We start from the raw sequence: 72,089 nt of genomic DNA on the forward strand, positions 1-72,089 counted from the left end.
CAGAGAGATAAGAGGTGAACTAGGAGAAGAGAGTGTCAGTGAAGCTGAAGTCTCCAGAAGAAGTGGGTGGCTGACAGTGTCGAAGGCAGCTGCAAGGTCAAGACAGCTTAGGATGCAGTAGAGGCTGTTGGATTAGGCAAGAAGGAGATCAAATACCATCAAATATCACCTTTATTTTTATTACTTTAAAGTCTTATCCATACATAGAAGTATGGCTGAAAAGACTAATGCAGGAATGACAGCCCTTCATTTTTTATGGCATTTTTTAAACATTTACTATGTGCCAGGCACTGTACTAAGCACTGGGGTAGACACACACAAATCAGGTTGGACACAGTCCATGTCCCACATGGGGTGCCAAGTCTTAACCCCCATTTTACAGATGAGGTAACTGAGGCACAGAAAAGTAAAGTGATTTGTCCAAGGTCACAGAACAGACAAGTGGGAGAGCCGGAATTAGAATCCAGGGCCTTCTGACTCCCAGGCATGTGCTCTATCCATTAAGCCATGCTGCTTCCTGTGTTGTTTGCACATCAATCAGTGTATTTATAGAGCTTACTGTGTTTACAGCATGATACTAAGCACTTGGAAGATGAGAATAGATTCTTCCCGAGCTAATGAATTTGTCCCTCACCTGGCTTGTGTCTGTTCATGAGCCTGTCTTCTAGTATTCTGATCTCCATAAAGACTTAGCTTAAGTAGGGCAGTGTTACTCTCCAGATGTTTGCCTGTCAGTCTGCCTCTTTGCTCTAGTTCATTCATTCATTCAATCGTATTTATTGAGCACTTACTGTGTGCAGAGCACTGTACTAAGCCCTTGGGAAGTACAAGTTGGCAATATATAGAGACGGTCCCTACCCAACAGCGGGCTCACAGTCTAGAAGGGAGAGACAGACAACAGAACAAAACATATTAACAAAATAAAATAAGTGGAATAAATATGTACAAGTAAAATAAATAGAGTAATAAATATGTACAAACATATATACATATATACAGGTGCTGTGGGAGGGGAAGGAGGTAAGGCAGGGGGGATGGGGAGGGGGAGGAGGGAGAGAGAAAGGAGGGGGCTCTAGTTGTCACCAAACCTTCTATGTAGTGGTGAGACCTAGGGCTACAACTCCTCAATTTTGCCTTCAAATCACACTCGACATTGAATAGCTAATAGCTAATGAGAAGCAGCATGGCTTAGTGGAAAGAGCACGGGCTTGGGCATCTGAGGTCATGGGTTCTAATTCCAGCTCCGCCACTCATCAGCTGTGTGACTTTGGGCAAGTCACTTAACTTCTCTGTGCCTCAATTACCTCATCTGTAAAATGGAGATTAAAACTGTGAGCCCCATGTGGGACAACCTGATAACCTTGTATCTAATCCAGTGCTTGGCACATAGTAAGCGCTTAGCAAATGCTATCATTATTATTCTAATTATTATTATTATTATTAATAGCTAGATGGAGGAGGTGACAAGTAACAAGGTCTCAGGACACAGTCAGCTCACAGCAATGTTCATAACAACCTGATCCATTGTGTAAGACAGCTGACAAGGATAACCAAGCAACTGCTTTATGGGCACTTGACAGCGGGCACATGCAAACTCAGAGGGCAGAAAAAACAATTTAAAGACACAGTGAAGTACAGTCTCAAACAACATGACCTAACAGTGGTTGAAATTAAAGACTGATGCTTTTAATGGTCATCCCGTCCAATCTATCTCTCTTTGGAAACATTAAGGATAATTCAGTTTACCCTGCTCTGTGATTAATTTCCCCAGTTCTGTTTACCTTGACTATTCAGATTAATATTTAACCATCCTTCAGAAAGAAATAGCTTGAATTTTAAGTGGATTGAAACCTTTCACCTCTCTCCTCTGAGTTGGAGCATTGTTGTGTATAAGTGAGTGGAGTTGAAACTTAAATTCCAAGTAAAGGATGGAAAGTTTTGTCCTATGGGACAGTTTCTCTAGTCCCTGGAAAATGATAAAACTCTGTGTAACCGAATGTATATATTGAATACAGAGTACTATCAAGTCCCTGAAATTTTGAAAAACTTGCATTCAGCAGTTTTTTACTTATTTTTTTTTTACATGCAAAGACCTGCAGAATCCTAAAATACATCTTGCAGGCACAGCTTCAGATAAAGCCGAGGTGTTAACTCAAAATGTTTACCCCCTGTCCTCATTGAGATTCAATAACTGCACCTCCACTGCAGCATTGTATTGCACTTTTTTTTAGTTCGATCAGTAGAAAAGATAAACCGACCAGATGAAAGATAATATTATATTTTTAAAATGTGTTCCTTTTTATTCTGAAGAGTTGCAATTTTGTCTTTTGAGAACAGCTCCGTCAATCTACAGAGTACCTGTTCAAACAAATTCACCACATGACTAACTTTAAAGAAGCAAATACAATGTGACCAAGATATTAGGCGAAGTCTGAGCTCATGAATATTTTATAAATAGGTGCAGTGTTTTGACAACTTTACCTTGTACCCTACCACTGTAAATATTTGACCAAGTTAAAAAGGCACTACTTCTTATTTGCCTGAAAATAATAGAAACAAAATGAAAATGTGCTAAACATACACTTTATAGGAAGCCATGTAAACTTTCCCTGCAGGTTCATTTTTTTTTTCAAGTGAAAAAAACAGATATCTACAATTGAAATCAGAAATGGAAAGAAAACCAAGATCATTAAATTAAATGCACGCCTCCTTAATATAATATACAAAAATCCCCTCCAGATTGCCATCTGTACCTGAAAAAGCAGAGATACAGGAAATCCTTATCTGTTTTCAGATAAAATTTAATGGTTCCAAGAACTGAAAGTAAATTGCTTGCAATAGTAGGATACCCGACGGACATGCAGTTTCAAACTGAAAATGTAACTTTCTACCCGTAAACTGAGCAAAGAATATAATACTGTGTTGGATTGTGACCAGCCTGCTACCACAGTAAAGAATCTCAAGTCTTCCTAATTAGTTACTTTCCGTAGTCCTTATTGTTTTTATCACTGTCCCCTTAATTTCTTCTTTTATAATTTCCATCTTTCCATCTTTGCCTATCATTCCTCCTTTTCCTCTGCTGAATTCTTAGACCGTGATGTTCCTATAGGCCAGGAATCAGGTTTGAATTTCTATCCTTGTGTCTATCCCTAGTGTTTAGCACAGTAGAATGGCCTTTACATAGTAAAGGCATGGCTTTCTTAGTAAATGAGAAGCAGCATGGCTTAGTGGAAAGAGCCTGGGCTAGGGAGTCAGAGGATGTGGGTTCTAATCCCGGCTCTGCCACTTGTCTGTTGTGTGTCCTTGGGCAAGCCACTTAACTTCGCTGTGCCTTAGTTCCTGCATTTGTAAAATGGGGATTTAGACTATGAGCCCCACATGGTTCAACCTGATTACCTTGTATCTACTCCAGCACTTTCATTCATTCATTCACTCAATTGTATTTATTGAGTGCTTACTGTGTGCAAAGCACTGTACTAGGAGCTTGGGAAGTACAAGTTGGCAACATATAGAGATGGTCCCTACCCAACAACGGGCTCAGTGTAGAAGGGGGAGGCAGACGACGAAACAAAACATGTGGACAGGTGTCAAGTCATCACAATAAATAGAATTAAAGCTAGATGCACATCATTAACAAAATAAATGGAATAGTAAATATGTACAAGTAAAATGCATAGAGTAATAAATCCGTACAAACATATATACAGGTGCTGTGGGGAGGGGAACGAGGTAGGGTGGGAGGGATGGGGAGGAGGAGAGGAAAAAAGGGGCTCAGGAGGTGAGCTCTCAGTAGGGCTTTGAAGGGAGGAAGACAGCTAGCTTGGCAGATGTGCGGAGGGAGGGCATTCCAGGCCAGGGGGAGGACATGGGCCAGGGGTCAATGGCAGGACAGGTGAGAACGAGGCACAGTGAGGAGGTTAGCAGCAGAGGAGCAGAGGGTGCGGGCTGGGCTGTAGAAGGAGAGAAGGGAGGTGAGGTAGGAGGGGGAGAGTTGATGGAGAGCCAAAAAGCCGAGAGTGAGGAGTTTTTGCTCCATGTGTAGGTTGACTGGTAGCCACTGGAGATTTTTGAGGAGGGGAGTAACATACCCAGAGTGTTTCTGCACAAAGATGATCTGGGCAGCAGCGTGAAGTATAGACTGAAGTGGGGAGAGACAGGAGGATGGGAGATCAGAGAGGTGGCTGATGTAGTAATCCAGTCGTGATAGGATGAGAGATTGAACCAGCAAGGTAGCAGTTTGGATGGAGAGGAAAGGGTGGATCTTGGCAATGTTGTGGAAGTGAGACTGGCAGGTTTTGGTGATAGATTGGATGTGAGGGTTGAACGAGAGAGCGGAGTCGAGGATGACACCAAGGTTGCGGGCTTGTAAGACGGGAAGGATGGTAGCGCCATCTACAGTGATGGGAAAGTCAGAGAGAGGGCAGGGTTTGGGAGGGAAGATAAGGAGTTCAGTTAGAATAGTGCTTGGCCTAGTAAGTGCTTAACACATACCATTATTATTATTATTATTATTATTATTATTATTATTAAATGCCTTGTATTAGTGAATGATAGAGTGTTCAAGTTGCTTCAACCTGAGCAATACCAAGAATTTACAATGGACTCCAGGATCTGATCAACATTTGAATTCACTATGTAGTCCAAAATGGAGCTCCTTGTCTTCCCATCCAAATCTGTCCTCCCCGAACTTTTCCATGTCTGTAGACAACACCATTATCTCTTCCTTATAAGCCTGTAACCTAAACATTATACTTGATTAATCACTCATTCAACCTGCATATTCACTCTGTAGGTTCTTCCTTCATAATATCTCTAGAATCCACCCCTTCCTCTCCATCCCTTTAGACTGTAAGCTTGGTGTGGGCAGGGAAGTTGTCTACCAACTCTGTTCTATTGTACTCTCCCAAGTGCTTAGTATAGTGCTCTGCACACAGTAAGCACTCAATAAATATGATTGATAGAATGAATGATCCAAACTACTGCCATGTTGGTCCAAACACTTACATCTTGCCTCAACAATTCCAACAGCCTCCACACTGCTCTCTTCACTCCAGTCTCTCCCCACTCCAGTCCACAGTTTACCCTGCTGCCCAGATAATTTTTCTAAAAAAAAAAAAGGAACATTCTGTGATAAGATAGCATAAGACAGCATAAAGCCTTCATTGGTTGCCCATCCACCTCTGTATCAAAGAGAAACTCCTTACCATCAGCTTCAAAGCAACCAGTTTTCTTCCTCCTACTAATCTTCTACTATATCCCAGTCCAACCACTTCATTCTTCTAACACCAACCTATTCACTGTACCTTGATCTCATCTGTCTTTCTGTTCATCCCTTGCTCACATCCTACCTCTTTGCTGGATCTTCCTCCCCTTTACACATCCACCAGACCACCTCTCCCCTTATCTTCAAAGTCCTACTCAAATTTTCTGTTCTCCAAGAGGCTTCCCCTACAAACCCCTCATTTCTCCACTCCATTTGGCCTCCTTTCTGTGTTACCTATGCACTTAGGTCTGACTCCTTAAAAACTGATACTCACCCCAGTCCCACAGCACTTAAGTACATGTCATTACATTCTGCCATTTCCTCTATCTGTAATTTATTTTTATGTCTGGCTTCCCCACTAGATTGTGAGTTCTTTGAGGACAGGGATCATGTGTACCAACTCTATTATACTGTGCTCTCTCTAACACTTAGTATAGTACTCTGCCCATGGTAAGCACTTGATAAATACCATTAACCTCCCCAGCATTAGAGTTTCCAGTACTCTACCAGTCTCGACTACGGGAGGGCGAGTAAAGCAGAGGCATACCCATTCCATTCCTATCTTAGCCAGTGGCTAGCAAGTGACAGACCATGTGCTTCAAAAGTGAAAACTCACCCGGGCCGGGCAACAGTGGCACAGGAGAGAGTCAAGGGTGAAGACTCAAGTTTACTTCGCAGAAGGCAATAATAAACCACTTCCAGATTTTTACCAAGAAAACTCTATGGGTACATTACTAGCATGATTGCAGATGGAGAATGAGGCATTCTAGGAGAGATGTGCCCATGGAGTCGCTCTGGGTTGGAGACGACTCGACAGCATAAGACATTAATAGGAAAGGGAATGCTTAATATCACAGCAATTACAGTCCTTTGGTTGACTGTCCATTTATTTCCCTCTCTGTGTAAATGCTCAAAGAATTAGTTTCAAAAGGAATAGAAACCAAAAACAGTTTTCTCCATCATTTAAGCTATTAATCAATTGTATCTCAGCTGGACCATCTTATGCATTTTACAAGGGTGTTTACCACACAGATACAATAACTCAAAAGACCCCATATTGTCCATAGTCCTCTTTGGTCTTAAAACTTTTAAATGCTTAGTGAGATTGCCTACCCAGACAAGATAAGGCTATTATGACCACTAGAGTCACTAAAAAATTTAACAGTCTTTCAATCTTGTAACTTTGTAAAGAGAGGCAATAGGTAATAAAACGTATTGCATAAATAGAAAACTATCTTTGTGGGTAAAGTTAGAAATATTCTGAGTCATTGGAAGAATCTCTAAATGTTACACTTCGCTACAACCCAAATGTTCTCATCTAATGTCCTGTGATTTTTTATGGTATTTATTAAGTACTTTGTCAAGCACTGTTATAAGCACTGGGGTAGGTAAAAGTTAATTCAGTAGGACACAGCCCCGGTCCCACATGGGGCTCACAATCTAAGTAGGAGGGACAACAGGTATTTAACTCCTATTTTACAGCTGAGGAAGCTGAGACATAGAGAAGTTAAGTGACTTGCCCAAGGTCTTGCTGATCATTAGTAAATTTTTGTTTTAATGATCATCAGGAAATTGCCAGTATCACGTGTCTTGAGACCAAAGCATGAGATTCCCCTAATATGTAGAAAGTAAATAATTTTAAACTCCTCATGGGCAGGGAATGTGTCTACCAACCCTGTTGTATTGTACTCTCCCAAGCATTTAGTACAGGGATCTGCACAGAGCAAGCACTCAATACATAGCATTGATTAATACTTCTGTCTTTTCTCCTTTCCAAGATTGCTCATTTCGTAGTCAAAGAAAAAGCCAAAGTTGTACCGAACATTAAGAAATGTTACTATTGGGTCAGACCACAGGTTCATTGACCCCAGCATTCATCTCTGACAATGGCAATATGCCAACAGACTAATGATGTTGCTTTCACTGACACCAATCCTGGTGCTTAGCATCCTTAATTTTGTTCCCCATCTACATCCCTGATTTTCCTTCCTGTAATCCACTCTGACCCCTCTCAGGGTCGCACATGGAGAGTTTCAAGTACTCTACCAGTAACAACTACAAGAAGGAGAATCAACTAGAGGCCTACCCATTCCATTCCTCACTTGGGCAGTGGCTAGTGAGTGGAAGGCAACCTGCTATAAGTCAAAACTCAACTGTGCTGGGCAGCAGCGGCATGGGAGAGAGTCGAGGGCAGAGACTTGTTTACTATGTGGAAGGAGGCAATGGTAAACCATTTCCACATTTGTACAAAGAAAACTCTCTTGTTACACTACCAGAATGACTGCAGATGGAAGTCGGGGGTTCTGGGAGAGATGTTTCTATGGCATCACTATGGGTCGGAGACAACTTGACAGTATAAGATAACAATCTACTCTTAACAGCTCACCCGTGAATTTATCCAAACCCTTTGGAACCTACTGATGTTCCAGCTTTCACAACTTTCTTAAGTAATGAACTCCAACAGCCAACCAACCAATGGTATTGAATGTGCATTTACTGCATGCAGAGCAGGGTACTAAGTGTTTAGGAAAGCACCATCCTACCGAATAAGTAGACATAATCCTTGCCCACAAGGAGTTTACAGACTTCATGTGGACATCTGAGTTTCCACAGCACACCGTGACCAAAGATGTAGCTATTCCTGATTTGAAATATGGCATTTGCTTTTTATCTCCCAGTGCTCTGAAGGTAAATTTAGGATAATTCAGTTTCTGAAAAGTGGGTACCAGTCCTGGTTAATCAATCAATCAATCAATCATATTTATTGAGCGCTTACTGTGTGCAGAGCACTGTACTAAGCGCTTGGGAAGTACAAGTTCATATAGAGACAGTCCCTACCCAACAGTGGGCTCACAGTCTAAAAGGGGGAGACAGAGAACAAAACCACACATACTAACAAAATAAAATAAATAGAATAGATATGTACAGGTAAAATAAATAAATAAATAAATAGAGTAATAAATATGTACAAACATATATACATATATACAGGTGCTGTGGGGAAGGGAAGGAGAGGTAAGATGGGGGGATGGAGAGGGGGACGAGGGGGAGAGCAAGGAAAGGGCTCAGTCTGGGAAGGCCTCCTGGAGGAGGTGAGCTCTCAGTAGGGCCTTGAAGGGAGGAAGAGAGCTAGCTTGGCGGATGGGCAGAGGTTTGCTAGGAACAGAAGCACCTTCTGTTACTGAGTGTGAAGGAGAGATACTTCCTTTAAGGCTTTATGGTCCCCAAATTATTCTCAACAAAATGTAAATAAACCTTGGAAGAGCAAAGTCGCTTAAAAGATCTACTATCTGTTTTATGTTTTCATTGTTTTATTTCATTGTTCAACAGCTTCTATTAAGGAGGAAACCCTATTTCAATCAATGGTATATACTGAGCACTTACTGTGTGAAAGCACTGTATTAACCACATGGAAAAGTACAATATAATAGAGTTGGCTGTTGTGTTCCCTGACCACAAGGAGCCTACAGTCTATATGGGGAGGCAGATGTTAAAGTAGATTAGGGTAGAGGATATAGTAGTGTATAAGTACAGTTACAAAAGTATTGTAGGGCTGAGATAAACACCAAAGTTAGCAGTTGACATAGAGGGGTGGGTGAATAGGAGAAATAAAGGGCTTAGTCTGGTAAGGCCTCTTGGAAAGATGTAATTTTAGGGGATGCTTTGAAGGAGCCGAGAGTGGTGTTCTGTTAGATACGAGAGAAGCAGTGTGGTTTAGCAGAGAAGCAGCATAGCTTAGCAGCAAGAGCCAGGGCTTGGGAGTCAGAGGTTGTGGGTTCTAAACCCAGCTCCGCCACTTATCAGCTGTGTGACTTTGGGCAAGTCACTTAACTTCTCTGTGCCTCAATGACCTCATCTGTAAAATGAGGATTAAGACCGTGAGCCCCACGTGGGACCACCTGATTACCTTTTCATTCATTCATTCATTCAATCATATTTATTGAGCACTTACTGTGTGTAGAGCACTGTACTAAGCGCTTGGGAAGTACAAGTTGGCAACATATAGAGACGGTCCCTACCCAACAGCTGGCTCACAGTCTAGAAGGGGGAGACAGACAACGAAACAAAACATTAACAAAATTAAATAAATAGAATAGTAAATATGTACAAGTAAAATAGAGTAATAAATATGTACAAACATATATACAGGTGCTGTGGGGAGGGGAAGGAGGTAAGGCAAGGGAGATGGGGAGGGGGAAGGGGGAGAGGAAGAAGGGGGCTCAGTCTGGGAAGGCCTGCTGGAGGAGGTGAACTCTCAGTAGGGCTTTGAAGAGAGGAAGAGCGCTAGCTTGGCGGATGTGTGGAGGGAGGACATTCAAGGCCAGGGGGCGGACGTGGGCCGGGGCTTGTATCTACCCCAGTGCTTAGAACAGTGCTTGGCACATAGTAAGTACCTAACCAATGCCATCATTATTATTATATGAAGGGGAAGGGAGATCCAGGCCCCAGGAAGAACGTGGGCAAATAGTTGGGGGGTGAGATAGATGAAATCGAGGTACAGTGAGTAGGTTGGAATTAGAGGAGCAGAGTGTGGGTTGGGTTGTAGTAGGTGATCAGTGAGATCAAGGTGGAGGAAGATAGCTAATTAGAGTTAATGGTAAGGAGATTCTGTTTGATGTGACGGTGTATGGACAACCATTGGAGGTTTGGGAGGAATGGGGAGATAGGACAGAACGGTTTTTCAGAAAACTGATCTGGACAGGACAGTGAAGTACGGACTGCAGAGGGAAGAGATAGAATGCAAGAGTCCAGCAAGGAGGCTGATGCAGTAGACAAGGTGGGAAATGATGTGGGTTTAGAGGTAGCAGTTTGTATGGAGAGGAAAGGATGGATTCTAGAAATGTGGTGAAGGTAGAACCAACAGGATTTGGTTCCTGAGAAACAGTATGACCTGGGCCTGGGAGTCAGAGGACCTGGGTTCTAATCCCAACTCCATCACTTGTCTGCTGTGTAACCTTGGGGAAGTCAGTTAACTTCTCTATGCTTCAGCTTCCTCAATTGAAAAAAAATGGGGACTCGGGACCTATTCGCCCTCCTATTTAGACTGTGAGCCCCATGGGGGACCTGATTATCTTGCACAATAATTATGGTATTTGTTAGACTCTTACTAAGTGCTAAGCACTGTTCTCAGCCCTGGGGTAGATACAAGGTAATCAGGTTGTGCCACGAGGGGCTCATACTTTTAATCCCCATTTTGAGGTAATTGAGGCACAGAGAAGTTAAGTGACTTCTCCAAGTTCACACAGCAGACAAGTGGTGGAGGCAGAATTAGAACCCACATGCTCTGACTCCCAAGCCTGTTCTCTTTCCACTAAGCCACACTGCTTCTCCTATCTACCCCAACACTTAGTATAATACTTAGTACAGTTCTCGGCACATAGATAAGCACTTCATGATAATAATGGGATTTATTAAGTGCTTACTATGTGCAAAGCACTGTTCTAAGCCCTGGATAAATTGCTTCATAAATTGCACCACTATTATTATTATTATTAGGATTTTATGGCAGATTGAATGTGTGGGTTGAGTGAAAGAGATGAGTTGAGGATAATGTCAAGTCTTGTGAGAGGGAGGATGGTGGTGCTGTCTACAGTGAAAGGAAAGTCAGGGGAAGGACAGGGTTAAAAGCTCTGTTTGTTCTTTGCTTCCCTGAAATGAAATTGGCTTTTTTTCCCTTTATAGTGCTTATCTGATTATAGACTCAAATACTTTACAAACATGTAGACACAAAAATTTAACTTAGTGGTAACTTTAATAACACTTGTTGCAACTTGCTGTCATACTTGAACTGAGATGAACATTTATTATTACCATCTGACTTCTATTACCGATTGCTATAGCTTGTCATTTGTAAATTGCTTAACACCCAATCTGTGCATAAATGAGAAGGTTCAAATTGAATTCAATGTCAGGACGTCCATACTCTACAGACCTCGGCCTTGACCCCCGCAAATCCTATATCTAATCACCTAATCTGCTCCTGCCAAGGAAGAGGGAACCAAGCAGGAACCAGCTTGGGTATAAATGCTTTTCTTGCACGCACCCACAGGAGGAGGCCTCTACAAAACCTCAGAGAAGACTTGTGACTGTTGTGTTACCTTGAACTCTGAGCTCTAAGGATCCTGCAGTTCTGCTCCTCTAGCCCCAGCACCTACTGTTTTGTTTCCTTTTGTGTGTGTGTATCAGTATATGTCGTGTTTTAATGTTTTATCGTTTCTGATCAGTCTGTTTTTGATCTATCTCCGGCCCCTTCTCTCGACTTGAATTTTAGATTGTGAGCCCCCAGAGGGGCAGGAATCATGTCTAATTCCCACCTGAGAATTCTCTTTTGGCATTTAGTACAGTGCTCTGCAAAAAGTAAGCACTGAATAAATATAATTACTATTATCACTAGCAGCAAGTCAATTCCAAGTCAATTCTAAGTCAATATGGGAAGCAGCATGGCATAGTGGATAAAGCATGGGCCTGGATGTCAGAAGGTCAAGGGTTCTAATCCCAGCTTTGCCACTTGTCTGCTGTGTGACCTTGGGCAAGTCATCTCACTTCTCTGAGCCTCAGTTACCTCATCTGTAAAATGGGGATTGAGACTGTGAGCTCCATGTGGGACAAGGTCTGCATCCAACCCATATGCTTTTATCCACCCCAGTACTTAGTAAAGTACCTGGCACATATTAATAGTAATGATGGCATTTGTTAAGTGCTTACTATGTGCAAAGCACTGTTCTAAGCACTGGGGAGGATACAAGGTGATCAGGTTGTCCCACCAGGGTCTCACAGTCTTAATCCCCATTTTACAGATGAGTTAACTGAGGCACAGAGAAGTTAAGTGACTTGCCCAAAGTTACACAGCTGACAAGTGGGGGTGCCGGAATTAAAACCCACGACCTCAGATGCTCAAGCCCGTGCTCTTTCCACTAAGCCATGCTGCTTCTCTTTAGCTATTAGCTAGCTATTCAATGTCGAGTGTGATTTGTAGGCAACATTGAGGAGTGTAGATAGAGAACAGAAGGGGACCAAGAACTGACCCTTGAGGAACCCCTACAGTAAGGGGATGGGAGGGGGAGGAGGAGCCCACAAAAGAGACTGAGAATGAACAGCCGAAGATATGAGAGGAGAACCAAGAGAGGACGGAGTCTGTGAAGCCAAGGTTGGATTGCGTGTTGAGGAGAAGGGTGGTCCACAGTGTCGAAGGCAGCTGATAGGTCGAGGAGGATTAGGATAGAGTAGGAGCCATTGGATTTGGCAAGAAGGAGATCATTGGTGACCTGTGTGGCCTTGGACAAGTCACTTAACTTCCCTGTTCTTCAGTTTCATCCTCTGTAAAATGGGGGTTCAATACCTGTTATTCTGCATACTTAGATTGTGAGCCTGATGAGGGTCAGGGACTAAGACCACCCTAATTATCTTAAGTGCTTAGTAATAGTAAGTGGTTAACTAATGCCATTATCATTTATTATTATTCACAACAAAATTCCATATGATAAGTCCCTGGTATTTGAAGAGATTTCCTTTCAGCCACTACTTCAGAATAATTCAAATTCCTATAATAATAATAATGATACTTGTCAAGCACTTACTATGTGCCAAGAACGGTACTAAGCACTGGGGTAGATACAAGTTAATCAAGTTAGACACAGTCCCTGTCCCACATGGGGCTCCTACCCTTAATCCCCATTTTACAGATTAGGTAACTGCACCCCAGAGAAGTGAAGTGAATTGTCCAAGGTCACACAGCAGGGAAATGGTAGACCTGGGATTAGAACTCTGGTGTAGCGGTTCCTCAAGGGTCAGTTCTTGGTCCCCTTCTGTTCTCTATCTACACTCACTCCCTTGGTGAACTCATTCGCTCCCATGGCTTCAGCTATCATCTCTACGCTGATGACACCCAGATATACATCTCCACCCCTGCTCTCTATCTTTCCCTCCAGGCTCGTATCTCCTTTATAATAATAAATAATGACATTTATTAAGCACTTACTATATGCAAAGCACTGTTCTAAGTGGGACAACCTGATCATCTTGTAACCACCCCAGCGCTTAGAATAGTGCCCTGCACATAGTAAGTGCTTAATAAATACCATTATTGTTATTACAAGGTGATCAGGTAGTCCCACGTGGGGTTCACAGTCTTAATCCCCATTTTACAGATGAGGTAACTGAGGCACAGAAAAGTCAAGTGACCTGCCCAAAGTCACACAGCTAAGTTGTGGAGCCAGGATTTGAACCCATGACCTCTGACTCCAAAGCCTATGCTCTTTCCATTGAGCCACGCTGCTTCTCCTTCTGCCTTCAGGACATCTCCATCTGGATGTCTGCCCACCATCTAAAACTCAATATGTCCAAGACTGAACTCCTTATCTTTTCTCCCAAACCTTGCCCTCTCCCTGACTTTCCTGTCATTGTAGACGGCACTACTATCGTTCCCGTCCCACAAGCCTGCAACCTTGGTGTCATACTCGACTCTGCTCTCTCGTTCACCCCTCAAATCCAGTCTGTCACCAAAACCTGCCAGTCTAACCTCCATAACATCGCCAAGATCCACACTTTTCTTTCCATCCAAACAACTACCTTGCTAGTTAATCTCTCATCCTATCCCAACTGGATTACTGCATCAGCCTTCTCTCTCATCTCCCATCCTTCTGTCTCTCCCCACTTCACTCAGCTGCCCGGATTCTCTTTGCATAGAAATGCTCTGGGCATGTTACTCCCCTCCTCAAAAATCTCCAGTGGCTGTCTGTCAACCTACGAATCAAGCAAATATTCCTCACTCTCGGCTTCAAGGCTCTCCATCACCGTGCCCCCTTCTACCTCACCTCCCTTCTCTCCTCTACAGCCCAGCCCACACCCTCCACTCCTCTGCTGCTAACCTCCTCACTGTACCTCGTTCTCGCCTGTCCTTCCATCGACACCCGGCCCAAGTCCTTCCCCTGGCCTGGAATGCCCTCCCTCCACACATCCGCCAAGCTAGCTCTCTTCCTCCCTTCAAAGCCCTACTGACAGCTCACATCCTCCAGGAGGCCCTCCCAGACTGAGCCCCTTTGTTCCTCTCCTCCTCCTCACCCCCTCCGCCTTACCTCCTTCCCCTCCCCACGGCACTTGTATATATTTGTACAGATTTATTACTCTATTTATTTTACTTGTACATATTTACTATTCTATTCATTTTGTTAACAATGTGCATATAGCCATAATTCTATTTGTCCTGATGATTTTGACACCTGTCTACATGTTTCATTTTGTTGTCTGCCTCCCCCTTCTAGCCTGTGAGCCCGTTGTTGAGTAGGGACCAGCTCTATATGTTGCTGACTTGTACTTCCCAAGCGCTTAGTACAGTACTCTGCATGCAGTAAGCGCTCAGTAAATATGATTGTACGAATGCATGACTGAATGGTCCCTCTGACTCCCAGGCCTGTGCTCTATCCAGTAAGTTAAAAAGTTTAACTTTTTATCATAGTTCGTTCATAGTTTTGTCTTTTATTTCAATCTCTTTCCTACATTTCTTCTGTTTGTGTACAGTTAATGCCTTTTTTATTTATGCTAGTCTGTTTTCAGAGTCTTTCAGGCATGGCACAGCACCAACACTGTGCTGCAGTCACTTTGGTAGTAAATGGGTCCTGTGAATAAAAAAAGTGAAATACCTTTGTGATACTTCAGAATGTACTGCACTCCTGTCTGTCGCTCCTCTAGGCTGTAAGCTCATTGTGGGCAGGGAATGTGTCTGTTTATTGTTTAGTGCACTGCTCTGCGCACAGTAAGTGCTCAGTAAATACAATTGACTGACTTTCTGAATGACTTGCTGTCCATGGTGCCCAAAAGGAAACACAGCTAACAAGGAAGAAAGCATAAGGGGCACTGCACAAGACACCAAAGTTAATTCCTTCACACAGGTTCTCAGGACTGATGATCAAACATCATCCCAGATGGGAGGTTGTCATGACTGTAACCCAATAACTTCATTCGATCTAGCCGGAAGAGATGGGAGCTGTGGGAGCTAGATGGGTATAGTTGTTTGAGTCTCGGGAATAAGAGCATTGGAGGAAGGAGTCCCCATATGCAGTTGTTATAGTATTAAATGATCTCACACAATTGGAAAGTGCTGAGAACAGTGTGCTGTACACATTAAGTGCTCATTAAATATGATTGCTTGATTGAGTCTTCGTGTCTCATTCTTGGGGACCACAGGATGGGTAAGGATAATGAAAGGATAGCATCTAGCAAGGACTTCATATATTCAGCTCTTAGAACAATCCACTGACAATAACAAACAAATATATACACAGAAAAATGGTGAGATTTGTATGAATAATTCCCAGTCCTCCTCTCTGCTCCTCTGCTCCTAACCTCCTCACTGTGCCTCATTCTTGTCTCTACTGCTGTTGACTCCTGGCCCAGGGAATGACCTCCCTCCTCACATCTGCCAAACTAGCATACTTCCCCCCTTCAAAGCCCTACTGAGAGCTCACCTCCTCCAGGAGGCCTTCCCAGACTGAGCCCCCATTTTCCTCTGCTCCTCCTCCCCTCCCCATAGCCCCTACTCCCTCCCTCTGCTCTACCCCTCCCCCACTCAACAGCACTTGTGTATATAAGTACATATTTATTATTATTCTATTTTATCAATGATATCTATATACCTATAATTCTATTTATTTATATTGATGCCTGTCTACTTGTTTTGTTTCGTTGTCTGTCTCCCCGCTTCTAGACTGTGAGACCATGGTTGTGTAGGGATTATCTCTATCTGTTGCCAAATTGTACTTTCCAAGTGCTTAGTACAGGGCTCTGCACACAGTAAGCGCTCAATAAATATGATTGAATGAATGAATGAATAAATGAACTGGGAAGATCCTGCTCCCAAACCAGTTTCTGCCAGTGGGGATGTGGAAACCGCCAATGGATAGAGCACGGGCCTGGGAGTCTGAAGGACTTGAGTTCTAAGCCTGGCCCCTCCACTTGTCTGCTCTGTGACCTTGGGGAAGTTACTCCACTCCTCTGTGCCTCATTTACCTCATCTGTAAAGTGGCGATTAAGACTGTGAGCCCATGTGAGACAAGGACTGTGTCCCACCTGATTAGCTTGTATCTACACCATTCATTCATTCATTCAATTGTATTTATTGAGTGTTTACTGTGTGCAGAGCACTGTACTAAGCACTTGGGAAGTACAGGTCGGCAACATATAGAGACAGTCCCTACCCAACAACGGGCTCACAGTCTAGAAGGGGGAAACAGACAACAAAACAAAACATGTAGAGCTTAGTACAGTGCCTGGCACATAGTATGTGCTTAACAAATACCATTCAAAAAATATAAGGCAGTCTCCATTGGTGCTGTGCCAGTGATGGTGAAGTTTTCTGACTGAAGAACCATTTAGGACATTTCACATGGTGGATAGGTTCAGCAGGAATTTTGACTACTTCTGTCTAACCCAGGTGGTGAAAACCACAGTGACTGAGTCAGCTTCGCTGGTAATTGCCTGCAGGCTCATTATTATTATTGTTATCCTCTCTCTCATTCAACCCCCATATCAATCCATCACTAAATCCTGTCAGTCCCGCCTTCACAACATCACTAAAATCCCCCCTTTTCTCTCCATGGAAACTGCTACCATATTAATACAATCACTCCTAACCCACCTGGATTAATAATAATAATAATAAAAATAATGGCATTTAAGTGCTTACTATGTGCAAAGCACTGTTCTAAGTGCTGGGGGGGATATGAGGTGATCAGGTTGTCCCACGTGGGGCTCACAGTCTTCATCCCCATTTTCCAGATGAGGGAACTGAGGCTCAGAGAAGTGAAGTGACTTGCCCAAGGTCACACAGCAGGCATGAGGCGGAGCCAGGATTAGAACCCATGACCTCTGACTCCAAAGCTAATGCTCGTTCCACTGAGCTACACTGCTTCTCTACTGCATCAGCTTCCTTGCTGACCTCCCAGCCTCCTGTCTCTCCCCATTCCAGGCCATACTTCACTCTGCTGCTTGGATCATTTTTCTACAGAAATGTTCAGAACAGGTCACCCCACTCCTCAAAAAACTCCAGTGGTTGCCCATCCATCTCCACTTCAAACAAAAACTCCTCACCATTTGCTTTAAATTACTCCACCACCTTGCCCCCTCCTACTTCACCTCACCACTCTCCTTCTAAAACTCAGCCCACACACTTCATTCCTCTAGTGCCAATCTTCTCGCTGTGCCTAGATCTCGCTTATTTCGCCACCGACCTCTCGCCCATGTCCTACCTCTGGCCTGAAACACCCTCACTCCTGAAATCTGACAGACAATACCTCTCCCCCGACACTTCAAAGCCTCACTTGAAGGCACGTTTCCTCCAAGAGGCCTTCCCAGACTAATCCCCCTTTCCTCTTCTTCCACTCCCTTCTGCATCACCCTGACTTGCTCCCTTTGCTCTTCCCCCCTCCATGCCCCAGAGCATTTATGTACATATCTGTGATTTATTTATTTGTATTGAGTCTGTCTCCCCCACCTCTAGACTGTAAGCTTATTATGGGCAGGGAATGTGTCTGTTTATTGTTGCACTGTACTCACCCAGGTGCTTAGTTCAGGGCTGTGCACACAGTAAGTGATCAATAAATTCCATTTGAATGAATGAATATCATTATTATTAAGTGCTTACTTTGTACAAAGAACGGTACTTTAGTTCTAGTGTACATACAATATATGCAGATTGGACACAGTTCCTGTCCCAAATAGGGCTGACAGTCTAAGTACAGGAAGAACAGGCATGGAGTCCCCATTTTACACATGAGGAAACAGAGGCACAGAAAAGTTAAGTGATTTGCCTAAGGTCACACAGCAGGCAACTGGGATTAAAACCCAGGTCCTCTGACTCCCAGGCTCATGCTCTTTCCACTAGGCTCCTGTCCCTATTGCACTGCACCAATATGATCAATCAGTGGTATTTTTTGAGTGCTTACTGTGTGCAGAACACTCTACTAAGCACTTGGGAAAGTATAATACAATAAGGTAGTAGACACGATCCTTGCCCACAGCACGCTTACAGTATTATGCTGCAGTCACTTTGACTGTAAGTAGCGTGGCTCAGTGAAAGGAGCCCGGGCTTTGGAGTCTGAGGTCAGGGGTTCAAATCCCAGCTCCGCCAATTGTCAGCTGCGTGACTTTGGGCAAGTCACTTAAATTCTCCGTGACTCAGTTACCTCATCTGTAAAACGGGGATTAAGACTGTAAGCCCCCTGTGGGACAACCTCATCAACTTGTAACCTCCCCAGCGCTTAGAACAGTGCTTTGCACATAGTAAGTGCTCAATAAATCCCATCATTATTATTATTATTAAGTGGGTTTTGTAGATAAAATTCCTGCATACACTTCACAATGTGCTGCACTCCTACCCATCTCCTTACTCACTGCCTACCACTGCCCCAGTGAGAATTTAACTGGCAGAGACAAGAAAGTAGAAGTGGTAAGCACAAACCACTAGCACTACTAATAATAATAACAATTGTGGTACTTTTTAAGCACTTATTATGTACCAGGCACTATTTTATACCCTGAGGTAGATGCAAGATAATCAGGTTGGACACAGTCCCCTTCCTGCATAGGGCTCATAGTCTAAATAATAATGATGGTATTTGTTAAGAACTTACTATGTGTGAGGCACTGTACTAAACACTGGGGTGGATACAAGCCAATCGGGTTGGACACAGTCCCCTGTCCCATGTGGGGCTCACAGTCTCAATCCCCATTTTACAGATGAGGGAACTGAGGCCCAGAGAAGTGAAGTGACTCACCCAAAGTCACACAGCAGGTACGTGGCGGAGCCTGGATTAAAACCCATGACCTTCTGACTCCCAGGCACTTGATCTAGCCACCACGCCATGCTGCAAGAAAGAGAACAGGAAAACTGAGGCACAGAGAAGTGAAGTGACTTGCCCAAGGTCACACAGAAGACAAGTGTGGTGCTGGCTTGGCTATGGCCACAATGGATATAATTAAACTTCATGGAGAGACTCCGGCCAATTTCCTTGATGTTGGCGGTGGTGCCACAGTCCTTAAAGTAACAGAAGCCTTCAAGCTGATCACTTCAGATAAAAAGGTGCTGGCTATTCTGGTAAACATTTTTGGTGGGATCATGCGATGTGATGTTATTGCCCAAGGCATAGTCACGGCAGTGAAAGATTTGGATATTACAATACCTATTGTGGTACGGTTACAAGGTACTCGAGTTGATGATGCCAAAGCCCTGATTACAGCTCGTGGTCTTAAAATTCTTGCTCGTGATGACCTGGATGAAGCTGCTAAAATGTTTGAATGAGTCTGCCATGATATTATATAAAGAAGAAAGAAAAAAGCTTGAAATTACAGTGACGTAAACAGAAAACAAATCAATCGTATTTATTGAGTCAATCAATCGTATTTATTGAGCGCTTACTGTGTGCAGAGCGCTGTACTAAGCGCTTGAAATCAAAGGACAAAGTCTTGAAATGTTATATCTATAATTCTATTTATTTATAGTGATGCCTGTTTACTTGTTTGGATGTCTGTCTCCCCCCTTCTAGACTGTGAACCCGTTGTTGGGCAGGGATTGTCTCTGTTGCTGAATTGTACTGTCCAAGTGCTTAGTACAGTGCTGTGCACACAGTAAGTGCTCAATAAATACAATTGAATAAATGAATGAATGAATGAATGAATGGTCTGAGCTGGCATTAGAACCCAGGTCCTTCTGACTCACAGGCCCTTGCTTTATTCATTAGGCCACACTGCTTCTCTACAATCTGTAAGCCCCTTTTGGCAGAGAATGTGTTTACCAACTCAGTTATTTTGAACTCTCCCAAGACCTCAGTAGAGTGCTCTGCTCCCAGCAATTGCTCAATAAATATAACTGACTGCTTGCTTGCTTGACTGATAATCAATTCCTTTGCACAGGTTCATGCATGCCTAAACAAAATGGGCTTCTCTTTTGTTTTATTGAGAAAACACGTGAAGAACAGTTCTCCACTGCTTGTAGATGAATCTTTTTGTTTAAACATTTTGCTTCAATCAGCTCTAAAATTTAAACACATTATGAATTATCTAGGTGATTGCATAATTATCTATGTTGTGGTGTAATTATTTAAAAAAGCTGTTTGGAGCCAGGCTGTTCTCCAACATGCAGGTATTTCATTTTTACTTTCATCTCTGCTAAAATGAAAAAGTTCATCTTGGGCAATAATTTAAAAAAACTGAAGAACAAATTCTTTAGTAGGAAGGAAAGATATTATAAATATGTACTTCACAGTGTTTGGCTCAAGAGTTCCCTTTCCCAGAAACAACTCACAAATTTATTTCAAGAGGAACTAAGAAATAAAGATATTTAGGACCATCCCACAATCCTGATTTTCAGTTTAGCTACTATTTAGGTTTGAAAATTAGAGAGATACTGATCGTTGCCTCTGGAATATTTTAATTTAATCAAATCCAAGCAGCCAATCTGGGTCATTTTAATGGGAAAGAGAAACCATAAAAGTTAGTGGAGGCCCCTTATGTTTATCAGTATGACATTCAGCTAACAAGGGTATCACAGATATTACACTGAATGTACAAACTGTGGCATCATGAAGCATGCATATTATTCATTTGCAATTACTTGAAATTGTTCCAAGGTAAACTCTGAGCTCCATTCTGACCTGTTGGAACCTTTCACAATCCCAGAGTTAGTTGTTGTACTAGCACTGAAGAAACAACATTTTGACTTCAATGGGTCAGGTAGAAGTGCAGGACTCCACTTGTTTTGTTGTAAAAGTAACCTTCAACCTCATGCTTAAATGTATAGCCTGCTTCAGTGTTCACCACATGGCACTGGAGGAACATGGCAACCACCCTCTAAAAATAAATGCAATTCTGATACTGCATTTGGACCTGTTCTGCACAGACAGAAATCACCCTGGAATTTTCTAGAGATTCCAATGTGTCTGGGGGTATTTTCATCATATCCCAAGTGCTTAGTACAGTGCTCTGCACACAGTAAGCACTCAATAAATACGATTGAATGAATATCGATGTTTTGAAGGACTCAACCCCTCCACATTTGCAGGTAGAAAAACAGATATCAGGTGGGCCAAGGGTGAAAAAGAAAGGGGAAATCTGGAAAGACAGAAGACGACATTTAGAAGGAAAGGGGTGAAAAAGGCTGAACATTTGGAAGCACTTTGAAGTCCTCTGAAATAAATTGTCATTGACATTTATGGCATTTTTAGCATATATAGCTCAAAGGTTTTGGTGTTAACCACATAATAATAATCATGGTATTTGTTAAGCTCTTCCTATGTACCGAATGCCATACTAGAAGCTGGGGTAGGTAGACTCAGAGTCTAAGGAGGTGGGAGAATGGATCATTAGTCTCCATTTTACCCATAAAGAAACTGAGAAACTGAGGCCCAGAGAGGTTAAGTGACTTGACTTAGGTCACACAGCAGACAAGAGGCAGAGTGGGGACCTCTAAGTCCCAGGACTTCTGACTCCTAGGCCCATGTTCTTTCCACTAGGCCAGAATGCTTCTCAATATTTAACAATAACTATACATTATTCAGCTAACATTTTAACTTTACATGGATGGTTTTTAGAGATTTCCATTTCTTCAGAAAGCCTTCCCTTACCTCTCATCTCCCTACCTATTTCCCCTTCCTACTCTGTCACCTTCCTACTTGAGCCCATACCCCCTAAATATTAATAATAATAATGATGGCATTTATTAAGCACTTACTATGTGCAAGCACTGTTCTAAACACGGGGGAGGGGTTACAAGGTGATCAGGTTGTCCCACGGGGGGCTCACAGTCTTAATCCCCATTTTCCAGATGAGGTAACTGAGGCACAGAGAAGTGAAGTGACTTCCCAAAGTCACACAGCTGACAATTGGCAGAGCTGGGATTTGAACTCATAACTTCTGACTCCAAAGCCTGTGCTCTTTTCACTGAGCCACGCTGCTTCTCTGCTTCTCTAAACACTTAGTCACTCACTTCACAGCCCATTCTCACAGCACATATGTTCACGTCTTAAGCTCAATTGCTTCCCTTACCTATACTTTATTTTAACTTCTGTCTCCCACACAAGAATGTAAGGTCTATTGTTTTCCCCAAGTGCACAGTACAGTGTTGTGCCCTAAGTGCTCAATAAATACTATTGATTGATTTCAGTGCCATAGTTCTTCATTAATACTGGAGCTCTAGAGAAGAGTGATATCAGCATATGTTGCTGTAAATGAAAATATTCTAGAACCTGATAATCCCCTCAAGTTGTTACAATAGCTCTGTAAAACTGAAACAAAGGTTGGCCCTATAAATCAAGCAAACAGAATGGAAAGTAAATGCTTACCTGTGCAAACTTTATGTAATGATTTTAATTTCAGATATTTCTAAACCTGATAAACAAGGCTCATTTTGCAGAATGTTTTAAGCCTATTAAATACAAGCATATTCATGATCCTTGTTGATAAAAAATGGGAAGCATCAAGGCCTAGAGGATAAAGCATGAGTCTGGGAGCCAGAGAACCTGGGTTTGAATCCTAGCTCCACCTCTTGCCACTGTGTGACCTTGGGCAAGTTACTTATCTTCTCTGTGCCTCAATTTCCCCAACTGCAAAATGGGGATTCAATGCCTCTCCTCCCTTCTACCTGGACTGCCCCACATAGTGCAGGGACTGAATCCAGCCTGACTGTCTTGCAACTACCCCAGCACTTATACCAGTGCTTGACCCACAGTGAGCACTTAACAAATAACAAAAGTCTATCGAGTAAGAAATTAAACCTAGCAGAGGTCTCAATTCCTCCTGTGCCTTTCATAAATCTATAATTCTATTTATCTATTCTGATGGTATTGACACCTGTCTACTTGTTTTGTTCTGTTCAGACATATATACAGGTGCTGTGGGGAGGGGAAGGAGGGGGAGAAGAAGGAGGGGGATTAGTGCAATGCTCTGCACACATCACCTGCATATATGTATTTATGTTTGTACATATTTATTCTATTTATTTTATTTGGTTTATATGTTTTGTTGTCTGTCTCCCCCTTCTAGACTGTGAGCCCGCTGTAGGGTAGGGACCGCCTCTATATGTTGCAAACTTGAACTTCCCAAGCACTTAGTACAGTGCTCTGCACACAGTAGCGCTCAATAAAAACGATTGATTGATTGATTCTGTTGTCTGTCTCCCCTTTCTAGACTGTGAGCCCGTTGTTGGGTAGGGACCGGCTCTGTCTGTTGCTGAATTGTACTTTCCAGGTCTCAATTCCTCCTGTGCCTTTCATAAATCTATAATTCTATTTATCTATTCTGATGGTATTGACACCTGTCTACTTGTTTTGTTCTGTTGTCTGTCTCCCCTTTCTAGACTCTGAGCCCATTGTTTCGTAGGGACCAGCTCTGTCTGTTGCTGAATTGTACTTTCCAAGCGCTTAGTACGGCGCTCTGCACACAGTAAGCGCTCAATAAATATGATTGATTGAATGAATGAATAAATAAATAAATTTGGCCTACGTAAAACCGCCAAAGTCTGTGGAAAGCCCAGGCAAACAGAGCAGGATGTTGGATTTCTGCCAGGCAGTTATTCCTTCCAAGTTAGGGGAGACAGAGTAGCACGAATCAGGAAGGGCTCTCCTACTTCCTGAATTTTTGTTCAGTCAAAAAAATGCAGACACAAACACACAGGGTCAGTTGCAACTGTTGGATGTTTTTTCCTCTCCACTGCGAGGTTGTCATGTCTCTAAAACATGATGTCTTCAGGGGGCCCCAGCACTAGCCAAATCTGTGGGCTAGTCCTCATCTCCACATTGCTGTTGCAGTCCGTTTGTGTTGCTGTTACTTACATCTACTTCACGAATGAGCTGAAACAGGTCAGTACGAACCAGAGTCTGAAATGGGTGTCCTAGGGAAGTTTTCAGCAAATGTTTTCTCTCCTTCATCTCTCTATGCTTCTGTTAATGTCTTTCCAACCAAAGAAAATGGCAGTATTTACCCAGGCATTCAACACACTTTTAAAGTAATCACTTTTTAAGTCTGGCTTCATTTTGCAACACACAGTGCAAATGCTAGCAGTAATGCTGTTAAATGTTTCCAATTGATCCTGGGACAAAAGAGAAGGAAAATGCCAGCAAGCTGTTTCAGAGGATATGCAAGGCAAGAGAAACAATTAGAGGAAGAATGACCTAATATCTAATACACATTTTGCAAACTATAAAGTGCGCTTAAATCTTGAACATTATTATCATGTCCTTAATTTCATCATAAGCTGGGATCTTGTTTACACTTCAGACATTTGAAGGGCTCAAGGGAATTTTATTACTGCATCTTATTACTGCATCCAAATGTCATTAACTCTTTTTGAAAATATTAGGTTTTTAAAAAACATTTTCGTTCATCAAATAACAGGGTAAATTTGAAACTAAGGAAAGCTCTTTAATAATAATAATGATGATGGCATTTGTTAAGCACTTACTATGTGCAAAGCGCTGTTCTATGTGCTGGGGAGGTTACAAGGTGATCAGGTTGTCCCACGGGGGGCTCACAGTCTAAATCCCCATTTTACAGATAATAATAATAATAATAATAATATTAATAATGGCATTTATTAAGCGCTTACTGTGTGCAAAGCACTGTTCTAAGCACTGGGGAGGTTACAGGGTGATCAGTTTGTCCCACGGGGGGGCTCACAGTCTTCATCCCCATTTTACAGATGAGAGAACTGAGGCCCAGAGAAGTGAAGTGACTTGCCCAAAGTCACACAGCTGACAATTGGCAGAGCTGGGATTTGAACCCATGACCTCTGACTCCAAAGCTCGGGCTCTTTCCACTGAGCCACGCTGCTTCTCTAAGAAGCAGATGAGTTAACTGAGGTGCTTCTTGGTTAAAACGATTAGAATAAAGAGCATGTTGTCCAATAATAAGGAACAAGTTTGAAACTTCTATTTCTCATATCATTTTTCTATGGAGAGGTGGGCTATTCTAAATGCATATTGTTATTTTGCTAACCAGATTTCAGGAACAATATTTTAAGCATAAATATCCACTATTTATTTTTTGTCAAAACCCTGATAAAAACTAATTTCCCACCATAACAGTGTATAATTGACACAGTGATATACTGTAGAACTATGGAATCAATTTTTTTTTCTTTTCCCAATAAACTGATTCAGGACCTAACTGCTAATGTGGGCAGGAAATGTCACTGTTTATTTTTCTATTGTACTGTCCCAAGCACTTTGTACAGTGCTCTGCACACAGCAAGTGCTCAAAAAATATGATTGAATGAATAATAATAATAATAATGGTACTTGTTAAGAGCTTATTATGTGCCAAGCACTGTTCTAAGCACTGGAGTAGATACAAGTTAATCAGGTTGGACACAGTCCCTGTCCCACAGGGGACTCACAGTCTTATCCCCATTTTACAGTTAAGGTAACTGAGGCACAGAGAAGTTATGTGACTTGCCCAAGGTCACACAGCAGACAGGTGTTGGAGCTGGGATTATAACCCAGGTCCTTCTGACTCCCAGACCCGTTCTCTATCCACTAAATCATGTATCCACTATCTGTCCAGAGCTAAAGGAAGTGAAACAATAATCTTTTAGATTATTTATTAACCATGCCAAATCACTGGCAGTGTTTATTGTGAGTTTAAATACTAGCTCTGTAGCAAAATGATTCAGTTTAGTGCACACTTTTATAACTTACAAAAGTTCACACATTGACAGCACTTTGTCAAAGAAGTTTGTTACAGAGAGAGAAATGTAAAAATATGCAGCATCTGCCAAATTAATTAAAAATTCTACCTTGATGAAACTTCCTCTTGGTCAGCTTGCCAAATACAAAGATCAGATTTTGACAGAAATACAAGCATGTAAGAGTGCAATAGAAATATTAATTAGACCAAATCTAAGCATTACAAAAGACAGTCAAGTTTGCCTTAATGGTTGTTTACACTGTGTTTTGAATAAAACACGACAGGAGAAACAAGTGTTCTAATAATGCGATTCAACATTGAAAGAAAACCATGCTAAAACAAAAGATGATTAGCAGAAACACCCATGATGTCACACATATTAGGCTTCAGTCAGTGGTATTTATTGAGCACTTACTGTGTGCAGAACACTTTACTAGGTGCTTGTGAAAGTACAATAGATTTAGTAGCACAATCCCTGCTTGTGAGCAGTTTAATAATAATGACGATGGCATTTATTAAGCACTTACTATGTGCAAAGCACTGTTTTAAGCACTGGGGAGGATACAAGGTGTTCAGGTTGTCCCACTGGGGGCTCACAGTATTAATCCCCATTTTACAGTTGGGGTAACTGAGGCACAGAGAGGTTAAGTGACTTGCCCAAAGTCACACAGCTGACAATTGGCAGAACTGGGATTTGAACTAATAATCTCTGACTCCAAAGCCCAGGCTCCTTCCACTGAGCCACGCTGCTTCTCAGTTTACAAGTGGAGATAGTGAAGTAAGTTTTAGACAGGGAAAATAAAGTAGAAGGGTATATACATAAGTAGTGTGGGGTTGAGGTGGGTATCAAAGTGCCTAAGGGGTATATGGCCAAGTATATAGGCAACATAGAGGGGCAGGAAGTTAGGGGAAATAAGGTCTTTGTACCAGGCTCTGCATATAGTAAGTGCTCAGTAAATACAGTTGCTTGCTTGTTGGACCTAAGTTGGAAATTGATTTCCTAAATTATTGCAAGTGAATATGAGTATAAAACATTTAGACTGTTTTAGAATAGTGGAGACTGGAAATTAAGTTTCATTAGGGCACCTCAGAGAAAATTGCTTCCCTAGAGGGAAAAATCCAGGTTCTACAGGCAGGGAATAAGTAACTGCTATCAGTAGACCAAATCCATCTGAAAAGCAAAACAGTCTGTCAGCGTCAATGATGCTACATCTATGGAATTCTTTGTTTTGCTTTCAGTGTCTCTCATGCTCTAATGATCATTGTGCTTGTGGCCCAGTATTTCAGAAATGCAATTTTAAATCTACATTTCCCCTCCTGGGCGCTTTAATAGGTGTGAGTTTCCACGACCATGTTTAGCTACTAGGCTTTCTGTGTCCCACAGAAAAATAAATTGAGAAATCTGGGAAGTAATTTTTATGGAAAACGCTGACTCAGCTAGATTGTACAGTCTGTCTAAACTAGACATGAGTTGAGAACAATGTTCTCACCCAAGGCAAAAAAGCCGACTGAGCACTTTCTCAGGAAAACATATGAAGCATCAAATATCCGTGGCTTGTTAATTTAATCCCAGTATTCTGTCTCTTCACAAAACAAAAAGGGCTCAAGCCTCCTGCTTCCAGGCAATGGAATGGCTAGGTTCATTCATTCATTCATTCATTCAATCGTATTTATTGAGCGCTTACTGTGTGCAGAGCACTGTACTAAGCTCTTGGGAAGTACAAGTTGGCAACATATAGAGGCAGTCCCTACCCAACAGCAGGCTCACAGTCTAGAAGGGGGAGACAGACAACAAAACAAAACATATTAACAAAATAAAATAATTAGAATAGTAAATATGTACAAGTAAAATAAATCTGTACAAACATATATACAGGTGCTGTGGGGAGCGGAAGGAGGTAGGGCTGGGGGGAGGTTAAAGAGCTTTGTCCTGGTTTAGACAGAAATGGTCTTTCTTCAGGATCTCTAGAGATACACCGTCTCCCTGGGCTTACCTGTTTCAGAGAAGTTCTTCCTTAAAAACACACAATATCTCTTCCATTATAATCAAACTTCCATCATAGAGCTGCCTTCTGTGGGAGGTACCAGTCAGTCAGTCAATCATATTTACTGAATGCTTACTGTGTGCAGTGAACTGTACTGAACACTTGGCAGAGGATAAAATATTATAAGCATTACTAGTGCTGCCTCTCCCATGCAGAGAAGCAACATGGCATAGTGGATAGAGCCTGGGGCTGGGAGCCAGGTCATGGGTTCTAATCCTGACTCCACCACGTCTGCTGTGTGACCTTGGGCAAATCACTTCATTTCTCTGTGCCTCGGTTCCCTCATCTGGAAAATGGGGATTGAGACTGTGAGCCCCATGTGGGACAGGGACTGTGTCCAACCCGAGTTGCTTGTTTCCAGCCCAGCGCTTAGTAGAGTGTCTGGCACATAGTAAGTGCTTAACAAATACTTGATTATTATTATTATTGACATCTGCCAGTTATTTAATGCAAGCTGAGGCTAGCCTGGGACCTGCCATGCTGAGTGCATCTGGGCGGCGGTTTGGTCAGGGTGGCTGCACTTTCCCTGAGTGTGTCTCCTGCAAGCCCAGGCACAGTTTCCCAGCCCTGAAATGGGGGCCACCTCCAGAGCCCATCAGTCAATCAATCCATAGTATTTATTGGGCACCTGCTGGATGCAGAATACTATACTAAGCATTTGGGAGAGCACAGTCAGTGTAAAAGTTGGTAGACCCATTTCCTGCCCACAACAGTCTAGAGGGCTGTAAATTCTCACCTTCCTCTTCCCCAGTGCTGCATTCTGGTCAGAAGCCTGGGCGGCTTTATAATTTGAACTCTGTGGACAGTGATGCAGGAGAGGCTAGAAACTGCTCCTTAATGGAATCATCTGCAAGGATTTCATCTGATTAATGATTCATAACCCATGGTGGGTCATGGGCCAGTCCCTGCTCCCTCAAGGGCTTACAATCTAAGAAGAAGTGGAGGGACACTCCTTTTAAGGAAAGGTGGAACAGTAGAGAAACAGAAAGATGGACTAGCGTGGCCTAGAGCACAGGCCTGGAGTCAGAGGCTGCCACTTGTCTGCTGTGTGACCATGGACAACTAACTTCACTTCTCTGTGCTTCATTTACCTCACCTGCAAAACTCATTCATTCAGTGGTATTTATTGAGTGCTTACTGTGTGCAGAGCACTGTACTAAGCACTTGGGAAGTACAAGTCAGCAATGTATAGAGACGTTCCCTACCCAACAACGGACTCACAGTCTAGAAGAGGGAGACAGACAACAAAACAAAACATGTAGACAGGTGTCAAAACTGTCAGAATAAATAGAATTATAGCTGCAAAATGAGGATTAGAACTGGGAAAACATGAACTATGTCCAACCTGATTAGCCTGTATCTACCACAGCACTTAATACACTTCATATTAATACTTAATACAGTGCATCATCATCATCATCAGTGGTATCTACTGAGCACTTACTCTTTGCAGAGCACTGTAGTAAGCACTTGGGAGAGTACAACAGAGTTGGTAAACATGTTCCTTGCCCACTGTGTGTTCAAGGTCTAGAGGGCACATAGTAAATGCTTAACAGGTACTGTTAAAAACAAACACAAACAAAAACAAATAACCAAAAAAGGTGAGAACATGAATGACTACTAAACTTTGGAGCTGCAGGACCCATATGGTTCAAGGAGCAGTTTCATGCTCCTTCCCTTCCAGGTAAGCAGGATGAGACTAACAGCCTCAAAAGTCACTGCCACGACCACCCTGCTCTGACATCCTCTGAGTTTGGGGGGCTACTGCTTGCCCTTGCCCGCCCCATGCTGTGGTGGAGAGAGCAGAATGGGGCCCTATGTCAAGGGAAAAGGCAACTGCCTGATGTCTAGAAATTTGCTTTTCATATAAAGGGGGAAAGAGGAGAATTATCTACCATTTTAATTCCTCCTCCAAGTGGGAGATTTCTCAAAATTTAAAAAAAATTTGAAAAAGAACTTTTCAGTATATTTATTTCAAATGAACTACAACTTTTGAAAGTTCCCCCTACATTGAAAATTTTTCAAATGTAAACTATTAAAAAGATAAGAAAACATCCTGCTTGCTTCCTGCTTTCTTTTTACATAATACATGGAAGCTGGTTTGGGCTACTCAGCATTAGCATGCAGGCATTGTTTCCCAAGCAGCCAGATATTTGAGACAGCTGTTTTGACTATTTTTTTTTTCCATTGAGCAATAGCGCCCACTTGAGTTCTCTAATTACTTTATTGCAGCAGCACATTGGGGCAAAACCCTATTGTTCTCATCTTTCGCTATTATTAATATTTCTCCAAATCAGGGGGTAGCAATAGTAATCGTCATACAATTTATTAAGTGCTTATAATAATGATGTATATAATAAAAAATCTTACAATAATGATGGTAATAATGTCAGTCATTTATTGAGCACTTACTGTGTGACAAACACTGTAGTAATCACTTGGGAGAGTACATTATTGCAATATAACAGAGTTGGTAGACATGTGAGTAGCAGCATGGCTCAGTGGAAAGAGCACAGGCTTGGGAGCAGAGATCATGGGTTCAAATCCCTGCTCAGCTGCTTGACAGCTGTGTGACTTTGGGAAAGTCACTTAACTTCTCTGTGCCTCAGTTACCTCATATGTAAAATAGAGATTAAGACTGTGAGCCCCCCGTGGGACAACCTGATTACCTTGTATCCTCCCCAGCACTTAGAACAGTGCTTTGCACATACTAAGCGCTTAACAAATGCCATTATTATTAGAGAAGCAGAGTCACTCAGTGGAAAGAGCATGGGCTTGGGAGTCAGAGGTCATGGGTTCTGATTCCGACTCCACCAATTGTCTGCTGTATGACTTTGGGCAAGTCACGTAACTTCTCTGGGCCCCAGTTACCTCATCTGTAAAATGGGGATTAAGACTCTGAGCCCCATATGGGACAACCTCATTATCTTGTATCCCCCCAGCACTTAGAACAGTGCTTGGCCCATAGTAAGCACTTAACAAATGCCACCATTGTTGTTATTATGTTCACTGCCCACAATGAGTTTAGAGTGTAGCCGGGGAGACAATAATATGAATAAATAAATTACAGACATGTACATAAGTGCTGTGGGACTGAGGGAGCGTGGATGATGATGATAAAAATAATTAATGTGGAATTCTCTATGTGCTTACTGGGCCAAGCACTGTACTAAGCGCTAGAGTAGATGTAAGGTATTCAGTTCAGACGCAGTCCCTGTCCCATTGGGGGCTCACAGTGTAAGTAGGAGGGAAAACAAATATTAAGTCTCCATTTTGCAGATGAGGAAACTGAAGCACAGAGAAGTTAAATGATTTAAGGTCACACAGCAGACAAGTAGCAGAACCAGGATTAAAACCAAAGTCCTCTGATTCTCAGCACATACTCTTTTCACTGGGCCATGCTGCCTCTCTATAATTCATGGCACTGAAGTAACCACTGGGAGAAACTCCACAGGTGGGAATTAGAAATAGCTCCTGGACCTTGGGGGGGGGGGGGGTTCACAAATCCAAGTAAACACATTTGGGGAATCATGGGGAACCATTCAGAACTGCAACAAGAAAACAGCCCAGACTATGGCTCACAGTATATATAAAGTTTAATGAAAAATGCAAAAACAGTTTGGCTTAGTGGAAAGAGCAGAGTCAGAAGTCATGGGTTCTAATCACAGTTCCACCACTTGTCAGCTGTGTGAGTTTGGGTAAGTCACTCAACTTCTCTGGGCCTCAGTTACCTCATCTGTGAAATGGGGATTAAGACTGTGAGCCCCACGTGGGACAACCTGATAACCTGTGTCTCCCCCAGCACTTAGAACAGTGCTTGGCACATAGTAAGTGCTTAACAAATACCATCATTATTATTATTAATATTAACCCTCATAATACCTGATTGCCCTGGAAGACCTAAGAGACCATGAGTCCATTACGTAGGTTAGGGTTTTGTTTTGTTTTGTGTTTAATGGTAATTGTTAAGCACTTACTACTACTAATAATAATGAGAAGAAGTATGTTGTAGTGGATAGAGCACAGGCCTGGGAGTCAGAAGGTCATGGGTTCTAATTCTGGCTCCGTCACTTCTCTGCTGTGTGACCTTCAGCAAGTCATTTCCCTTCTCTGTGCCTCAGTTCCTTCATCTGTAAAATGGGGATTGGGACTGTGGGTCCCACATGGTACAGGGACTGTGTCCAAAATGATTTGCTTGTATCCATGGCTCAGTGGAAAGAGTATGAGCTTTGGAGTCAGAGGTCATGGGTTCAAATCCATGCTCTGCCACATGTCTGCTGTGTGACCTTGGGCAAGTCACGTAACTTTTCGGCGCCTCAGTGACCTCATCTGTAAAATGTGGATGATGACTTTGAGCCCCACGCGGGACAACCTGATCACCTTGTATCCCCCCCCCAGCGCTTAGAACAGTGCTTTGCACATAGTAAGTGCGTAACAAATGCCATCATTATTATCCACCCCAGCGCTTAGTACAGTGCCTGGCACATAGTGTTTAAGTGCTTAGTACAGTGATCTGCACACAGTAAGTGCTCAATAAATACAGTTGAATGAATAATAATAATTATGATATTTATTACAAACTTACTATGTTCCAGGCACTGTTCTAAGCACTGGGATGGATACCGACAAATGAGGTTGGGCACAGATCCTGTCCCATGTGGGGCTCACAGTCTCAATTTCCATTTTACAGATGAGGTAACTGAGGCACAGAGAAGTGAAGTGACTTGCCCAGGGTCACATAGCAGACAAGTGGCAGAGCTGGGATTAGAACCCATGACCTTCTGCTCCCAGGCCCGTGCTCTATCCACTATGCCATCCTGCTTCTATGTGTCAGACATTATACTAAGTGCTGAGGTAGTCCATATCCCACACGGGGTTCATAGTCTTAGTCCCCATTTTACAGATGAAGTAAACAGGCACAGAGAAGTTAAGTGACCTGCCCAAAGTCACACAGCAGACTTGCAGTGGAGCCAGGATTAGAGCCCAGGTCCTCCTCACTCCCAGGCCCATTCTCTGTCCACTAGGCCATGCTGTTTGGTTTCCATAATTAAGAACCGGGATTATGTTTCTAAAGGACTGTCATTGGCAGACTTGTAGTCAGTCATTTAGACAGGTCCAGCAATATACGAGATCTGACTAATATTCTGTTATGTAATTGAAATAGCTGTGAGAGACATATGCTAAAAGTGCCATTGCTTGTCTCACAAGTGAAGACTTTGGAGCCTTCAGTTGGAACTGGGATATCAGTGATAATGAAGAAAGAAACAGCAGTCCTTGTTGGCAAATAAAATGGCAGCTGCTCCAGATAATTAGAAAGGTAAGTGAAAACCTTCATAGTGATAGAAGAATCTATTAACAGTCTCTCTAGAGAAACAATTCATTCCCAACCCGAAAATCATCTAGTCCAGAGATGCCTTGTTGTAGGCCATAGATCACCGGTATTTTCATTTTAGAAGCCCTGCATTGCCCATAAATCCCCAAACTGAAAACAAGTTCTGCCCTATGCAACGAATTGGCAGCTATGTATTATTTGAAAGCATTTTTAAATGCTATGGAAACTTCAGTTTTCTGATTAAAGAAACTTTTGGGAAACTTTTTAAATATAAAATTTTGCAAGTTATTATTCAGCATGGGTTAATAATTGGAGTGTGGGTTTGGGAAACAGTTTTCAGCACAAACTCCAAGCACAATCCACTGAATCTACAATATCTCTGAGTACAATCCATTGAACCTTACAGTACCTCAGCAGATTTTAGTACAAAGTTACTGGAACAGGACAGTAAAATGGAGAAGCAGTTATAGGTGAATATTCTCTTTAAAGTGGCCTGCCTATGGGTAGAATTGCTCACCAGCGCATATATTTGTATTGTGTTTATTCAGATACTCACTTAATCCTCATGTATTTCAGATGGAGCTGTGTTCCACTAGGAGGAGTAATAGTAATAATATTAGTAGTAACAATAATATTAATAGTAGTAGTAATAGTAGCCTCTCCTCTGCAACAATGCCTTACCGTGGCAGGCTTCGCGCTATGCCTTAAAGGGCTACCCATAATGGAAAGGTCTAAGCCAAAGCATCAGATAAAGTCATTTCACCTGTGCTGGGCAGCAGTGGCATAGGAAAGAGTCAAAGGAGGATGCAAGTGATCAAAGCGTTGATCAAAGACAACAGCAGAGACTCAGGTTTTTACTGTGTGGAAGAAGGCAGTGGTAAACCCTTTCCATATTTTTACCAAGAAAAAGCTATATCTTTACCGAAACGGCAGAAGAAGGGATATTCTGAAGAGAATGTGTCCATGGAGTCGCTATGGGTCAGAAATGACTCAGCAGCATTTGAAGAAAAGTAATAGTAGTAGTAACAGTGGCAGAGGTAGAAGTAGCATTAGCAGAATTTATTGAATGCCTACTGAATGCAGAGCAATGTGTTAAGCATTAGTGGAAGCAGTAGGAAGAACAAGGAACAGTTAGGAGTAGCATAAACATTCCAGAATGAAGTATCAGAATAAATTAGTGTATATGAATATAAAGGAATATAATAATGATAATATAATAATGATGGTATTTGTTAAGCTCTGTTATACAGCCCTGAATGTACAGATGAGTATGCATATGTAATATACTCTATATGTACACTCATATCCATATATCTCTACATATATATATAGAGAGAGATGTAGATAGTGCTTTGCACATAGTAAGCGCTTAATAAATTCCATTATTATTATTATTATTATTCTCATCCTATCCCGACTGGATTACTGCATCAGCCTCCTTTCTGATCTCCCATCCTTCTATCTCTCCCTGCTTCAGTCTATACTTCACTCCGCTACCTGGATTACCTTTGTACAGAAATGCTCTGGGCATGTCACTCCCCTCCTCAAAAATCTTCAGTGGTTGCCTATCAACCTTCACATGAAGCAAAATCTCCTCACTTTTGGCTTCAAAGCTCTCCATCACCTTGCCCCTTCTACCTCACCTCCCTTCTCTCCTTCTGCAGCCCAGCCCACACACTCTGCTCCTCTGCCACTCACTGTACCTCGTTCTCACCTTTCCCGCCATCAACCCCTGGCCCAAGTCCTTCCTCTGGCCTGAAATGCCCTCCCTCCACACATCTGCCAAATTAGCTCTCTTCCTCCCTTCAAAGCCCTACTCAAGGCGCACCTCCTCCAGGAGGCCTTCCCAGACTGAGCCCCCCCGATCCTCTGCTCCTCCCCCCCATTGCCCCCATTCCCTCCCTTTGCCTTACCCCCTTCCCCTCCCCACAGCACTTGTGTATATTTGTACATATTTATTACTCTATTTCATTAATGATGTGTTTATAGCTACAGTTCTATTTATCTGTTCTGATGGTATTAACACCTGTCAACTTGTTTTGCTTTGTTGTCTGTCTCCCCCTTCTAGACTGTGAGCCCATTGTTGGGCAGGGACCTTCTCTATATGTTGCCGATTTGTACTTCCCAAACGCTTAGTACAATGCTCTGCACACAGTAAGTGCTCAATAAATACAATTGAGTGAATGAATATAGATGAAAATACTCAGCCTAAGTGCTCTGTACACAATAAGCTCCAATAAATACGATTGAATGAAGGAATGAATGAATATGTGCTAGGGGTGGTTCTTCTATTGAAAGGGCTCAGAGAATTAGTCATTAACCAGGTTGACTTGCTGGAGGAGGTGGGATTTAGCAGTTGTAGGGCTGAGGGAGTTTTTGACTGGGGAAAGTGTGAGTAAGGTGTTGGAGGCAGTTGACATGGGTGGGGACACACTAAAGCAAACTCAAGAGGAGTGAAAAATGTGAACTGGGGATTTCTGCGAGAAGATAGCCAATGAAAATCCACCAATCACACTTCCCCAACTTCAAAGCCCTACCGAAGGCTCACCTTCCTCCTCCAAGAGGCCTTCCCAGAATAAGCCCCCCTTTTTCCTCAGCTCCCCTTCCCCTCACCCCAACTCGGTTCTTCTGCTCAACCCCCCTCCCTGCCCCACAGCACCTGTATATATATGTACATATATATAATTCTATTTATTTATAATTAATGCCTCTTGTTTTGATGTATATATATATATATATATATATATAATTCTGTGTATTTATATTGATGCTATTGATGCCTGTTTAAGTGTTTTGATGTCTGTCTCACCCGTTCTAGACTGTGAGCCCGTTGTGGGCAGGGATGGTCCTTTTTGTTGCTGAACTGTACTTTCCAAGTGCTTAGTAAGCGCTCAATAAATACTACTGAATGAAAGAATGAATGATAAAGCTGGTGGACAGCCTTGAAGCCAATGGTTTTGTGTTTTGATTGATCTGGAAGCAGCCATTGAAGGTATTAAAGGTATTGAAGGAGGGAGTGATGTGTGCTAATTGACATTTCAGGAACATGGGACCAAGGAGGAGTCACGGAGTATATAGACTTAAGGAGAATGGGACAGGGGCAAGGAAAATATATTATTAGGCTCTATTACATGGAATCAATCAAGAGTATTTAGTGAGCACATGCAAAGAGCTCAGTACTTGGAAGGATATAATAAAATTAGCAGACTTGAGCCCTGCCTTCAAGGAACTTAATATCTACTGATGGAGACACACAGAATAATTACTGATAGGAGGAATAAGAAATTGGAAAAACAGATTATGTGGCTGAGTCAGTGATTAAGTAATGATGATAGCATTTATCTCTAAGCCACACTTAGAGAAGCAGCGTGGCTCAGTGGAAAAGGACCCGAGCTTTGGAGTCAGAGGTCATGGGTGCAAATGCCGGCTCCGCCGCTTGTCAGCTGTGTGACTTTGGGCAAGTCACTTAACTGTGCCTCAGTTCCCTCACCTGTAAAATGGGGATGAAGACTGTGAGCCCTCCGTGGGACAACCTGATCACCTTGTAACCTCCCCAGTGCTTAGAACAGTGCTTTGCACATAGTAAGCACTTAATAAATGCTATTATTAAGTAGTAGAGAAAGCAAGTCGATATGTCGATATGAGTTCTCACACCCTCCTACCTTACCTCACTAGTCTTCTACTACAACACCACTGCTCTAATGATGATGATGGTATATGTTAAGTGCTTACTATGCCAGGCACTGTTCTAAGCACTGGTGTAGATACAAGGTAATCAATTTCTTTCACGTGGGGCTCACAGTCTTAATCCCCATTTTGCAGATGAGGTAACTGAGGCGCAGAGAAGTTAAGTGGCTCAGTGGAAAGAGTGCGGGCTTGGGAGTCAGAGGTCATGGGTTCTAATCCTGACTCCGCCACTTATCAGCTGTGTGACTTTGGGCAAGGCACTTAACTTCTCTGTGCCTCAGTTACCTCATCTGTAATATGGGGATTAAGACTGTGAGCCCCCCATGGGACAACCTGATCACCTTGTAACCTCCCCAGCGCTTAGAACAGTGCTTTGCATATAGTAAGTGCTTAAGTGACTTGCCCAAAGTCACACAGTTTATAAGTGGTGGGTCTGGGATTAGAACCTATGACCTGTGACTCCCAAACCTGCGCTCTTTCCACTGTCACGCTGTTTCCACCTATCCTGCTCTCATGCCAGCCTGTTCTCTGTACTTCAGTCTTATCCAGATTCTAAGCTCCTTGTGGGCAGGGAACACATCTAGCAACACTGTTATATGGTATGCCTCAACTACGGTAGTACAGCGCTCAATAAATAGGATTGATTGATTGACCCTGCTATCCTCACTCGGGCCTTGACTCTCTTCCCCTTCATATGTAAGCCCGCTGTTGGGTAGGGACCGTCTCTATATGTTGCCAACTTGTACTTCCCAAGCGCTTAGTACAGTGCTCTGCACACAGTAAGTGCTCAATAAATACGATTGAATGATTGAATGAATCCTACAGTCCACCCCTCTCCCCACCTTCAAAACCCTCCTACAATCATATCACCTCCAAGAGGCCTTCCCTAAGTTCTCATTTCCTCTATTCACTCCCCCACACCCCGCATCTACTATACACTTGCCTGTGTACCCCGTAAAGCACTTTGATACTCACCCCAGCCCCACGACACTTATGTAAGTATCTTTACACTCCACTATTTCACCTACCCGTAATTTATTTTAGTGTCTGTCTCCCCCTCTAGAATGTAAGCTCGTTGTGGGCAAGGAATGTGTCTACCAACTCTGTTATATTGTGCTCTCCAACTGCTTAGTGCTCTGCACAAAGTAAATGCTCAATAAATGATTGATGGCTCTCCCAACCGCTTAGTACATTGCTCTCTCCCCACCTTCAAAACCCTTCTAAAATCACATTACCTCCAAGAGGCCTTCCCAGACCAAGTCCTCATTTTCTCTATCCACCCTTCCCTCTGCATCTACTATGCAGTTGCGTGTGAACCCCGTAAAGCACTTTGATACTCACCCTAGCCCCACAACACTTAGGTAAATATTCTTTATATTCTACTATTTCCCCTATCCATAATTTATTTTAATGTCTGTCTCCCCCTCTAGACTGTAAGCTCCTTGTGGGCAGGGATTCCATCTACCAACTCTACTGTGTTGTACTTTTTCATGTGCTTCCTACATTGTTCTGCAAACAATAAATGTTCAGTAAATATCATTGATCGGTGAAAGGTGGTGAAATGGAGGTTTGGAGGGTAGGGACTTGGAGAGAGGAAAGATTAATTGAGGAAGGACAAATACCACACTACTTATTATTATTATGGTATAATGTTAAAAAATGAGTAAATGCAATCACTGAAAATGTTACCTTCTACTCTAGAAGATAAGTCCTCAAGCATCTCAATATCCTGCATATAGTATGAAATAAATTAAGTTAAATTACATAATAAATTAGGAGAAGATGAGATTTCAGAAGGCCATTAAAGATGAGAAGAGCAATATTCTAGCAGATTTGAAAGGAAAGACATTCCAGACAGGGGGGCAGGGCATGAGCAAAGAGTTAGAGGTTGGAGAGTATAGAACAAGGCCCTCAGAGAAAGTGAATGAGAGGAACGTAGAGTGTGAGCTGGGGTTCAGTGAGACTAGAGAGTGGATAGGTGAGTGGGAGAAATCTAATAATGCTATAAATAATAATAATAATAATAAGAAGAAGAATGGCATTTATTAAGCGCTTACTATGTGCAAAGCACTGTTCTAAGCTCTGGGGGAATTACAAGGTGATCAGGTTGTCCCATGGGGGGCTCGCAGCCCTAATCCCCATTTTACAGATGAGGTAACTGAGACACAGAGAAGTTAAGTGACTTGCCCAAAGTCACACAGGTGACAATTGGTGGAGCCAGTATTTGAACCCATGACCTGTACCTCCATAGCCCGTGCACTTTCCACTGAGCCAGTGGCCAGAAGTTTCTGCTTGATCCAGAGAGGAATGGGTAACTATTTAAAGTTTTTGAGGTGTGGGGAGATAGAGATGTCCACAATAGAAAATAATCAAGACAGCTGATTGAATTATAGCGTGATGCAGGGAAAGGCTAGTGGGAGCATTTAGTAAATCATTTATTAGAACCCATTTACATATCTCTCATGGAACTATCTGGATTTTTATATCATCAATGGTATCATCATCACCAAGGGCATTTACTGAGTGTTTACTACATGCACTAAGCACTTGGGAGGTGTAATACAATACACATTCGAACACATTCCCTGCCTACGAGTTTACAGTCTAGAGGGGGAGACAGACATTCATATAAATAAATAATATATGGATCATGATTGATCCCAATTGACCCAAATGTACAAATTACACTATGCATTTAGCCCAAGGTCACGATCTAGATGAGTCAACTTTGGGCTGTAAAATGGCTTGTCTGATGTCTATCCTTTCACACTAGCACTACAAATGATTAATAATAGTAATAATAATAATGATGATGGTATTTGTTAAGCCCTTACTATGTGCCAAGCACTGTTCTAATCATTGGGGTAGATACAAGGTAATCAGGTTGTCCCATGTGGGGTTCACAGTCTTAAACCCCATTTTAACAGATGAGGTAACTGAGGCATAGAGAGGTTAAGTGACTTGCCCAAAGTCACACAGCTGATAAATGACGGAGCTGGGATTAGATGCTAGCACGTAATATTACAGTGCTGGCTACTGAATTGTAGACTGAAAGTATGTCCTCTAGACTGTAAACTCACTGTGGCAGAGATTGTGTCTTTTTATTGATATACTGTACTCTTTCAAACCTTTAGTACAGTGTTCTGGACACAGTAAGGGCTCAATAAATAAGATTGACTGACTGACTGTCAGATACCAATTTTTTACCTTGAAATTACATTCAGTATTTGGCAAGAAGAAGCTTAGGTGAAAAGAAAATAGGGTTTCATCAAAGAACCAAAACCTCCTTCAGTTTAAAAGGATAATGTATGAATTTGACCTTCTCATCTCCAGTTCTTTTTCGAATTCGAGAGGTAGTTCTGGCCCCCTTCCCTGAAATCATATTGGCTTTAAACTGTTCAGCTAGAAGTATATCATTCCGGAGATATTTAATCAGTGTGGACTCATACTGACAACATACTTAAATCTTGCTCAGGCTATAAGAAACTAATCTCTTTTTGCTGGTCTTATGCACCACAGGTCAAACATCTCTGGAGCAACCTGAGTCCTGGAAAGAGAGCTCTTCATTTGCATGGTGGGGAAATTTGTTCATCTGTTCTCCCCTCACAGTAGCTTCTGTCCTTCAGTTCTTATACATTGGTAAGTTATTTTTGAGAAATACAAGAGGGCCCAGGTACTCATGAAGGGGGTGAACCAGAGAGAAACCAGATTCCTCCAATCAAGCAGAGTGTATTTAAAACTATTCATTTATAGGAAATGGAAAGACACTGAAAAACACCATATAAGATAGATGTCTTGTGACAGTTTTTTAAAAATAATCAATTTATTTCATAACATTTGCAGGAGATTTTGAGACACTTTGAGGACTCATCTTCTGGACTGGAAGGTAGTGCTTTTTCAGTGATTATATTTACTTATTTTTAATATGTCATGCCATTGTAACAATAATAATAATAATAGTAATAATAGTAATAATAATAATGACTGTATTTGTACACTAAGCACTGGGGTAGATACAATATAATCAAATCCCACAAATTTTCTGGTATGGTGGCCATATCAGAACCTGACTTCTTCCATACATGTATCTGTTTTTAATTATAATGATAGCAACATCAGTAATTTTTATGGTATTTGTCAAGCACTCGCAATGTGTAAAAATGCTGGGGTAGATGCAAGGTTGTCGATTGGACACAGCCCCTGTCCGACATGGGCTCACAGTCTTAATCCCCATTTTACAGATGAAGTAACAGGCACAGAGAAGTGAAGTGATTTTCCCAAGCTCACACAGCAGACAAGTGGCGAACCCAGGATTAGAGCCCAAGTCCTTCTGAATCCCAGGCCCGTGCTGTATCCATTAGGCCATGCTGCTTCCCTTCCCACACTGCTCCCTGTTTAATGCTAAGTGCCAGGCACTATATTAAAGCTGGAGTAGATACAATATAAGTAGATTGATCACAGTCCCTGTCTCACATAGGGCTCACCTTCTGTGAGGGGGAAAACAGGTGTCATCCCCATTTTTACAGATAAGGAAACTGAGGCCACACATATGGCAAGAGGCAAATCCAGGATTAGAACACCAAATCCTGTGCTCTTTCCACTAGGCCACCCTGCTCCTGTATCCCAAACCTTTCACTTTTCTTCCTAAACACTACTTCACCTCTGTTCTGCACAAATCCGTTTCTCAGTCATATTACCTTCAAGTGAATCCCTACTCAAAAGCATACCCCCTTCACCACAAAACTCTCTATCTCTCATTCACGGCTGCCTTACTTCATCAATAGTGTCACCATCAAGCCTAGGAAAAATTCTACTTGTCCATCCCTTTGTATCTTTTACACACCAGCTTCAGGTCTGGTGCAATGCCAGGAAATGGAAGCTTCTGACCTCTTTGGCTATTTGACTGAGTAGTATCTGTGCATTCCCTATGCTCTCTGTGGATAGTTGGGAAAGACTCACTGAGCTCCATACCATTTTCCTGGGTTAGATCCTGTCCGGCCAAAGGGAAAACTCACCAGTGTGTATGTACCAGATGGAGTTAACACTTAGTACAGTGCTCTGCACACAGTAAGCCTTCAATAAATATGATTGAATGGAGTAATAATAATAATAATGATGGCATTTGTTAAGCGCTTACTATGTGCGAAGCACTGTTCCAAGTGCTGGGGAGGAATACAAGATGATCAGGTTGTCCCATATGGGGCTCACAGTCTTAATCCCCATTTTACAGATGAGGGAACTGGGGCTCAGAGAAGTTAAATGACTTGCCCAAGGTCACACAGCAGACATGTGGTAGAGTCTGGATTAGAACCCATGACCTCTGACTCCCAAGCCCGTGCTCTTGCTGCTGAGCCACGCTGCTTCTCAGTAGTAGCGTGCTTCTCCCCCAGCTTCTCCCCCAGCGTGAGCCACGCTGCTTCTCCCCCTTTTAGGCTGTTCTCCCCCTTTTAGACTGTGAGCCCACTGTTGGGTAGGGACTGTATATGTTGCCAATTTGTACTTCCCAAGCGCTTAGTACAGTGCTCTGCACATAGTAAGCGCTCAATAAATACGATTGATGATGATGATGATGATAGTAGATCAGCTGTCTCATCATGAGCAACAAAAATCAAAGAGTTTAAGAAATTCCATAAAAAAGCCATAAAACACTTAGCAAATACCATTAAAAAAGATTTAGATTGACTTGCTAGGCACAGTATACCTAATATCTTGTGAAAACCATGATTATGTAACTGATTCGAAGTTACAGCTTATATTTTTATTTCTTATGGTACTTGTTAAGCCCTTACTATGTTCCAGGCACTGTACTTAGTGCTGGGGTAGATGCAAGCTAATCAGGTTGGACACAGTCCTTGTCCCACATGGGGCTCACAGTCTTAATCTCCATTTTACAGATGAGGGAACTGAGGTACAGACAAGTTAAGTGATTACCCAAGGTCACACAGCAGACAAGTGGTGGATGCATAATTGGAACTCAGGGCCTTCTGACTTCCAGGTAATTATTCATAAATCATAAATCAATCAGTAGTATTGATTGACTGCTTATGTGAGTAGTGCAGTATACTAAGCACTTGGGAGAGTGCAAGAAATTTTTCATGTGACAGACATATTACTAATATGTCACTAATTTCTGATGAGCAACCACATAAATACAATTTTGAAGACTTTTTTTTAAAAAAATTCACCTTACCTCTTTAAAAAGCAATTGCTTTTACCTACTCTAGAACTCTTTGAAAACTAGAGTCTCTTCTTTAGAACTAAACATTTCAGTCGCACAAACCAAACTATAAGGTTGCTAACAAAGCCTGTTCAATTGACATGTGTCAAGCAGAGAAACAGTGTGGCCTACGTGAAAGAGCCAGCTCTGGGAGTTAGGAGGCCTGGGTTCTAAACCCAGCTTCACCTGTTATGTGATCTTGGACAAGTCACTTAAACATATTCTTGCATCGGTTTCCTCATCTGTAAAATGGGACTACAATCCCTGTTGACCCTCTGTTTTAGATTGTGAACCTCATGCGGGCAGGGACTGTGTCCTATCTGATTACCCTGTATCTACCCCAGTTCTTCATTATCTTTATTTATGGTGCCTGCTGAACTCCAGAGCCAGTACAATGATGCTTCTTTTTATTTGTCATCCAGATCAAAGACAAAATATCCTTCCCCCGGCCAAAGAAAGAGGTTGGAATACCCTGCGGAGAATAGCAGCTCACGTAACTGGAAACTACCAGAAAAGGAATCATCTGCCAAGAGAAAGTAAGAAACTTCAATGTCACTTCAAGGAAAGATATGAGAGAGCTCCAGGAGGTTCTCTATACCTCCTTTGTGGTTTTTTTTAAAATAAATCAGATCAGGCTGGGTTAGAGAGTCACACTCCATATCCACCTCCTGAATGAAAATCTGGTTTTACTCAAAGGGAAAACACCCATCTGAATAACTAGTCCTTGAGGGGAGCTCTGTGATGGACGGCCGTTTCTCAGTCTTGGAGATTTCACCCGTTTCATGCTCTCCTTTATAAATTATAGATTATTTGTATCGATCAATGTCTGTCTCCCCGTCTAGACTGTAAGTTTGTTATGGGCAGAAAACAGGTCCACTAATTCTGTTGGATTGAACTCTCCTGTTGTACTCTCCCAAGTGCTTAGTGCAGTGCTCTGCACATAGTCAGTGCTCAATAAATATCATTGATAGACTAATTGATCGAGCTCCTGAAGGAGACGTCGGGACAGACCCTGCTGTCACCCAACGCCCAGGGACAGGTTCATTTGGAAATTGGCGCGGCGAGGGAGAGAGACCAGGGACGGAAAGCCTGAGTTTTATACAAAACTTATCCAGCAAGACAAATTGAATTATTTGATCATTTAGACTCAGTGAATTGAACTTCCCTTTTTGGAGGAATATGATTATTTGGCGATATTAGAGCTTCCCTAATGGGAGGAATATACTTGTATGTTATTCACGTGTGGCAGAACTCCCAGGTCCCACCCAGGCAAATTCACTTAGGGTTTGTTTGCACATGGTGAGGCAGCTAGCTCTCACCCACGTGCACTTCCGACTCGGGAAGAATCCACTTATGAGTTACATACCCATGGGGAGGCCCCTAGCTCCCACCCATGAGTATTTTCCATTTGGGAGGAATCCAATCATGCATTACATACCCATGGCGAAGCGCTTGGCTTCCAGCCCCACAAGCATCCAGCGGGACAGGACACATCCATCCCATGGCTCCTTACTTGGTGCAGGCAGAACAGGCTTCTCAAGTCTTGATCCTCTGCACAGAAGGTTAGAGGCTGCGTATTTGTCACCTGTGCTCCTAGGCCATTCCAGCTTCCGGCCTCAGTTTATCCAATCTTTGCCCTCCCCCCCTCCTCCGTACCTAATTTGATTGGCACGGGGGCGAGGGACACCTTTCGTTTTCCCGGCTTGGGCTGTCAGTCTAGCAGTTTTGGTTGTGGGGGCGGTATCCCACACTCACTTCTGAGTTCCACCTGCTGGCTTAGGTGGTCACAAGATAGCATTTGACCTTGAGATGGCTGGTACCCAAGGGTCACCTTGGGACACCTGCCCATCTAAAAAATTGTAATGGAGATCCAGGGGGAGTTCTTCTTTGGGAAATAGATATACATAATAATCATAATGGCATTTGTTAAGTGCTTACTGTGTGCAAAGCACTGTTCTAAGCGCTGGGGAGGTTACAAGGTGATCAGGTTGTCCCACGTGGGGCTCACAGTCTTAATCCCCATTTTACAGATGAGATAACTGAGACACAGAGAAGTTAAGTGACTTGCCCAAAGTCACACAGCTGACAAGTGGCAGAGCTGGAATTAGAACCCATGACCTCTGACTCCCAAGCCCGGGCTCTTTCCACTGGGTCATGCTGCTTCTCTTGTGTATATATATATCACTGCTTTTATGGATCCACTTGACAATACTTCTCATTGATAGGCTTTCAGTCTAAGTCCACAATCAGTCAATTGTATTTATTGAAAACTTGCTGTGTGCAGAACACTTTCCTAAGCATTTGGGAGAGTACAGTATAACAGAGTTCGTAACAACTTAGCACAATCCATTCAAAACAATTTATTTTAATTTAAACACTTAGCTAGATCCTCAAAATTAAATTCAGGTATCTGTAAATATACAGATCTTGGTATACAGGGACTTCAATTTCATTACCTCTCACTGTCGGAAAACTAGGTAGACAATTGCCCATATTTACATTGGGGCATAAAAAGATATGAAAAGCTTCTGGGAAACTCACGACTTAGACTCTATGAATAGATGAGGCATTTACTGTTTACTACCTGCATCAACTAGTATTTTCAATTCATCGAATCGGCCAGACTCTCCGGAGGACTTATTCAAAAAACACATGGCCTAAAGAATCAAGCGTATTTATTGAGCACTTCCTGTGAGCAGAGCTCTCTACTAAGTGCTTGGGAGAATACAATGTGCAGAGTTGGTAGACATGTTCTCTGCCCATAACGAGCTCACAGTTTAGGGGGAACAACCTTCTAGCACGTGGATAACTCATGCCCATTATTAACAGAATTGTATCAACTGCTAGGCTTGTTTCTGCTCAGACTTCACTGGGCATGGTTTTTTTTTTTTTTTAACTCTTTTTCATCTTCATCTAGGTTCTCGGTTTGGTGGAGCTGCGGGTCAGAAAATAAACACTTGGGAATCGGCATGGAAGGGACATTCATTTAAGCAAAATGTGGAATTAAGGAATGGAGAGCTAATTATTCCTCAAACTGGGTTTTACTATATCTATTCCCAAACATACTTTGGATTTCTGGAACCTGAAGAAAACTCAAAATCATCTTTGGTCAATGGCAGGACTAAAAAAATGAACAAATGGTACAATACATCTATAAAATGACAAACTACCCAGAGCCAATACTCCTTTTGAAAAGTGCCAGAACTAGCTGTTGGTCTAAAAATTCAAAATATGGACTCCATTCTATATATCAAGGTGGGGTGTTTGAATTTAAACAGAATGATAGAATTTTCGTCTCTGTCAGTAACGAGAGTATGATTGACATGGATAAGGAATCTATTTATTATGGAACGTTCTTGATTGGCTAAATGACTAAAAATCAGAAAGCGAAGAATAACCATAATTTAAAGTTAATGTTAATTTTCACATGTTGCAAGGTATAATGAAACGGTGAAAACACGCCTAACGAAAAGTGATCTAACTTCACAGAAGAAGCAATGGCACAAAACCATGTTGGTGCCTGGGAGAAAAACCTAATGACACAATACCTTATTTTTCATCCAGAATTTAGCAGGTACTGAGATTTGTAAATGCTAAACAGCTACTCTATCTCATATTTATGTTGCAGTGGTGCTCAAGGAAATGGTGTGATCGTTCCTGAGACTTCAAATGAATTTGGCTATCTTTGATATGCGTTAGTTATTTCCAAAAGAAAGAACATTTTTGCCTATTTTGGCATCACTCAAAAATTTGAATCCTGATCTTTTGAAATAGGGGAAGGCAAAAGTGCACTCGGGAACCATAGCCCTGTAGGTTTTTTGTGTGTTTTGTGTTATCAGATCGGAGGATTTAGATTGAGGGTAGAAAATTCCACAATTTGAGTAGTAAGTGCCTTAAGTAAGCAAATGAATTGCCAGCTATTTTTAGGGATGAAATGAATAGTTCCCAATGTTTCACTTCAACCACAAGAGGTTTTAGCAAATGTAAAGTAGGAACAGCATCTGTTTGTCATTATTTTCAAGGCAGTACTATGTACTAAACACTAAGCTTCATACAAAATTATGAGATCAGATACAGTCTCTGTCCCACAATGGGGCTCACAATCTGTCTTATCCCCATTTTACATATGAGAAACCTAAGGCCCCCAAGAGGTTAAATGACTTGTCCAAGGTCACATAGTAGGCCAGTTGTCGAGCTGGAACTGAAACCCAGGTCTCCTGATTCAGTTCTGTGCTCCTTCCAAAAGGCCATGCTGCTGGTCATCCATGGCGTAGTGGCTAGAGCACGGGTCTGGGAGTAAGTGCTCAATAAATATGATTGAATGAATGAAAGTTAGACAGCTTTAAGGCATTTCCAGGAAATTGTTAGTCAAGGCCTCTTGGATATTCTTGGTTAAAGTTAGCAAAAGGTTATTTTGCTTCTAACCAGGAAGGAAAACATATATTTGTCTCATCTATTATACAAGAAGGCACTTTTATTCATTTTATTCATTATTTGACTCAGCTAGAGAAATAAAGAAAGAACAAAAGGCTAGCTGTAAAATGAATTTAATCAGTTGAAATAATAACCTTTTGAACGTGAGTTGTTTAGTGAATGGCTTCATTATTTAGATTAATCTGGTTTATGTGTATCAGATGGACTTAAAACAAATCTTGCACTGTGAAAACTTTTATAGAAAACTATTTTTTTCTTTGATGGATTCCTTATCTTTATGCTCTGTGCATGGTAAACTGACTGATTGAAAGCATGAATCTTTTTTATCGATTTATAATGAAGTCTAGATTATTGTCCTAACCAGAGAAAACACATATTTTTGTACATTTTCCCATTAATGAACAAGTGGACATTTCACCTTTTTTTTGTAAAAATATTTTATATAAAGTGTTTTTTTAAAAATGCCTGATGACTGCATTTGTTCTAATTTCTAGGATATCCTATGCTTGAAACCAATAGTCTCTCTTATTTGGTGTCATTTGTTTACTACAGTGGACATGCCTGCCGCTTGCTGGAGATAATAGTAATGATGGTATTTGTTAGCACTTAATATGTGCCAAACACTGTTCTAAGCGCTGGGGTAGATACAAGGTAATCAGGTTGTCCCACATGGGGCTCACAGTCTTCATCCCCATTTTACAGATGAGGTAACTGAGGCACAGAGAAGTTAAGTGACTTGCCCAAAGTCACTCAGCTGACAAATGGCAGAGGCAGGATTAGAACCCATGACCTCTGACTGCCTGTGCACTTTCCACTAAGCCACACTGCTTCTTACTAGAAAGGAATTTTCTAGTAAAAATCCTTATTTTTGATCTAAAGTTAGAAGTGATTTCCTTGTTTAGATGAAATTCACAGTTGTACTCATCAAAGTATCTCAAACTTGTACTTCCCAAGTGCTTAGTACAGTACTCTGCACACAGTAAGCGCTCAATAAATGCGATTGAATGAATGAATGAAGATGAAGAAATGGCCGTTTTGTACCTCTTGTCCCCGCCCTGCCTCTGGTCTGGGACACCCTCCCTCCTCATTTCCAGCAGACAATTACTCTCCCCACCATTCAAAGCCTTAAAGAAGGCACATGTCCTCCAAGAGGACCTTTCCTAAATCCTCTTTTCATTTTCTTCCACTCCTTTCTGCATCGCCCTTACTTGCTCCATTTATTCACCCATCCCCACCACAGCCCCACAGCACTTATGTACAGATCTGTAATTTATTAATTTATCTCCCCCTGTCTGTCTCCCCCTCTAGACTATAAGCTCTCTGTGGGGAGGGAATGTGTCTGTTCTACTGTTATACTGTATTCTCCCAAGTGCTTGGTGCAGTGCATTGCATAAACGCTCAATAAATACAAATGATTGACTGACCAACTGACGACCCCTTCCCCACCTTCAGGATCTTACTAAGATCACATCTCCTCCAACAGGACTTGTCCAACAAACTCTCATTTCCCCAATCCCTCTCCCTTCTATGTCACCTATGCATTGCTTAGTACAGTGCTCTACACACAGCGCTCAATACGATTGAATGAATGTGTGAATCTGTTCCCTTTAAGCATTTGTTATTCACCCTACTCTCAGCCCCACAGCACATGAACATACCCATCATTTATTTTAATGCCCGTCTTCCTCTCTAGACTGTAAATTCCTGGTGAACAGGGAATGACACATTTCTGTTGTGTTACATACTCCCAAGTGCTCTGCACACAGTAAATGCTCAACAAATAATATTGATTGAGAAAGCTGTAGTGATTTAATAATAATGGCATTTATTAGGCACTTACTATGTACAGAGCACTGTTCTCAGCTCTGGGGAGGTTACAAGCAGCGTGGCTCAGTGGAAAGAGCCCGGGCTTTGGAGTCGGAGGTCATGGGTTCAAATCCCGGCTCCACCACTTGTCAGCTGTGTGACTTTGGGCAAGTCACTTAACTTCTCTGTGCCTCAGTTACCTCATCTGTAAAGAGGGGATTAAGAATGTGAGCCCCCGCCATGGGACAACCTGATCACCTTGTAACCTCTCCAGCGCTTAGAACAGTGCTTTGCACATAGTAAGCGCTTAATAAATGCCATCATTATTGTTATTATTATAACAAGTTGATCATGTTGTCCCACAGGGGGCTCACAGTCTTCATCCCCATTTTACAGATGAGGTAACTGAGGCCCAGAGAAGTTAAGTGACTTGCCCAAAGTCACACAGCTGACAATTGGTGGAGCTGGGATTTGAACCCATTACCTCTGACTCCAAAGCTCATGCTCTTTCCACTGAGCCACGCTGCTTCTCTTATAAACTGATTTGAAACTGAGGAGTTGCCTGGAGCTTTAAAGAGTCTGAGGATAACTCAATGTATCTTATCACAGTTATAATAATTATGGCAGTATTATTTGATTCTTACTAGGTGCTAAGCACTGGGGCATTAACAAAGGTATAATAATAATAATGGCATTTATTAAGCGCTTACTATGTGCAAAGCACTGTTCTAAGCGCTGGGGAGGTTACAAGTTATTCAAGTTGTCCCATGGGGAGCTCAAGGTCTTAACCCCCATTTTACAGATGAGGTAACTGAGGCCCAGAGAAGTGAAGTGACTTGCCCAAAGTCACACAGCTGACAATTGGCAGAGCTGGGATTTGAACCCATGACCTCTGACTCCAAAGTCCATGCTCTTTTCCACTGAGCCACTCTGCTTCTCTTGACATAAGACACAATCCCTGTCCCGTACAGTGATCACAGTCTATCTCAACCCCACTTTACGGGTGAGGAAACTGAAGAACAGAGAGGTTAAGTGACTTTCCCAAGGTCTCATAGGCTAGTGGAAGGACTGGGACTCAAACTACACCTCCTTGGCTTCCACTTCTCATGCTCTTTCCAGCTGGCCACATTTTGACTCAGTTACTTATTGATGGTTTAGTCATTCATTTTGCCCAAACTCATTTCTGTCTTACCCCATTAAGGACAAGGTTTTAGGATTTCAGGCTGGATCCTGAAGTACTGTTTTTCTGCACACGACCACAGTCACAATGTGGCATGAGACCATAGTCTAGCACAAGGGTCTGAGAAGCAGCATGGTCTAGTCAGCATTGGAGTCAGAAGGACCTGGGTTCTAATCCTGGCTCTGCCACTTGCCTGCCGTGTGACCTTGGGCAAGTCACTTCATTATTCTGGGCCTCAGTTCCCTCATCTATAAAATGCAGATTAAGACTGTGAGCCCCATGTAGGACCTGCACCGTGTCCAACCTGATTACCTTGCATCTACCCTAGCACTTAGTACAGAGAAGAAGCATGGCTTAGTAAGAGAAGCAGTGTGGCTTAGTGGAAAGAGCATGGGCTTGGGAGTCAGAGGTCATGGGTTCTAATCCTGGCTCTGCCACTTACCAGCTGTGTGATTTTGGGCAACTCATTTAACTTCTTTGTGCCTCAGTTACCTAATCTGTAAAATGGGGATGAAGACTGTGAGCCCTATGTGGAATGACCTGATTACGTTGTATCTACCCCAGCGCTTAGAACAGTGCTTCACACATAGTAAGTGCTTAACAAATACCATCATTATTATTATTAATTCATTATGGCATTTATTAAGGACTTACTATGTGCTAAGCACTGTTCTAAGCACTGGGGAAGTTACAGGGTGATCAGGTTGTCCCATGGGGGCTCACAGTCTTAATCCCTCTGGAATGCCCTGCCTCTGCCCATCCGCCAAGCTAGCTCTCTTCCTCCCTTCAAGGCCCTACTGAGAGCTCACCTCCTCCAGGAGGCCTTCCCAGACTGAGCCCCTTCCTTCCTCTCCCCCTCGTCCCCCTCTCCATCCCCCATCTTACCTCCTTCCCTTCCCCACAGCACCTGTATATATGTATATATGCTTGTACATATTTATTACTCTATTTATTTATTTATTTTACCTGTACATATCTATTCCATTTATTTTATTTTGTTAGTATGTTTGGTTTTGTTCTCTGTCTCCCCCTTCTAGACTGTGAGCCCAGTGTTGGGTAGGGACTGTCTCTATATGTTGCCAACTTATACTTCCCAAGCGCTTAGTACAGTGCTCTGCACACAGTAAGCGCTCAATAAATACGATTGATTGATCTCCATTTTACAGATAAGGTAACTGAGGCCCAGAGAAGTTAAGTGACTTGCCCAAAGCCACACAGCGGACAAGTGGCGGAGCCAGCATTTGAACCCATAACCTCTAAAGCCCATGCTCTTTCCACTGTGCCACACTGCTTCTCATTATTATTATTACAGTGCCTGGCACATAGTAAGCAATGAACAAGCACCACAAAAAGTGTCTTGATCAATCAATCAATCAATCAATCGTATTTATTGAGCGCTTACTATGTGCAGAGCACTGTACTAAGCACTTGGGAAGTACAAATTGGCATCACATAGAGACAGTCCCTACCCAACAGTGGGCTCACAGTCTAAAAGGGGGAGACAGAGAACAGAACCAAACATACCAACAAAATAAAATAAGTAGGATAGAAATGTACAAGTAAAATAAATAAATAAATAGATAAATAGAGTAATAAATATGTACAACCATATATACATATATACAGGTGCTGTGGGGAAGGGAAGGAGGTAAGACGGGAGGATGGAGAGGGGGACGAGGGGGAGTCCCCCCCTTGATCTTTTCAGTAGTGTTGATACAGGACACAGAGAACTATGCTAAGCACTTGGAAAGGTAAACCACTCCATAGAATTAGCAGAGACCTGCCACTGGTCTCTCTGTGAGCTTTGAGCTATTCCTCACCGCTTGCATGAGGTTAGACCAACAAGGATCCCGCTTTTCATCAACTCTTGAACAACAGGAGCTCTCAGTGGAACCAACCACCAGATGGAGATGTTTCCTCACTCATTTACTCACTGCCAAGGGAGGAGTGAACCTGGCTGAACACTCATTCGGGGAAGATGAAGTCAACACTGTGTTGAATTGCCCCTGGGCCACATCATCATCAACATAATAATAATAATAATAATATTAAATAATAATAATGCTATTTGTGCCAAGCACTGTTCAAGCGCTGGAGTAGATACAAGTCATCAGGTTGTTCCCCATGGGGCTCACAGTCTTTATCCCTATTTTACAGGTGAGGTCACTGAGGCACAGAGAAGTGAAGTGACTTGCCCAAGGTCACACAGCAGACAAGTGGCTGAGTCGGGATTAGGACCTCTGACTCCAAGCCCGTGCTCTTGCCACTGAGCCACACTGCTTCCCATAGTACAAGGCTTCTGTCGGGAGACTAGAACTGGACTCTGGTGTGCTTCCCAGGCAAGCTCCCTGTTGCTGACTCCCCTTGCAGTCAGAGAGTCAGTCAGCAGTCAATCATATTTACTGAGCACTTACTGTGTGCTGAGCACTGTACTGAGGGCTAGGGAGAGAAGCAGTGTGGTTCAGTGGAAAGAGCGTGGGCTTGGGAGTCAGAGGTCATGGGTTCTAATCCTAGCTCCGCCACTTATCAGCTGTGTGACTTTGGGCAAGTCACTTAACTACTCTGTGCCTCAGTTACCTCATCTGGAAAATGGTGATTAAGACTGTGAGCCCCATGTGGGACAACCTGATTACCTTGTATCTCCCCCAGCATTTAGAACAGTGCTTGGCACATAGTAAGTGCTTAACAAATACCAAAATTATTATTACTATTATTAATATAACATTCCCTGCCCACAATCAGCTTGCACTGTAGAGGGGGAGACAGACATTAACAGAAATAAATAAATTACAGATATTTACATAAGTGTTGTGGGGCTGGGGGATTTATAAAGGGAGGAAGTCAGGGAGACGCAGAAGGGAGTGGGAGAAGAGGAAAGGAGGGTTCAGTCTGGGAAGGCTTCTTGGAGGAGATGTGTCCTCAAAAAGGCTTTGAAGGAGGGGAAAATAATTATCCATCAGATATGAAGAGGGAGGGTGTTCCAGGACAGAGGCACTCTCCAGTGGTGGCCTGGACTGAAGCCAATGTTATGGTACCATCTCCCTCCTCTTTAGACTGAGAGCCTCATGAGACCTGATTATCTAGTATCATCCTTGATGCCTAGCGCAGGGCTTGGCGCATAGCAAGCCCTTAAATGCCACTATTATTATTAATTATTATTATTATAATTACAGTGATTTTTTGGCAAGATGAAGCTATGATGCCATGTATGGTATTTAATTGTGGAGTGTTTGTCAGGGGACCCCAAGGCACTGGTTAAAAGCCACAGTGGTATCCAAGAGGGGAAAGAGGGTAAGGGGAAAATGAAATAGTGTTGTTTAATACCAGATTTGCTGATTGTTCCTAAGGAAAGGCAGCCAGTAAACTGTACAACCTTCAGGGAATACTGATGCAGTTGTTATTCTGATACTCACTTTGATGCGTACACCCAACCCACAGCACTTATGTACATACCCTTATACTCTTCCATTTTCCATATCGGGAATTTATTTTAATCAATCAAATCAATCATATTTATTCAGTGCTTACTTCTTGCAGGGCACTATACTAAGCACTTGGGAGAGTACAACACAACAATATAACAGACACATTCCCTGCGCACAATGAACTTACAGTCTAAAGGGGGAAACAGACATGGATATAATTGTCAGCTGTGTGACTTTGGGCAAGTCACTTAACTTCTCTGTGCCTCAGTTACCTCATCTGTAAAATGGGGATTAAGACTGTGAGCCCCTCATAGGACAACCTGATCACCCTGTAGCTTCCCCAGTGCTTAGAACAGTGCTTTGCACATAGTAAGTGCTTAATAAATGCCATTATTATTATTTTTATACAAATAAATTACAGATATGTACTTAAATTCTGTAGGGCTGATGGTGGGGGCAGGGGTGATAAAGGGAGGAAATTGGAGTAACCTAGAAGGGAGTGGAAGAAATGGAAAAGAGGACTTAAGGAAGACCTCTTGGAGGAGATGTGCCTTCGGTAAGGCTTTGAAAGTGGGGAAGAGTCATTTTCTGTTGGGTATGAAATAGGAGAGTGTAGATGGAGAATATTTAATCAATTTAATGTCAAGACTGGAAGCTCCTTATGGGTGGGATTCAATGTTGTGGAGGTGAGACTGGCAGGTTTTGGTGACGGATTGGATTTCTGGGGTGAATGAGAGACTTTAGACTGAGAGCCTCATGAGACCTGCTTATCTAGTATCATCCCCGATCCCTAGCACAGGGCTTGGCGTGTAGTAAGCCCTTAACAAAAGCCACAATTATTATTAATCATTATTATTATAATTACAGTGATTTTTTGGCAAGTTGCAGCTATGAAACCATGTATGGTATTTAATTGTGGACTATTTGTCAGGGGACCCCAAGGCACGGGTTAAGAGCCACAGTGGTATCCAAGAGGGGAAAGAGGGCAAAGGGAAAATGAGATAGTATTGTTTAATACTAGATTAAACAACTAGATTGGATGTGTGGGGTGAATGAAAGAACGGAGTCGAGGATGACACCAAGGTTGCAGGCTTATGAGACGGGAAGGATGGTAGTGCCATCTACAGTGATGGGAAAGTCAGGGAGAGGGCAGGGTTTGGGAGGGAAGACAAGGAGTTCAGTCTTGGACATACGGAGTTTTAGATGGCGGGCAGACATCCAAATGGAGATGTCCTGAAGGCAGGAGAAGATACAAGCCTGGAGGGAGGGAGAGAGAGCAGGGGCAGAGATGTAGATTTGGGTGTCATCAGCTTAGAGATGATAGTTGAAGCACTTAGTACAGTGCTCTGCACACAGTAAGCGCTCAATAAATATGATTGATTGAATGAATGAATGGCATCTACCAAATCTATAACATTGTATTTTCCCCAAGCGCTTAATACAGTGCTCTGTACAAAGTATGTGCTAATTAAATACCTTTGATAGATTAATTGATTGATCCAAGAAGAGCCAATGTAACTTGAGAGCTTAGGTGCACAGTCCCTGTTCTCTTTACACATTTTATAGTTCGCGCAAATGGCTGGAAATATCCTTCCAAACCTATGGTGGTCTCATAATTCTTCAATTTAAATTTTATCTACACCTACATATACTTTAATCTATAATGTACATATATGGCTTTGTGGCAAGTGTCATTTATAATAGTAATAATAATAATAATAATTGTGTTATTTCTTAAGCGCTTACTATGTGCCAGATACTGTGATAAAAACTGGGGTAGATACAAGCAAATCAGTTTGGACACGGTTCTTGTCCCACGTGGGGCTCGCAGTCTCAATTCCCATTTTACATATGAGGTAACAGAGGCACAGATAAGTTAGATGACTTGCCCAAGGCCACACAGCAGACAAGTGGCAGAGCCTGGATTAGAACCCATCACTACTCCATACTTGTGACAATTCTAAATTTACACCACTTGAACTTCACAGTACATCAGCTTCAGTTCTCTTCAGCTTTCTCCCTCTCTAGGCTCGTTATGGCCAAGGAATGTGTCTGTTATGTGGCTGTGTCATACTTTCCCAAGTGTTTAGTACAGAAGCAGCGTGGCTCAGTGGAAAGAGCCCGGGTGCTGGAGTCAGAGGTCATGGGTTCAAATCCCAGCTCTGCCAATTGTCAGCTGTGTGACTTTGGGCAAGTCACTTAACTTCTCTGTGCCTCAGTTACCTCATCTGTAAAATGGGGATTAAGACTGTGAGCCCCCTGTTGGACACCCTGATCACCTTGTAACCTCCCCAGTGCTTAGAACAGTGCTTTGCATATAGTAAGTGCTTAATAAATGCCTTTATTATTATTATTATTATTATTACAGTGGCTTACACACAGTAAGTGCTCAATAAATACAATTGATTGATTGACTAAATCTCCAGTGGCTGCCAGTCAACTTATGCATCAAGCAAAAACTCCTCACTGTCGGCTTCGAGACTCTCCATCACCTCGCCCCCTCCTACCTCACCTCCCTTCTCTCCTTCTACAGCCCAGCCCAGCCCAGCCCATACCCTCCGCTCCTTTGCCACCGCTAACCTCCTCACTGCACCTCGTTCTCACCTGTCCCACCGTCGACCCCCTGCCCACAGTCCTCCCCCTGGCCTGGAATGCCCTCCCAGGATGACACATCTGCCAAGCTAGCTCTCTTCCTCCCTTCAAAGCCCTACTGAGAGCTCACCTCCTCCAGGAGGCCTTTCCAGACTGAGCCGCCTTTTTCCTCTCCTCCTTCCCCTCCCCACAGCACCTGTATATATGTTTGTACAGATCTACTACTTTATTTTACTTGTACATATTTACTATTCTACTTTGTTAATGATGTGCATCTAGCTTTATTTCTACTTATTCCGATGACTTGACACCCGTCCACATGATTTGTTTTGTTGTCTGTCTGCCCCTTCTAGACTGTGAGCCCATTGTTGGGTAGGGATCATCTCTATATGTTGCCAACTTGTACTTCCCAAGCACTTAGTACAGTGCTCTGCACTCTGTAAGTGCTCAATAAATGTGATTGAATGAATGAGTGAATAACCCAAGACCACCCCCCTCTCTCCACCCCTGTCCCTGCCTAGACTGTAAGCCCATTGTGGGCAGGTCTCTTTATTGCTGAATTGTGTTTTCCAAGCGCTTAGTACAGTGCTCTGCACACATTAAGCGCTCAATAAATATGGATTGAATTAATGAATTTCCCCACCTGCCTGTGCTCGAAGCTTTCACCCTGCTTACTCTCCCTCCACCTTCCTCTCTGTTCTATATCTGGCTTTGGTGACTTATTTTACAGCTTCTACCACTGCTCCTAGTTCCACCACCCCAGCAACTCTCTCTGGAGGAAGGCCCCTTCTCCCACTCCCTCCATCTCACATAAGAAGAGGAGGATTCAGCATGCTCCTTGTCCCCCACTGTTACTTCCACTCTAGGTCACCCCCTTCCTTTCTACTGCTCTCATCTGAATCCCACCATCCATTTCCACCACCCTCTGAAGCTACTGGTCACAGTCAACTACTGTCCTTCTGCCTCCTGGGCCCACCTCTCCACTGCTGAATGACACTGATGGTTTTCACTCTTTCCTACACTCCTTCCCTTAATAATAATAATAATAATAATAATTAGGGTATTTGTTAAGCGCTTACTATGTACCAAGCACTGTTCCAAGTGCTGGGATAGATACAAGGTAATCAGGTTGTCCCACATGGGTCTCACAGTCCCCATTTTACAGATGAGGTAACTGAGGCACAGAGAAGTGAAGTGACTTGTTCAAAGTCACACAAGTAGATATGTGGCAGGGGCCAGGATTAGAACCCATGACCTTCAGGGAAGGAGCTGCCAAAGTCCAGAATAAGCAGCTGCATCTTCCCTTCCTGTCCCCGCAATGTGCCACACCTCCTCCTCCATTCTACTCTGCACGGGGCACTAAACAGGCAGATTTTCCCACTGATCAGATCCAGCCGAGGTGTGTTGAGCATTCATCAGGCAGATTAGCCCACCAATCCTGCCTGGAAGAACCGGTCATAGGAGGGGGTGGGAGGGGCGGATCACAAACCAATGTTTTTAAATGGAGGAATCTGAAAAACAAACATTGCCTAGAAACAAATTGTTGTCAAGGGAGTCATAGAACAGCAAACTACGCTCTTATCACATACCGTTCTAACCTTCTACCTGACCAACATCTCCCTACCTTCAAACCCATCTTCACCCTCCTTCATGAGTTCCTTACTCTGGACCCATTCAACCTGTTGCAGGATATCACCTTCCTTCTGAACACCTTTCCAACCCTCTCTCTTGGCCCTCTCCTCCATCATTCCCACATCACCAATGACCACCAGGAAAGGATCACCTATGCTCACGGTCCACTTCCTCAGCTTCTATGTTCTTGAACTAAACACAGGTAATGTGGCTTAGTGGATAGAGCACACACAGACCTGGGAGTCAGAAGGTCATGGGTTCTAATTCTGGCCCCTGCCACATATCTACTTGTGTGACTTTGAGCAAGTCACTTCTCTTCTCTGTGCCTCAGTTACCTCATCTGTAAAATGGAGATAAGAATTTGAGCCCCACTTGGGACAATTTATTACCTTGTATCTCCCCCAGCACTTAGAACAGTGCTTGGCACATAGTAAGCACTTAACAAATGCCATTATTATTATTGTCATTATCATTATTATTCAGAATGGAAATGGAAATTCAGAACACGTGTGGGTCTGAGCCACTTCAAATTCCAATTCATTCCCTTGCTGTAATTAATCTCTCCCTTCTTTTTGGTGACTCCTTTACTTCTCCCTCATCGACTCCCAGGTCCACAACTCACACCAATTATTCCAAAACCTTTTCTCCCTCCTGAAACTCCCAGCATCCTTGTCACTGTTTGCCCCAACTCCTGCTCTTGATAACCTTGCCAGATTCTTGGTTAGGGAAATAAAAATCATCAAGGTGAATGAGGAAAGAGGAAGGGCCCTCTTTCAAGTTCTCATTGGTCTAATACACACCCCACCCTGGGTATCTTATAAGGGGATATTTCTCACCTTGCCTAACTTTACCCTTCTACCCATGCCTCTGACCCCCTTCCCTCCCATCTCTTAAAAACACTTCCTTTTTTTTAATGGTATTTGTTAAGCACCTATGTATCTAATGTTGTTATAAACATTGGCACAGGTACGTGTTAATTAGGTTGGACACATTTCCTGTGCCACATGGGGCTCACAATCTAAATAGAAGGGAGAACATTTGTTTAATCCCCATTTCACAGTTGAGGAAACTGAGGCACAGAAAAGTTAAGTGATTTACCCAAAGTCACACAGCAAGCAGTTGGCAGAGCCAGGATTAAAACTCAGGTCCTCTGATTCCCAGACCCAGGCTCTTTCCACTGGCCATGCTACTTCCACCCTCCTCCCTTCCCTTACTATTGCATCAACCTCTTTCCCTCAAATTTCCCCTCCTCTTCTCCTCTGGACTCCAAAGACCACTCCAACTATTCCAGCTCATCTCCCTCTTCCCTTTCCCATCTGAAATGAAGGCCATCTATACTTGCAGACTTCACTTCCTCTCCCCCAACTATCTTCTTTATCCCTTAGTCAGATTTTCATCCCTTCACTCCACCAAGACTAGACTCTCCCATCACCAATGACCTCTTCTTAGACAAGTCCCAAGGACTCTATTTCTCCTAATTCTCCTGAAACTTCTTGGCTGTCTTCAACATTACAGACAACCCCTTTCCCTAGGATGCTTTCTGATCTTGCTTTTGCTGACATGATTTTTTTTAATGGTATTTGTTCAGTGCTTACTATGAGCCAGGTACTGTACTAAACCCTGGGGTAAGTACAAGATAGTCAACTTGGACACAGTCTATGTCCTACATGGGGCTCACAGTCTCAATTCCCATTTTATAGATGAGGTAGCTGAGGAACAGAGAAGTTAAGTGACTTGTCAAAAGTCACACAGCAGGCATTTGGCAGAGCTAGGATTAGAACCCGGTACCTCTGACTCCAAGCCCTGTGCTCTTTCCATTAGGCCATACTACTTCTCAACCAGCTATTCTCCTGGTTCTTCTGCTACCTCTTTAACCACTTCTTTTTTTTCTGCTACCTCTTCCCCTCTCCTCCTGCACTGTACCCCGCAAGGCTCTGTGCTGGGTCTTTGCTCTTCTTCCTCATCACTTATTCCTCAGGAAACAACTCTTTACATAGCATTAGCTATCACTTCTATGTGGATGATTCAATCAATGGCATTTATTGAGTACTTACTATTTACAGAGCACTATACTAAGTACTTGGGAAAGCAAAATACAGTAGATTTGGTAGGTATGATCCCTGTCCACAAGGAAAAACAGAGTGGTCTAGCTGAAAGAATATTAGCCTGGGAGTCTCAGAGGAGCTGAGGAGAAGGAAGAAAAGAAGAAAGAAGAAAAAAGAAAGAAGGAAGAAGAAAGAAGAAGAGGAAGACAAAGAAGGAGGAGAGGAAGAAGAAGAGGGAGAAGAGGAGGAGGAGGAGAAGGAGGAATAAGAGGAGGAGAAGGAGGAAGAAGAGGAGAAGGAGGAATAAGAGGAAGAGAAGGAGGAAGGAGAGGAAGAGAAGGAGGAAGGAGAGGAATAAGAGGAGGTGAATTAGGAGGAAGAGGAAGAAGAGGAAGAAGAGGAAAAGGAGGGAGAAAGAGGAAGATGAAAAGGTAGAAGAAAATAGAATCTATAATTGATCAAGTACATAATTCTGGGCAATTTGGATTAAAAATAATTTTTTGAGCCCTGGTTTACATTAAAATGCTGTTTTTAGGAACCAATTCTTTCATCTGTCTGTAGAGCACAGAGGTTCACCATCTTTAAAGTGGGGCAAAGAGGGAAAGAAAAGAGAATGATCTGGGCAAATAGCAGGAGGAGGGAGAGACACTAAAGTTATCAGCAACGGAAACATGGCAAGGGATAAAGCTCCAGTGGTTTGCCAAGAACAAAGCTGAAACAATAAATTAGACTGAAAAAGGGTAATGGTGGGGCTCTCCTATCATCCTTGGTCATCCTGGCCTTTTGGTTCTCATGACAACTGATTTGTCAACAGTTCAGTGGTACTTTTTTCAGCGATCTAAATGCCATTGTTCTCTCTTGTACAATGTGTTCTCTTTACATCAGTTGATATTACTAAGTGACCCTGCCATAGATCAAAATAGCTCAACTGTACTCCTCCACCAGAACAGTTCCCTACTTATTTGAAGTTCAGGTTCAGTTTTAGATTAGAGGCAGGAAAGAAGGGAGACCTGCTTCTACAGATTGTCCTGTGAGAAGATTTAAGACCATTGATTCTTCTCATAATTTGTCAATTAATGAATGGTATTTATTAAGTGTTTACTGTGTACAGAGCAATAGGCTAACTTGTTTCAAAAGATAAAGTTCAAATGGATGTTACCTTTTGTAGACAAGATGAATTCAACTTCCATTAGTGAGATGATAGAGCATTTCTCCTCATCAGAACTCTCATTATTTCTCTCAGAGATTTTCTTCAACATAAAAAGAATGTGGGCCAATGAAATACACCCAGAGTGTTCTTTTCTAAAAGGTCCTTATATAGTCTAGTAATAAAAGTCCATTATGCTGTTTGTTTTTAAAAACCCATGTGTAATATTTCTGTGCTACTCAATAGGCTCTCTAGTAAAATATAGAATAAAAACATCCTTTACACTTTAATATTAGAAATACTGGATGACCTTTGCTTTTCCATGAACTACTAAAAGGATGCATGTTTTGAAATTGCTTCTTTTCCCTCCAGAGCCAATTTTCCATTGTTCATCATAATTATGCAGTATAACATCATGATTCTCCCATATATGGAGCTTTAAAATATTTCCATGACAACACATTTGGAGGAATTTGGAGTATTAGACAAGTAGGAAACCAACAAAGTGAGCTTTTAGCATATATTGTATTGTAGTTGTTTCTAACTTTAACAAAGATAGACAGTTCCATAAAAGCAAGGTGGTATTTTATGTGAAACTGTGTTTCTGTTGTATTCTAACAATGGCCAGCATGGTATATGCTAGCAATATCAATATAGCTTAACAGGTGACTTGAACTGGTTGTTCAATTTTTCAGCAATCCTCTGGACTGGTTCTGGCCAAGCACCGTCTTGAATGTATAGAGGAATAACCTTAATACAGTCTTCTCTAGCCTACTCCTTCACTTTCAGACTGTGATCTCCTCAAAGGGAGGAACAGTTTCATTTACTTCTTTGTACTCTCCAAATTGCCTAGTACGCTGCTCTGGGATGCAAACACAGCCTCAGAAAAATTTCCTGACCTGCCCGACCCAAGGAATTGTCAACTGAGCTTCTGAAAATAATGTAAGAATTTCTCATTAACAGTGCTCTGAACTTAGTAACTGTTCCATAAATACTATTGCTTGATTTCTCCTTTGCCCCTCACATTTCCACAGTCAGGTTTATGCCCTGAGTTCCTGCAGAACAATATCCAATTTTGGGGAACGATATCATCATTCTTCTGCTTCACCCAACCTTTCTTCTCCCCGATAATAGGATATTAAAATGAGTCCAACAGCATATTACTTTATACCAATTTTGCTATTCTGTCAACATAGGGAAGCAGAGTGGCCTTGTGGAAAGAGTCTGGGAGTCAGAGGACCAGGGTTCTCATTCCAGCTCTGCCACTTGTTTATTGCGTAGCCTTGGGTATGTCATTTCACTGCTCTGTTGTCTCAGTTACAGTGCATAGAACAGTACTTGGTATATAGTTAGTGCTCAACAAATGCCATCATTATTATTATTATTACCTTATCTATAAAATGGAGATTATGACTGTAAGCCCCATATGGGACATGGACTTTATCCAACCTGATTAGCTTGTATCTACCCAAGCTCTTTCCCTCTCAGGGTAGCACCTGGAGAGTTTCCAGTACTCTACCAGTTTCGGCTATGGGAGGGAGAGTCAAGCAGAGGCCTACTCATTCCATTCCTAGCTTGGGCAGTGGCTAACCAGTGGAAGGCAATCTGCTGCAGGTCAAAACTCACCCATGCTGGGCAGCAGCAACATGGGAGAGAGTCGAGGGAGGAGACTCGAGTTTACTGTGTGGAAGGTTGCAATGGTAAACCATTTCCATATTTTTACCAAGAAAATTCTATGGATACATGACCAGCATGATTGCAGATGGAGAGCGGGGCGTTCTGGGAGAGATGTGTCCATGGCGTCGCTATGGGTAGGAAATGACTCATTCATTCAATCGTATTTATTGAGCACTTACTGTGTGCAGAGCACTGTATTAAGCGCTTGGGAAGTACAAGTTGGCAACATATAGAGACGGTCCCTACCCAACAGTGAGCTCACAGTCTAGAAGGGGGAGACAGACAACAAAGCAAAACATATTAACAAAATAAAATAGAATAAATATGTACAAGTAAAATAAATATGTACAAACATATATACCTATATACAGGTGCTGTGGGGAAGGGAAGGAGGTAAGTGGAGAGGGTGGGGAGGGGGAGGAGGGGGAAAGGAAGGAGGGAGCTCAGTCTGGGAAGGCCTCCTGAAGGAGGTGAGCTCTCAGTATGGCTTTGAAGGGAGGAAGAGACTCGACGGCATAAGACAAGACCCAAGTTATTAGAATAGTGGCTGGCACATAGTAAGCACTTAATGAAACCATAAAAAACCTTAAAACACTATTACATTAATACAATGAAGTTGAAACTTGGGAATGATTTGATTTAATAGTATAGTCCACAAATTTAAACAAAGTATTGAGGGGAGACATATTTTTTTAAAAACCTTTATATTAGCCTCACCCAAATATTTTAGTCATCGTGTAATGTGACACACTTTCCAGTAGCTTTCCTGTCATTTATTAGTGAATTCACTGGACATCCACGTGAGGCAGATTAGTACTTTAGAAACATGACTATGTACAAAGAAGTGTATCACAAAGGCAACTTGCCTAAAGCCATAGTTAACAAGTCATTAGATGTGACTTATTCCTCTGGTTAACAAGTTCCTCTAGGATGTAAGCTCCCTTTAGGGCAGAAATTGTGTCAAATAACTCTGTTGTACTCTCCCAAGCGCTTAATACAGTGCAGTGCACACAGTATACACTCAATAAAATAACCATTGATGAAGTGCCAGTTAGGATTCCATGCTTTTTAAGACCTTTCTCTGTGCACTGTGCCCATTTCTAGGCTGCACGGGAATATTCCGCCACTTGTCTGCTGAGTGACCTTGGTCAAGTCCCTTCACTTTTCTGTGCCTCAGTTACCTCAGCTGTAAAATAGGATTAAGACTGTGAACCCCACATGGTACAGGGACTGTGTCCAGCCTGATTTACTTGTATCCACCCCAGAGCTTAGAACAGTGCCTGGCACATAGTAAGTGCTTAACAGATACTATTATTATTATTAAGTTCATCACAAGATATACCATTCTCATCTATGCTGCAAAGGTCAACTGATTCACCAAATTCAGTTGCTCTCCTATTTTTCACAGGTGGGAAAAATTCTGCTGTAAAGCAAGACACCTGGGTAAGAGAATGCACGAAAAAATGTATTCTCAAAATCATATTGCATCGTTATTTCACTATTTCAATCAATGACATTAATTGGACACTTTGAGTGTGCAGAGCACTGTACTCAGTCTTTGGGAGAGTACAATATGACAGAGTTGGTTGACACATTCTCTCCCCACAGCAAGACTATGGTCTAGAATAAGGTTACTACTATCCGCCCCAGCCCTTAGTACAGTGCCTGGCACATAGTTAAGCACTTAGATACCATAATTAGGATTATTATAGAGACTTTTCCCTTTAAATTAAACCATTCTTTGATTTATTTTTAAATGAGAGAATTGCACTACTCATAAGTATCATCAAGAAGGGTGGAAAGCAGAATGTAACAATTGAATCCATTTTTCTCATCTGGAGCTCTGGGAAAAGGTTTAATGGAGGAGGAAGTTGAAGCTATTGGCTAAAATGATGTTGCAGATTACCGACCAATCAATATTCATTTCATTCAATCATATTTATTGAGCATTAACTGTGTGCAGAGCACTGTACCAAGAGCTTGGGAAGTACAAGTCGGCAACATATAGAGATGGTCCCTACCCAACAACGGGCTTACAGTACAGAAGGGCTTTTTTTTTGTGCAAAGCACTCAATCAACAGGATCCGGTACTGTTTGGGTAGAGGGAAACACAATGAAAATTCCTTCCCCATCATAATTCCCATTGTTGGGTAGGGATTGTCTCTATCTGTTGCTGAATTGTTCTTTCCAAGCACTTAGTAGTCTGCACACAGTAAGCGCTCAATAATACGATTGAATGAATGAATGAATAATTACTTGGCCCCACTGGGAGCAGGATCAATTAGCTGAACCCCCAAGCTTTCTCTGCTCTCTTCAGGGGTATTTTCTTAAAATAACCAAGAGAATAGATACAATCTTGGGTGTATGAAGTAGAAGTACTTAAGGAGTGAGTGGCCAAAGTTATTAACCACAAGATCGTCTTTTCAATCTGGGCTGGTCACATTAAGGGAAGTGTTAACTGTGCAGGTGGAGGAGAGTCTGGGGGGTTCATTCATTCATTCAATCATATCTATTGAGTGCTTACTGTGTGCAGAGCACTGTACTAAGCGCTTGGGACGTACAAGTCAGCAACATATAGAGACAGTCCCTACCCAACAACGGGATTGAGTATATACAGATGTCCTCATTCAAAGAGGATGCCATAGACTGAGAAATTCACCCATCAATAAATATGATTGAATGAATGAATGAATCTGTGCGTATGTGTGTTACTCTGCTGCCAACCTCCTCACTGTGCTTCATTCTCGCCTGTCCAGCTGTCCACCCCTGGCCCACGTCCTCCCCCAGGCCTGGAATGCCCTCCCTCCACGCATTTACCAAGCTAGCTCTCTTCCTTCCTTCAAAGCCCTACTGAGAGCTCACCTCCTCCAAGAGGCCTTCCCAGACTGAGCCCCCTTTTTCCTCTCCTCCTCCCCATCCCTCCCCGTCCTACCTCCTTCCCCTCCCCACAGCACCTTTATATAGGTTTTTACAGATTTATTACTCTATTTTACTTGTACATATTTATTATTCTATTCATTTTGTTAATGATGTGCATATAGTTATAATTTCATTTTTTCCTGACAATTTTGAACACCTGTCTACATGTTTTGTTTTGTTGTCTGTCTCCCCCTTCTAGACTGTGAGCCCGTTGTTGGGTAGGGACCGTCTGTATATGTTGCCAACTTGTACTTCCCAAGTGCACACAGTAAGAGCTCAATAAATACGAATGAATGAATATTACTGAAAAGGTCAATGTGGGACCCACAGTTTCAGCCATATTGTGGACACAGAAAGATCATCCCTTGTTGTGTTGTCCTATATTAAAGTTCACAGCTCTTGGTGCATTTTTTAAATCTTTTTTTTAATTTTATGGTATTTGTTAAGCACTTACTGTGTGCCAGACACTAAATGCTGGTGTAGACACAGTCCCATAAAGTTGAACAAAGTCCATGTCCATGTCAGAGAAGCAGCATGGCTCAGTGAAAAGAGCCCAGGCTTTGGAGTCAGAGGTCATGGGTTCAAATCCCGGCTCCACCAATTGTCAGCTGTGTGACTTTGGGCAAGTCACTTCACTTCTCTGTGCCTCAGTTGCCTCATCTGTGAAATGGGGATTAAGACTGTGAGCCCCCCGTGAGACAACCTGACCACTTTGTAAATTCCCCAGCGCTTAGAACAGTGCTTTGCATATAGTAAGCGCTTTCCAAGCACTTAGTACAGTGCTCTGCACACAGTAAGCACTCAATAAATACGATTGAATATCCCACATGGGGCTCACGGTAGTGATCCATATTTTACAAATAAGGTAACATGTGATTTTAATAAGGTTTTGAAGATGGGCAGAATGATCGTTAAGTGACGAGTCACTTAGAGAAGCAGTGTGGCTTAGTGGAAAGAGCACGGGCTTGGAAGTCAGAAGTCATGGGTTCTAATCCTGGCTCTGCCACTTGTCAGCTGTGTGACTTTGGGCAAGTCACTTAATTTCTTGGTGCCTCAGTTATCTCATCTGTAAAATGGGGATTAAGACTGTGAGCCCCACGTAGGACAACCTGATAATCATCTATCTACCCCAGCGCTTAGAACAGTGCTTGGCACATAGTAAGCACTTAACAAATACCATCATTATTATTAACTTCTCTGTGTCTCATTTCCTCATCTGGAAAATGGGAGTTCAATACCTGTCCTCCCTCTCTTATAGTCTGAGCCCCATATGGGGTAGGGACTGTGTCTCCCTCAGCATTTAATAAGGGCTTAACAAATACCACAATTATTCCTATTTAGCTATGACATTTGAAGAAATGACCTCTGCCAAAGTTATGAAAAATGGATTTAATAGTATTAGATCCATTAGATTACATCTAACAGTAGATTATATCTAATAGTAATTAATAAATTAGTAAATAGTAATTTAGTAGTAGTAATAGTAATTTAGTAAATTTAGTAAATTAGTAATTTAATAATGGTAGTAGTAGTAAACTAGTAATTAGTAAGTAATACTAATCTAATAGTAGACTAGGTCTAATAGTATCTAATAGTATTCCTTCAGAAATCTTCAAGCAAGAAGCCAATGCCTGCACTAGTTTTTATTCAACATACAGAACACAGAGAAAATGCCATAAGACTTCGAAAATGCAACCATAATCCTCATCTTCAAGAAGAAGAGGAAAAATAGCCTAAAGAAACTTCAGGAACCTCTCACTGTTTTCCACTGCCGGCCAGATTCTAGCTGGAATCCTTCTGAGCAGTACCGACTCCTGAAGAACATAATCAACTCTGCATTATCTGAATCACAATGTGGCTCAGACCGAAACACAACACAGCAAACATGATCTTTTCAACTTGACAGATACCCACTCCCTTCTGCATCTGACTTGCTCCCTTTGTTCTTCATGCCTTCCAGCCCCACAGCACTTATGTACATATCTATAATTTATTTACTTGTATTGATGTCTCCGTCCCCCACTCTAGACTGTAAGCTCATTGGCGGGTAGGGAATGTTTCTGTTTACTATTGTCTTGTACTTTCCCAAGTGCTTAGTACAGTGCTCTGCATACAGTAAGTGCTCAATAAATACAATTGAGTGAATGAATGAATGATATGGTAAAAGTGAAGAGAGCAGCATCAATTATAATAATAATAATGGAACTTGTTAAGCGCTTACTACATGCCAGACACTGTACTAAGCATTGGGGTGGGAACAAGCAAATCAGGTTGGACACAGTCCCTGTCCCACATGGGACTCACAGTCTCGATCCCCATTTTACAGATGCGGTAACAGACACAGAGTAGTGAAGTGATTTGACTAAGGTCACACAGCAGACAAGACCTCTAGCCTATGGTCATTGTTACCATCACTGGACCAGGGCTTTGGAGATTACTAAGTAAATTTGGCTGACCTGAGCAATTTATAAAGGTTCTTAAGCTACTCCATGATGGTCAACAGCATGCTAATAACATTAATTTATTAATAGATGATATTATGACTATGGACAGCATGCTAATAATATTAATTAATTAATAATGATGGTATCTATTAAGCACTTACTATGTGCAAAGCACTGTTCTAAGCACTAGATAATATTATGAGTATGGTCAAAAAGTCAGAGTAAATAATGCACTGACTAATCCTCTCGCCACTAAAGTAAAGTTCTGCTGTTTGGTAGGTCTAGAGTCTCCTTTTTTTAAAGGGGCATTTGTTAAATGCTAAATATGTTCTAAGAGCTGGGCAGGTACAAGTTGATTAGCCCCCATCCTGCATGGGGCTCAAAGTCTAAGTAGGAGGGAGAACAGATATTTAATCCTCATTTTACAGTTGAGAAAATGGAGGAGCAGAGAAGTGAAGTGACTTTTCCCAGGTCACACAGCAAACAATTGGCAAACCAATTGGCAGAACTGGCATTAGAACCCAGGTCCTTTATTCTGACTCCTAGGCCTATGCTCTTTCCACTAGGCCATGCTACTTAATGTATTCTGTGCCTCCATATGTGAGAATTCAATCTTCTCTACTATACTCTCCCAAATGCTTAGTACAGTGTCTTCTCTCAGACTTATTTTATACCATCAAGTCATTTGCAACCCATAGCAATGCCATGGACACATCTCTCCCAGAATGCCCCACCTCCATCTGCAGTCATTCTAGTTGTGGATCCATAGAGTTTTCTTGGTCAAAATACAGAAGTGGTTTACCATCGCCTCTTTCCATGCAGTAAATTTGAGTCTTCACCCTCGATTTTCTCCCATGCCATTGCTGCCCAGCAAGGGTAAGTTTTGACTTGTAGCAGATTGCCTTCCACTAGCTAGCCACTGGCCAAGCTAAGATGGAATGGATATGCCTCTGCCTGACTTTCCCTCCTGCAGTCGAGACTGGTAGAGTAGTGGGAATTCTCCAGGTGTGACCCTGAGTAGGGCTGCTCTCAGTAAGGACCCAATAAATATCATCAATTGATGATCCCCAGCTGTCCCTCGAGGTGATTTCCTGCCCATCTCGATCTCCGACACCTTCTAAAAACACTTAACCTCATCCTTCACCCATCCCTAACTACCATGTTCAACTGCTAGCTCTCTGTTGACTCTTTCCCCTGTCTTCACATGTGCTCTTTCCCCCTACACTTAAAAGCCTTTTCTGAATCTCATTGCAAGCTACATCTATCACCACATATTTCTGCTCCTGTTCCTGTCTAGCTCCTCAAACAGGTTATATACAGTCTCTGCCTTCACTTCCTCTCCTCCAATTCCCATTTTTACTGACCATTCATTCCCTCATTCAATCATATTTATTGAGCACTTACTCTGTGTGGAGCACTGTAATAAGTGCTTGGGAGAGTACAATGCAACAATAAACAAATTATCTACCCACAATAAGTGTACAGTCTAAAAATTACAACCTAGTTCTTACCCCTCCACTTCACTGATATTACCTCCAAAATTACCAATGACCTCCTCCTTGACAAGTCTAATTAACCCTATTCTATCCTAATCAATCAATCAATCAGTGGTATTTATTGCACATTTACTGTGTGCAGGGCACTGAGCTTCAGTTCTGGGGACAGTACAACAGAATTTGTAATAATAATAATGATGATGGTATCTGTTAAGTGCTTACTATGTGCCAGGCACTGTACTAAGTCCTGGGATAGACACTAACTAACCAGGTTGGACACAGTCCCTGTCCACCTGGGACTCACAGTCTTAATCCCCATTTTACAGATGAGGTACCTGAGGCACATAGAAGTGAAGTGACTTGCTCAAGGTCACACAGCAGACACATGACAGAGCCAGGGACACAGTTCCTGTCCCACATGGGGCTCACAGTCTTAAACCTCAATTTATTCATTCATTCAATCAATCATATTTATTGAACACTTACTGTACTAAGTGCTTGGAGACTACAATACAACAATAAACAGATACTTTCCCTGCCCACAATGAGCTTACAGTCTGGGGGGGGGGGGGATAGACATTAATATAAACAAATATATTTCAGAAATTTACATAATTGCTGTGGGTCTGGGAAGAGGGGAGAGAAAGGGAGCAAGTCAGGGTGACAAAGAAGGGAGTGGGAGAAGAGGAAAGGGGGTGCTGAGGGAAGGCCTCCTGGAGGAGATGTGCCTTCAATAAGGCTTTGAAGTGGGGAGAATACTTGTCTGTCAGATTTGAGGAGGGAAGGCATTCCAGTCCAGAGGCAGGACTTGGGCAAGAGGTCGGTGGCACTACAGAAGAGATCGTGGCACAGTGAGAAGTTTAGCAATGTGTGCTATGTGTCAAGCACTGTTAGAAGCATCAGACCGGAGTAGATAAAAGGTAATCAGGTGGGATGTAGTCCTTGTCCCATATGATGCTTACAGTCTAAATCCCTATTTTACAGATGAGGTAACCTAGGCACAGAGAACTTGACTTGCCCAAGATCATAGAGCAGGCATGTGGCGGAGCCAGGATTAGAACCCAAATCCTCCGACTTCCAGGGCCAGCTGCTTCTCTAGGTCTCATATTCTCCTGCTCAATTACTACTTCCTTGCAGCTGACTCCCAAGTCTATCCCATTAGCCCCAACATCTCACATGTCCTCTGGCATCCAGGGCATCTCCACACAGAGCACTTAGTTCAGTGCAATGCATTGTCCTAAGCACTTGAAAAAGCTAGAATCTGAAAACTCCCACCTGCTAACTCACTTGGAGGCTCCAGAAAATATATACCCCTTACCCAGGCTGATGATTTTCAAATATGAAAATAAATGTCGTTTGAGTTCTGTTTATTTTCAATTTTATCCAATGAACAAATTTTATTGTGGACTTAGCCAAGACAATCAATCAATTGTATTTACTGAGCACTTACTGTAGGCAGAGCACTGAACGAAGCACTTGATAGAGTACATTGCAATAGAATTGATAGACATGAGCCCTGCCCTTAAGGAGCTTATAACCTAGTAGCGGGGACAGATTCTTTAAAATATTGCAGATAGGAGAATCAACAGAGTATATGAAGATGTACGTTAAGTGCTGTGGGTCTGGGATTGGGTGAGAATCAAAGTGATAAAGGGGTTCAGACCTATGGTCCCAGGCAACCAAGGAGGGAGAGAGAACGTGAGCCCCACATGGGACAGGGACTGTGTCCAACCTGATTTATTTGTATCCACCCCAGTGATTAGTACAATTAATCAATCATATTTATTGAGCACTTACTGTGTGCAGAGCACTGTACTAAGCGCTTAGCACTGTACTAAGCAGTGCCTGGCACATAGTAAGTGTTTAACAAATACCACTATTATTATTATTATTAGGTTCAGGAAATGAGGGCTTAATCAGAGAAGGCTACTTGAAGAAGATATGACTTTAGTAGGACTTTGAAGAAGGGTAGAGTGGTGGTCTGTCAGGTGCGAAAAGGCAAAAGTTATGGTCTGTCAGGTATGAAGAAGGAGGACTGAGCAAGGAGTTGACTTTGAGAGAGATGAAATTGAGGGACA

General features: G+C 42.4%; 1 protein-coding gene and 1 non-coding gene across 2 annotated transcripts; both read left to right on the plus strand.

Moving 5' to 3' along the window:
• The first annotated feature begins 23,985 nt into the window (after nucleotides 1-23,985).
• Nucleotides 23,986-46,582, plus strand: TNFSF10 (TNF superfamily member 10). Its single transcript, XM_038749845.1, is given in 6 exon segments — nucleotides 23,986-24,108; nucleotides 33,143-33,295; nucleotides 40,841-40,883; nucleotides 43,637-43,750; nucleotides 46,132-46,341; nucleotides 46,344-46,582. Coding segments are annotated over 6 exon segments (882 nt in total).
• Nucleotides 46,583-62,953: 16,371 nt separating this feature from the next.
• LOC119937979 lies at nucleotides 62,954-63,091 on the plus strand. Its single transcript, XR_005454313.1, has one exon. It is a non-coding gene; the product is annotated as a small nucleolar RNA SNORA7 (small nucleolar RNA).
• Nucleotides 63,092-72,089: the final 8,998 nt, after the last annotated feature.

The sequence above is a fragment of the Tachyglossus aculeatus genome, chromosome 1, assembly GCF_015852505.1.
Source record: "Tachyglossus aculeatus isolate mTacAcu1 chromosome 1, mTacAcu1.pri, whole genome shotgun sequence".
Taxonomy (NCBI): Eukaryota; Metazoa; Chordata; class Mammalia; order Monotremata; family Tachyglossidae; genus Tachyglossus; species Tachyglossus aculeatus.